The sequence below is a fragment of the Dipteris shenzhenensis genome, chromosome 1 (genome assembly GCF_047967505.1).
Source record: "Dipteris shenzhenensis isolate YYH24624 ecotype China chromosome 1, Dip_SZ_1.0, whole genome shotgun sequence".
Taxonomy (NCBI): domain Eukaryota; kingdom Viridiplantae; phylum Streptophyta; class Polypodiopsida; order Gleicheniales; family Dipteridaceae; genus Dipteris; species Dipteris shenzhenensis.
Genome location: NC_141596.1, coordinates 46,074,558 through 46,146,646, shown reverse-complemented (window position 1 = coordinate 46,146,646; position 72,089 = coordinate 46,074,558). Strand labels below are relative to the sequence as shown.

Sequence of the window (72,089 nt, the reverse complement as noted above, 5' to 3'; positions counted from 1 at the left end):
CTCAACTTTGGGTTCACATATGAACCACGTATTCTAGGGTTTGACATATAGGGTATTTCCCTTTTCTATTGTATTGTTGTTGTCTGCAAAAGTGAAGAAAGGCTTCACCCTCCAACCTTGTGTCCTCTCTCTTTTGTGTGTTGTGAAGAAATCTGCACTTGAGTCTCCTCTCTCTCTCCCTTATTCTTTACATCTGCAAGCATCGTATCCTAGACACTGCTAATGTCCAGAATGTCTGGAACTTTTTTAGAGCATGTGGTCTAGTCATCCAATTCTCACCTCTTGGGCACGACTGGCTAAATATTTGACTGCCATTCTTTTATAATCATTTGGGCTAAAGGGAGAAATGTCTTTAAAGCATGATCAACCACCCCATTCATAGTTCAAATGCAATGCCAAAGATTAATGGCTCTACTATCACAATGATGTAGCCTACTAGGCACTCTAGGACCTAGAGGTGGTGCATTAACCTATCTATCTAGATCACCATCTAAGTTCCACTATGGGAGTCTATGAGTGGATGAAGCCATCAATGTGTTATTTGTTTAGATTATGTTCCAGTGTGCCATGTAATTTTACATGGTATCAAATCCTAGGTGACTTTAAGGGTCAAAGGGTAGAAGAGAGGCAAGGTCTTCAACATCATGCAAAGAGTGATGGTTGCATCACAAAGCCAAGCTAGTCTAGTAGTTGCTCCACCAATTTAAATGTTAAGGACTCACTTACCAACCTTCACTAAAGGAAAGTTAGGTGGTACAAACTACACTTTGTGGAATTTCAAAATTATTTCTATTCTTAGTTCATATGAGCTTTTATAGATGGTGCTAGGTATTGAGCAAAAGCCACAAGCAACCCTCAACCCACCACATCCATGGAGAACAATTTCTCCAAATGCTAATCTTCTATGAGATTGGACACGCAAGAATGTGGATGCTCTATTTATCCTAGTTATAAGTACTTTTAACCATCATGTTTTGACCTTTATTCAGATATGTTTAAGGCACTTGAGGCTTGGAACATATTAAAGAGTCAGTATGAGACACAGAATCAAACAAGGATTTAGAACTTGGAGAATCAGCCCATAGCTGAGAAGTTTCTTGAAGGAGAGACAGTAGAGGCATTCATCACTTGGATAAAGAATCTAGGTGACCAGATGGTTTGCACTAGGATACAAAATACTAATGAAGAGCTAGCTCGATGGTGTTTGTGGATATGTCCATCAAAGTTTGACGGATTGGTAATGGCACTTAACACTTAGGTGAGGCCCCAACCATTGACATTTGAGGATTTTTTTGCTTGTTGGATAGTGGAGCCTCCCATCACATGAACTCCCCATGACCTGCAAGAAGGGTCTATCCAATTCCATGCAACCTTTATAGAAAACCATCACTATGATGGTTGGCAACAATGCAAAATGCCCTACTAAGGACACATGTACTATTTCCTTTATTTTTGCAAATGGAAAAATTAAGAAGCTAGTATGTTCCACAAGTTAAGAGAAATCTTCTATCAGTAGCATCTATAATTGATCTTGACTATGAGGCAACGTTCACCAAGAGAGGAGTAAAATTTATTGATAGTGTTGGCAAGGTGGTTGGAAAATGAGAGAGAAGGAAAACCTGTATGATCTAAGTGCTCTTACACCCACCATTGGAGTGGGCACAAGCAGACTTAGGCATAAAATTTTTGGATACATTAGATTTGCAATGCTAAGGGAGATGCATAAGCAAGGTTTTGTTACCATGTGAAGCCTTCATGATGGTCAAGTAACAAAGAAAACCATTTTCACAAGAAAGAAAAAATAAAACAAAGGCTCCTCTAGAGTTGGTGCATGCCGACTTGTGTGGTAAGATGCCTACACAAACCTTGGGGGGATCTTGTTATTTCTCATTGGTCATTGATGATTATAGTAGAAAGATGTGGGTGTACTTCCTTTGTGATAAGGCTCAAGCTTTGGTAAATCATAAGAATGAATACAGCTTGTTGAACATAAACTAAGGAAAAGAGTGAAGAAATTCAGAATAGATTGTGGTGTTGAGTTTGTTTCAACTATTAAGTTTGAAGACTTCTCTGAGAGAAAAGGGATCAAGTGTCATAAAGCACAAGCACATATGCCTCAACATAATGGTGTTATTGAATGCCAAAATTGTGGATATGGCAAGGTATATGTTGAAAGTCAAGGGATTTCCCAACCAATTTGGGTTGAGGTTGGTAACACTGTAGTCTACATTCTCAATCAAAGCTACACGAAGGTGCTCAAGGGTAAAACATCACTTGAGGCCTACTATGGTAAGAATCTTTATGTTTCCCATTTCAAAACATTTGGATGTGAATGGTATGTGCATGTTCTAGACAAAGAAAGAAACAACCTACAACCAAATGTATCCTCTTAGGCTACAGTTATGAGAAGAAGGACTACAACTTTATATGACATAGAGGCAAAGATCATAGTGAGCTGTAGTGTGGGGTTCATGGAGTAGCCACATGTAGTGGACATAGAGGAGACTCCTTCCACTTATCAAGTAAAGAAGTAGTTCATTATGGACCTATCCCAGGATCTATTCCTATTATAAAGAAGGAGGAAGCATGACGAAGGTATAAATCACCAACCTATCATTATGCCACCATAAAAGCCATTGTCGAGATGGGTAAGGTAGCTCTATGACAATAATAATCAGATGCATGTGTCTATTAACTACCATGCAATGGACCAAGGTAATCTTAGAGAATAGAGGAGCAAAGGAGGGCTTCTGCTCATAGAGTCAATATGGCCTTAATAGTTGGAATTATGATGGATTCAATAGAGGATCCAACTAGTGTGGACAAAGTACTTACCGATTCAGCTTGGAAAGATGCTATGCAAGTAGAATATGATGACCTCATGAAGAATGAAATGTGGGAGTTAGTGGATTGAACACCAAAGGCACCAAGTGGGTCTAGAAGGTAAAGTATAAGGCCGATGGGACTTTTAAAAAGTACAAGGCTAGATTGGTTGGGTAAGGATTTTTGAAGGTAGAAGGGTTTGATTTTCATGAATCCTTTAGTTTGATTAAAATAATAACCACTATTCACACATTACTATTGATGGCTACTCATAAGAAGTGTCTAATTTACCAAATGGAGGTAGAAATAGCATTCTTGATTGATGAACTTAATGAGGAGGTGTAAGTGGATCAACCACCAAGGTTTGAGGCCCCCTTGAGGGGTCCACTATGGAGCCACTATGTGAAAAACTCATATATCATGTGCATTCAACCAAATAGATTTTAAGTACCCCTTGTGTATGTTTAATTTTGTAACTTATTAAGAGTATAAAACTCCTTTTATTGAATGCATGTGCTATGTTACATATACTTTACTAAACCTGCAAGAGATCAAGGGAGAAATTCTCTAAAAAAGATAAAACTAAATGTGCTACAAATAATTTAGTTGAGAGTGTTGTACCAATAGATAGATTTTTATTTATTTATAATTAAACTTCAAAAGATGTGCCTCAAATGATGAATTGTATATGTACAAGGAAAGTGGACTCTATTGCTATTGTTCTGTATGTGGATGACCTTCTTATTATAGGTGACTATGAAGATGTGATCCAATAGACTAGAGAGGAATTGAGCACTGATTTTGGGATGACATACTTGGGCTTGATGCACTATTGTCTAGAAATTGAAGTCAAGCAAGAGCCAGGAAAGATCATCTCTCATCAAAAATATGCGGAGGAGATATTGAAGGCATTTGGCATGTCTAAGTGCAAAGAGATAGCTACACCTATGGAGGTCAATGTGAGGTTATCTAGGGAGGATACCTCACCACCAATAGACATCGAGAGGTACATGAAGTTGGATGGTAGTCTCATTTTTTTGCAACACTAGACCATATATCAATTTTGTTGTTGGCATTTTAAGTAGGTTCTCTAACAAGCCTCATGAGAATCATTGGAATGAATGGATACAAGTGCTTAGGTATTTCATGGGAACTCTTGATTAGGGCATCACCTATGGTGCTTTGGTTGGTCATTGCGACTCAAATTGGTCTAGAGACATTGATTCTAGGAAAACAATTTCTAGATATCGTTTCTCTTTGGGTTTGAGCATCTTCTCTTGGATCAGCAAGAAACAACGGACAATAGCATTATCTTCTACTAAGGATGAGTACAAGGCAACATGCTTTGTTGCATGTGAAGCAGTGTGGCTAAGGACAATCTTATGGTAGATGGGAATGCAAGAGGATGAGGAAACTCTACTGAGGTGAGACAATTCAAATTTGCATGGCCATTACCAAAAATACGGTGTTCCATGTGCATAAAATAAAAATGCGATGTCATTATGTGTGCGAGTTGATTGAGGATGGGATAGTGGAATTAGTCTACTATCCACAACATAGAAAAATGAAGCAGATATCTTCACCAAGGTGCTTAGGACGATCAACTTATAGCTTATCTTTTGACACTTGACATTGGTCAAGGAAGTAGTTCACCTATGGGTGGACATTGAGGGTGTTAGATATGCCTCAATGCCCCACCCTCAAAATGAGTGCCTTGTGTGATACAAGCAATGCCTCAAATAACCATACCGATTTAAAGTGACATATCATTAATTAAAATTCAAATCCTTCTATGCCATTATACTATTTTATAAGACCTGGGACACAAGCGATCAAGATACAAGAAAACAAAAATGCATTCCATCTCATCCAATGAGTTTAACAAAAGGATATGTGTTTGAAAACCTTGATTGGTACATCAATACAAAGGAATGTTTCTTTTATGTAATAATGGTCTTCCGCCGTCGCTTAGCTTGAACCTTCATGGATGGAGAATGGGATTGAAGTGGCAAAAACTGCATCCTACTTTGTCTCGGCATGATCTAGGAGGTAGAAGTGGAGATTGCATCCTTTGGGAGCTAGTAGAAGCTCTTGCCTTTATGTATGCTTGGTGCAGCTATCTATGATAAACCCATTCTTTTTTCTTGGTATGGATGCAATTAGATTCAAAGTAGTAGATGTAGTAGATAAGGGAGCCACAATTAGGACTGCTGGGATCATAGGCTATTTATCATGCTGCTTTGTTATGGGGGATACTGGAATGGAAGTCACTTCATTGATTTGGACACAACTAAGGTGCGATCGTTATTAGTTAGAGTTGATGTATGTTCTCGCCAATCAATTTGGCAGTTCATTGCCCAACACCATGTTCGTCCGAAAATGACCTGTTCATCCATGGCACCTGCTTGCATAGCATAAAATATACTTGCCATGCAATGGTTATTAACAGGTAAAGAAATTTTGATGCGACCTATAGCAGCCACGATTTTTCCATCTACTGCACATACCATAACAAGTGTGGGTTCATGGTTACCTTAAATGTTAGTAGCCTTGTACACATTTCTTAAGAGATCAAGTTGTAGCTGGCACCAAAATTGATGAAGGCATCGATAGAGCATATTGTTTCCTTGCATAGCTTGAAATTGGCTTGTACCCTTGTAAGGGTGATAGTCAGGTCCTCCATGGGGTTTAACCGTTCCACTGATGTTTTATATAAATTGATATAAGCCCTAAATTTTTTGCTTTGGCCTGACGCACTCTAGCCTCTTCTGACGCTTGCCGCTTCATTTGAGCAATATTCTTTTGAAGTTCCTATTCTTGATGGATGGCATGTAATGTCTGCTGTGTTAAGGGGTGGTAGTAGCACTTAAGCTTACTACCATTAATATAGCCATCCATAGAGCACACATTATAGCTATATGTCCACTATGTTGTATTGAACATAAACATGAATATATACATGAGAACCCCTTAGGATTAGGGTTAGGGTTTACCTTATGAGCCCTATCTAGAGAGTGCAATTTACACTATCCTCAACATGTCTTCGAATTGCAAACTTCAAAGAATCAATATGGGCACTCGCAAGATCGGTGTTGAGGCTAGGACAAGTTTAAGGGTTTCATATGAGGTTTAACACTCTTCCGTCCAGTAGAAGATGACCAGCACTTTGTACAATGGGTGGACAATCTTGACATAGTTGTATATGAATCTACGATAGTAGACTATGTGCTCAGTAAACCTTTGTACACCATTTGCATTGGTCGATGGGGGTAACTCTAGGATAAGTTTGATTTTATTATAATCTGTGGAGATACAGTTCTTGGACACAACATGTCCTAGGATGACCTCATGTTTAACCCAAAATTGGCACTTCAAGAGATTGAGGGAAATCCGATAGAGATGGCATCATTCAAACACTAGTCTCGGGTACTTGAGGTGATCATCCCAGTGGGAATGAACACACAGGTCATCTAGGAAAACCTCGAGGAATTCCCTCACGTATTCCTTGAATGCCATAATCATAAGCCTTTGGAATGTCGTGGGAGCTTATAGTGAGCCCAAAAGGCATCATCTTTGAGGCATAAACTCCCCATTCCATGGCAGCAATAGTTTGTGCTAGTCCTATGGCATAATGGACACTCAGTTATATCCCAAGAACCCATCTAGGAAGCTATAAGCATCCTTGCCAATGATCCTCTCCAAGACATGCTTCGTAAAGGGCAGTGGATAGTGGTCTTTAGAAGTCATTTAATTTTTTGAGATCTATGGATAGTGGATAGTGGTCATAAAGGGCAGTGGATAGTGGTCTTAGGAGTCATTGCATTTAATTTTTTGAGATCTATGCATACTCTAATCTTATCATTCTCTCTCAGGACTATGACTATTGACAATGCCCAATCTGTATGCTCAATATCATGGATTAATCCTACAATGATCAAATTTTGAATCTCTTCCTGAATGATCGTCATGTACTATGGATTCATCGGGTAGGGTCTCTGCTGTAGCAACGGTTTTATGCCATCCATCATGGGGATGGTGTGTTGTGCAACCTCAAGAAGAACACCCTTCATGTCGGTATATTTCCAAGTGAATAAATCCTAGAACTCCTACAAGAGTGTAATTAGAGCTTTCTCTTGCTCAAGGGAGAGTTCATCGGCTATATAGACTGGTTTACTCTTGATGGCACGGGAGTACACCGGCGGCTATGTGAGGTAGAAGGACCTCCTGACCGTAGGGGGGGAGAAGGGGCTCGACTCTATAGTCGGCTGGGCTATCTCGACTCCACTGGGGTAATATCAGTTGGTGTGGGATTGGGGTTGTGGGGGTTAAAGGTCATTGTGCCTTTACCCCGGTTATGTACAATACTCAAACACATATATAAATGAATGAAAAAGAAGATTAGGGTGGTTCTGCACCCACCAAAACTTGTGGCTCTGTGTCTCTCTCTCTCCTTCTTCCGTTCTTGCTTCCGTTGAGAGCACTCTCAACTGGTATCAGAGCTCGGGTGATCTAGCTGAGCGTGCGTGAATGCTTGAAGCTGAGCAGCTCTGTGGGAGGAAGGAGAACCTCTGTGGGAAGCTTTGTGGGTAGCTTTACTTACATCCGAGTGTGCAGAGACCTTGGAGGAACCTTTGGAAAAGTCACTTTGGTTTTGCAAAGTGGTTTTGAGAGCCTGTTAAGAGTTTTCAAAGAAAAAGTCGTTTTTTGAGCTTTTCCTTGTTCTGTTCGATGACAGAGACTCCATATTGACTTGTAAAGGCAACTATTGCTTGTTTTTGGTGTCCACTTCACTTCAAGAGCTTGGAAACATCTTTATTCTTGAATCCGTAATCATTTCATTGGATTTCTGACTCACTGTGTCAGTTTCTACGTTTTTTGCCCGGGTGTTGGAACTCAAGTTTGGAGCAATCATTTGTAGATCTGTCAGTTCCGGTGGACTCAGGAGGTCCTAAAACTTCTATGTTGCTCATCATTCGCACTCCGGTGGAGTTTACAAATAGCTTTGTTTCCAAAAACGTTTTTCAGTCCGTGTGTTGGACCCAGTGATTGAGACCACGGTTTCCAAAACCGTCTATCCCATTGCGTTTCGGACACCCAAAAACCCCTACCTGTCAGTTCTTGTGCGATTCGGTGGAGGATTTTCAGAGTTATAGATCTCTGTGTATTTGATTTCATCTCTCTATTATGCATTTTTCATTCTAAGGTTTTGAAACCTTAGATTTATGCCACATGGCAGTGGATAAGTATTGACTCCCATTTCTCACTCATCGGTTGGGATTTTGGAGTTTTAGCAGAAGAGAGATATTTGCAGATTTTCTTGCTGGTTCCGATTATGCAATGGCACCCATGTTTTGCGGCATCTCAGGTTCTATTTTCAGTAGCAGTCATTATCGTGGGACCATGATTTCCTGAGCATACCTTATGCAGATCACTCTGGTTGCAGTGCAGTGTGCGCTCATTCGTGGTGTGCATTTGGTTGTAGTGGATGATTTGTAGGCCATTTGGATGCATTGCGGTCCTTATTGGATGCGCTGATAGGCCCAAATTGCCTTATGGGATGCTATTTTTTATGGACGCTTTGCACATGGATGCTATTTTATGCTGGGGGACAGCTTTGACACATTGCAGGTGATGCATTGATAGTGCTATGCTCTCTTAGATGAGACATTATTGATGCATATGCCAGTGGACGGTGTTTATGCTTGAGTCATTTGGCACTTATTGGCATTTTGGATTGCCATTGCAGTTGGCATTTTCTTTTGGGCCAGATTTGCTCATATGGATGCATAGTATATGCACATGAGTCAGATGCATCTTTTGATGCTTTGAGCTTTGAGTTTTGGTGATATTTCACTCTATTGTGGCATACACATTTGGGTGCACCTAGTATTTGGTGTGATTCTCTCTTGTATGCACTAGCATTTGGGATTTTGTTTTATTTGCATTATGGCGTCCTCTTCCATGTCTGAAAAGGAGTTTTTCAACATTAGAAAGTTTGATGGGACAAACTTTTCTTTGTGGAAAGAACAGATAAGGGATGTGCTTATTCAAAAGAAGCAGATTAAACCCTTGGCAGGGATTGAAGCTAAGCCTGCAAATATGTCTGAGGATGATTGGAATGAGTTGGATGCATTAGCAAAGTCTACTATTAGACTTCATCTTGCAGAGTCAGTTTATTTTACAGTAGTAAATGAGTAGACTACGAAAGATTTGTGGAAGAATTGTGTGCCACTTATGAGAAGGAAACTGCCTCTATTGTCTAATGCAAGGTCCACTTCCTTGACCTTAGACAAACTATCATACCCTTGATGCTTCCCTTCTCCAATTCACTCGGCCTGCTTGAGAAGTATCTAGCAGTCTTCGATTGTATATGCCTTGAAGTGATTGGGGACCTGGCATAAATCAGCCTCCTCTTCTTCCTCTTCATCTTCCAAGACCTTCGGTGAGGAGTCTTTGGGGTTGTGGCTTCTTCTCTTGGGAAGGAGTCTTTGGGGTTGTGGCTTCTGGAGACTTATCCTTCCATGGTGGATCAACTTCCAGTGGGGGCTCTGTTGTAAATAGAGGCATCCCCTTTGCTTTTAAGGATCCTAATGGAGCCTTTATTCTATCTAGCCTAGCTCCCCAATTAGTCGAGAACTCATGGTATGTGGTGATGATGGCACCCACATACCTCAACCAATGAAGGCACGTCTTTGTTTTTTGCACCCCTTGGACCTCTTATGGTGACATGAGGATGTTAATCATATTTAGAAGAACTATTTTCCTAGGCATATGGGGATCATGGGCTGCCATTTTTGTCCCTGTCCTCTCAACCACATCTATTGTAGCAAGGACATGCATCCAGTTTTGTGAGAACTCGGCCTCTGGCAGCAAAGCATGCCAGTGCTTGTCTCGAGATCCTTCTTATTGAAAGCTTGGAATACATTTAGGGAGGTGGTTCTCTTGGGGGAAAATGTTTAGGTGAGCGGAACTAGACGAGCGGTCACATTTTAGGCAAGCGGCATGGGGGATTCACTAGTAGTAATAAGGAGACATCACCTGTGTGCAATAAATATATGAAAATTCCCCTTATCTACCCCCTATTTACGGGATCTTACCTTATAAAATGTACCTTGCTTCCCTTATATAACCCCCCTCCCTTACACTCATGTGGTACCATACGATAAACCCTAGTGGACCCCCTGGGGCGAGCGGTCACATTTAATCTGGAGCTTTTAGTAGTTTAGGCAAGCGAAGGACCCTACTCTATGGCAAGATTAGTATGAGATACGGTATTGACTAGTCTTCTCCATGCCAAACCTAGTCAATATAACATAAAAAATGGACTCTTTCATATGACAATATAACATAAAAAATGGACTCATTCATATACACTAATCATTTTGACTATGAATATAACCATATTTGGAGTCATATAGACCAAGTTATGGTGTCAAATTGAAGAAGTTTGAGCCAAAGTAATTGAAGAAAATGTAGATTAATTAGTCATAAGCCAATCTATAGCTTTCATCGGGCAAAATCCCATAGACTAGCTCATGACTAAAAAAATGTTTTCCCATACCATATGACTCCAAATATGGCCATGTTTGCAGTCAAAATGTAGCAATGATATGAATGAGTCTATTTCTCATGTTAGATTGTCAAAATTTTGTAAATTTAAAAAGTTTTATTTTAACTTTCCATGAGCCAATCTGGCATTTTTGCCCGGCAAAAGCCCCAAACTGGCTCGTGATTTAAAAAAAATCCCCATAACTCGGTCCATATGACTCTAAATATGGTCATGTTTGTAGTCAAAATGATCGGAATGATATGAAAGAGCCCATTTCTCATGTTATATGGTCATGGTGGCAACAATGATATGAATGATATGAAAGAGCCCATTTCTCATGTTATATGGTCATGTTGGTTGCCAACATGACCATATAACATGAGAAATGGGCTCTTTCATATCATTCCAATCATTTTGACTACAAACATGACCATATTTAGAGTCATATGGACCGAGTCATGGGGAAACTATTTTTTGGTTTTGAGCCAGTTTGGGGCTTTCGCCCAGTGAAAACCCTAGACTAGCTCATGGAAAGTTCAGTATGTTAAATAAATCTTTTTAAAATTGTAAATTTTTAACATTCTAACATGAGAAATGGACTTATTCATATCATTGTGGTCATTTTGACTGCAAACATGGCCATGTTTGGAGTCATATGGGCCAAGTTATTAGGGAATTTGTTTTTTGGTCATGAGCTAGTTTAGGGCTTTCCCCGGCAAAAGCCACAGATTGGCTCATGGACTAAAAGCATTTGGGTACATTTACTTCAACTGCTTTGGCTCAAACTACATCAATTTTTTTTCATGAGCTAATCTACGATTATTGTCGACCAAAAGCCATAATTTGGCTCATGACAATAAAATTTTGGAGCACTTTAAGCCAGTGCACAAAGAAAATGATGGCAGTAGAGAGCAATAGAGGGCAAGACATGCAGGCTTTTGAGGTGAGCATATCTATCTATCTATCCTCTCTCTCTCTATGTATATAAGCATATATATATCTATACACAATTACCTTATCTATAACCCTAAACCCCTTGCAATGGAGGCAATTTTTATAGTCCTAGGGTTTTTAGGTCGCATCATACCCATGCTATGATCAAGGGAAAAAAATAGTGCATAATTGAGGGAAGGGGCCATTGCTTACCTAAACTACAAAAAGTACTTAAAATACTGCAATTGCTCACCTAAAATTGCAACCGCTTGCCTAGGTTCGCTTGCCAAAATTGCAGCCGCTCACCTAAATTTTTCACTCATTCTCTAGGTAGTATTCGACTCAGTGGCAGTAAATAAGTTGTCGGTTAAGGGGTGGGCCCTCCATCTTTGGAGGCCCCAAATGGTTTGATCATCATTGCGCAACTAGATCCTATTGGAGCACTGATGGACCAGACCTACTCCGTGCATGAAGGGTCTTCCCAAAATAACATCATAACGATATGGCCGCCCATGGAAATTCATTGACAAACTAGACACATGGTAGGTAGGGCCTAAGGTTTTGATCTTAATGTCCCTCAACACCCCTACTAGTTGGTTGGTTGTTCCATTGGCTAATTTGACAACCAGGTTGGTGTTTCCAAGGACAGGGCTTTCCCATTTAGCCTAGCATTGTTTAGTGATGATGCTAACACCAACTCCATCCAAGATTGTTGTGGCATTCTTGTTTTGGTAGGTAATTGGGAGCTTGGCATTGGTGTCATCACTCTCGAAGTATGGGCCCAATTTATTAATCGAGACCTTCAGTAAGTTTGGTTCCTCTATGGGGATTTCCACTTCTTGTCCATTCATCCAGTCAGAGAGGTCTCTCCAGAGGAGAGGATTCCCCCTTAATAGGGCTGCTACTACAGGCATCTTAATGGCTGTGGATAGAAAAGTGATGAGCACTAATACATATCGAGGTTGGGTGATGGGTTCTCAACCTTTCAATTGTGGTTCTTCAAAGCCATAAAATGGCATAGGGCCCTCTTCCGTAGCCTGGTGCCACCTAGGGTTCTCCTTGAACATATTGTGCCTTAAGAGTGACTTCCTTTCCGAAGTGTCTTCTGAACCCTCCTCCTCTACCTTCTCTAGTGTAGGATTGGCTTTAGGAGCTTTTCTTTGGGTTTGGTGGCTTGGGTGTATGGTATCCCTACCCCTCCTCAAATCCTTCCTAGCATTCAAGGACGAGTTGTTGTGCCTCCTCAAGGTGTTGCTTCTCAATTGTAGAGTCGGGCTATTCATTGTGCATGATCGAAGCTTAATTCCCACTCCCCTTTTGCATTACCTACATTCTCAAGCCAAGTGTTGGATCAGTGCAGCATGGAGCAGGTACCTATAGATGACGTGGAAGTGGATATGGTGGCAATGTCCTCATCAGACCCACTCTGGGTGATAACCTTATTCAATCCCTTTCTGATTTTGATGGCTCCTGAACAACCCTTTTCCCTAGATTGGGTTGAAGTTTCCTTATCTCTCTAAGCCTAGTTTTTTAGTTCCCTTCTCAGCAATGGCCTCACAATCTAAGAGTAAGGGCCATGCTAGTGCAGTTTAGGTAGGAAAAGTCTCAGATCGGCGGGTCATCATTTAGAGCAACTCGGATGAGAAGACTATAATAGTCTCCACCTTGACATCATCGAGACCTGCACGATCAATCTTAAACCCCGCTACACCATGGCCTTAGGAGAAGAATAGGGCAAGGGTAGTGTAGCCACATAGACAGGACCAGTGGGTTAGATTGAATACCCTGACCTAGCCATGGAAAAGGAATGCCTGGAAGAGGCACAATAGTTAGTTCGAGAACGTTAGGAAAGATTTAAGGAGTGGCTCAGGACTAACAAAGGCATGGATACCTTCCATCCCAACCACCAGACCCCAAAAAGGGCCTTAAGGCCTTTGCCTACTCTAAATATGAGATAGTTGCAAATACAACATCACCCTTCATCATAAGATGTTTGATGAAGACCCTACTTGTTGGAAACAAGCGGTATATGAGGACCCCATATCCTTTTACGGTGGGTTTGAAGAACCACAGTCTAAAGACTGAGAACCAATTGTCCAACCTTGAGATGTTACGGGGCTTGATGCCTTCCCGTCCACAGACGAAAACCCATCCTTTGGAGAGATCTCTTCAATTGGATGAATGGACAGATGGTTGTCCTAGAAGAGTTGGCTCTCGAGGAAGTCAAAGCCCTAGCTGAAGAGCCAAATTGCTGAAGATACCAGTCAACAAGCTGGGTCAATACTTCGAGAGTGATGACACGAACATTGTCATTCCAATCTTCTACCAAAATAAGAAGGCCATGGCAATATTGGATGGTGGATCGAGTGTTAGCATCGTTACAAAGTAGTGCTAGGCAAGATTGGGGAAGCCTAAAATGGAGAGCACCAACCTAATTGTAAAACTAGCTGATGGTGCTACGGCTCAGCCACTGGGAGTCCTGAAGGACATAAAGATCAAGACATTTGGTCTCACCTACTGGGTTTCATTCATTGTGATGGACTTCCATGGGTAGTCGGATGGCTATGAGGTCATCCTAGGAAGACACTTAATGTGTGCCACAGATCTAGTCCATGACTGGGTCTCAAATAGGATTTATCTACACAAGGGTGAGCAAATTATAAGGGCCAACTTACAAACCTAGAAAGCCTACCCCATGACCGGCAATTTATTTGCAACCGAATCAAACACTACCCAATGTACTACACCCATAAATGTGTTCCAAGCTTGTACCAAGAAGGACATGGGAGAGGATTGAGATGAGCACTAGTATGCTCTGATGCTAGAGCTTGATTTCTCCCAAAATTATATGATACAGGACCATAAGATACTCCTAGAACAGGCCAAAAGGACGGCCAAGCAAGGCAACTAGTACGGGTATGACGGGCCCACCAAGGTCAAGGAGGTGGACTTTGTTAAGGAGGGTGAAGACCCCAAGATGGTCTACATAGCTTATGATTTGACCCTCGAGCAAGAACAAGCCTTGCTTGCTTTGTTGCATGAGTTTTAAGACTATTTTTCATGGACATATATGGATATGAAGGGTGTTCCACCCAAAGTTGTACAGTATACCTGTTGGAGTAACAAGAAGGATTCAACAAGTGAAGCAAAAGGGAGAGTTTATTCATGAGAGACATGCCCAATATATATATAGACACAAGTTACATAGAGTAGTGACATTGTATGTCAGCTCAGTAGAGCATCTAGATCCACAAATCTCTCAATCAGTTCCATGATTCTCTCAATCACACACCACAGACCTAGATTCACTCAATCACACCTACTGACACCTAACTAGGCATGTTGAGATATCGAGCTCCACTCGTGATATGCCAGGGTGATCGTTGTGCATTTATGTCACCGACTTGTTAGCTGCAGATGCGGTTCGTACGCGGTTCGTACACCGCCCATGAATAATAGCTAGATGACAGCTATCCTTATGTACTCTAGTTCGTGGCTCAGTTAGTATGCCACCTTAGTTAGCTGAGTTTGGTTTGAGACCCACATATAGGGTTCTCCTATTTCTTTGTACTAGACTTCTTTTGGCTTTCACAACTAAGAAGAGGAAAACTGTTTTCAGCCTCCACCTTTGTGTGTATTCCCCCATTGTGTATGTGAGAAAGCCGCAAGTGAGACTCCTTCCCTCTCTCCCACTATCTTCACATGGTATTAGAGCCTGGTTCGTGGTAAGGAGCTCAAGAAAGCAAACCAAGTTCGTAGTGTCCTGGTAAGAGGACCAGTGTTGCTTTCCTTTTTCGAGTTTGGTAGCAAATCTCTGTAGTAGCACAGCCAAAAAGTGCAAGACTGCATTGTCTCAGATTGAAACACCCTTCACGGTGTGGTGAGAGGCCAATATATGCGAGGCCATTTCGAGGCCCATTTTGGAGGCGGAAGTTCTCCGCAAGCACTTAAAAAAAGGCCCTATTTTTGCTGTGCAACCACTGCTCTGTAGGTCGATGAAAAGTTGCCGCAGAAATTGCATCGTATGCTTGTACGTGCTTGTACGCAGAGATACTAGGAGTTATAGAATCATCCTTATTGCCTGTTGATGCAAAATCGTCACTAGGAAGTGACTGTGTGGTCAAATACCACTTTTGTCAGTTTTGCAGATTTGCTCGTGTGAGATAGAAGCTGTGTTTTTTGCAGTGATAGAATATTTTGCAGTGTTTTGTAATGGCATCTGATTCTCTTTCACAGATTGTCACTGAAAAGCTTGACAAGAATAACTTCCAAGCATGGAAGTTTAGAATAACAAATTTCCTTATGGGAAAAGGCTATTGGGAGTTCATTACAGGAAATGAAGAAGAACCAATTCTTCCCAATGTTCCCAATCAATAGGAAATGCAGGCATTTAAAGGATGGCATGAGAGAGCCAGAAAAGTTATGTACTGGCTGTCTATCAATATTTCGGATTCTATGATTGTGCATATTCAGGATGCAAGTACGCCAAAGGAGGCATGGGATACTTTGGCAAAAATGTACAGCACAAATACACAAGCCAGGAAAATGCAGCTCAAGCAGGAGTTGCACAATGTGTAGAGAGAAAATATGAGCATCAATGACTACCACATGAAGGTGAAGAAAATTGCAGATGCACTTGCTTCCATTGGGTCGCCAGTGGAATATGATGATCTAGTTTCTGTGACCTTGAATGGTCAAGGAAAGGATTATGCACAGTTCCGGACATCCATTGCCGTCCGTGAAAAATTTCCTAATTTTGAGGAGTTGTTTGCTCTTCTAATTTTTGAAGAGCAGAGAAATGGTGGTGCATCTTCTTCAAGAGGAATTTCAAAAGAAACTGTCTTCTACTCAAATGCTGGAAGAGGTAGAGGAGGCCGATCTGGAGGCCATGGTAGAAATCAGAATATGCAGCAAACTCAAGAAAACCAGTCCTTTGGAGGAGGACGTGGTAACTCTAGAGGCAGGGGGAGCCAAAGAGGTCGTGGTGGATGGCAGAGAGGCCAAAATGCAAACAACAATGTTGAATGGTACTATTGTGGTAAAATGGGTCATATGGCTAAAGACTTCTACAAAAAGCAGAATGACATTATGAATGGAAATTTGCAGCAAGGAAATTATGCATCCTCTAGTAGACAGGGTGAAGACAGAAATGAGCATTTATTTATGGTGCAGCACATGACCAATTCTGTGACAAGTGCAGAAGAAAGTAATGATGTGTGGTATGTTGACTCAGGTGCATCAAACCACATGACATGTCATGCAAAATGGATGCAGGATGCAAGGAAAATGGAAAGACCAGGATTTGTGGAGACTGGTGATGATACTGCACATCCTATTGTGCAGATTGGTAAATTCCTTTGTCTATTCAGGATGGGAAAAAGAAATACCTGTTAGATGTATTTCATGTCCCGAATATCACCAAGAACCTGGTTTCTGTTGGTCAAATGGTTGAGCAGGGCTTGCAGGTTAGATTTAATCCTCATAAATGCTTTGTTGAGGATATGAAAAATAACGGTTGCTTGATAGCAAAAGGAAAGAAGAAGGGCAGGATGTTTACGTTGGATGCGGACATGCCTGAATTGAGTGCAGCAATGTTTGCACATGGGACCGGTGTAGTTGCAGATATTGATATCTGGCATAAACGCATTGGTCATGTTAATGTACAGTGACTTAAATCAATGCAGGCCCAAAACATTGTTGCAGGATTGCCTAAATTCAAGGTTGCAGAAATGCATAAGGTATGTGAAGCCTGTCAATTTGGAAAACAGGCAAGGAAACCATTTCCTAGACATGTTCAAGAGAGTAAGAAGCCATTGGAATTAATCCACTCTGATGTGTGGACTACTAAAGCTGCATTTATTGGAGGATGTCATTATTTTGTCACTTTTATTGATGACTACAGTAGAAAAGTTTGGGTGCATTTTATGAAAAAGAAAAGTGAAGTGTTTGGGCATTTCAAAGCTTTTAAAGGTATGGTTGAAAAAGAAACAGGCCTATAAATAAAATGCCTAAGGTCAGATGGAGGGGGAGAGTACCTCTTAAATGAGTTTGCAAGGTTCTTGCAAGAGCAGCAATATTTTGTAGTCATACCCCACAGCAAAATGGACTTGCAGAAAGGAAAAACAGGCATATTGGAGAGGTATCTCAAGCCATGCTAAATACCTACCAGATTATTGTTGGGCTAAAGCAGTTGCTACAGCACTTTACATAATGAATAGGACTCCCACTGCAGCAATACATGGCATGACGCCAGAGGAGATGTATACTGGTAGGAAACCAGATATTTCTCATTTGAAAATTTTTGGTTGCATTGCCTATGTTCATGTGCCAGATGAGTTGAGGTCCAAGTTGGATCCAAAAGTTGAGAAGTGCATCTTTATTGGTTATTCTCTGCAGCAGAAAGGGTATAGATGCTATAACCCTTCTACTCATAAGTTTACAGTGAGCAGAGATGTTGTTTTTGATGAGATGAGCAGATGGTATAAACCAGTAAATGTGATTGATGATATAGATGCACAAAATGGTAATGCTGCATAGAATTCATAGTAGCAATCACAAAATATTAGTGGACCTATAGTGTCCTCTAGCAGTGGTTCACATACTTCGCCATGGACAAGCAGATTGAGATCAGGAGAATCTCCTCAAAGCAATGCAGATAGTGGTATGCAGGTATCACGAAAAGGAAAAGAGAAGGTAGATCAGCCCATGTTTGATGTGAATGTAGGTCACTCTTATGTGGATGGTGAATCCAGTGGCTCAGAACAGAGCATTGATGATGAGTTGGGTATTCCTTCTATTGTTACACCTAGAGTTAAGGAAGACCAGGGGCGTTTTGAGAGCACCTAGAAGTGAGCCTATTTTGCGCAAGTCTACCAGAGCTAGGTATCCTGTGGATAGGCTGAAATATGATGGATTTACAGCCATTCACTATGCCTATATGGTCAAAGTGATATAGGAACCAGAACCCACTTCTTTTAAGTAAGCCATGGGAAAAGAAAAATGGGAGAAAGCCATGGATGAAGAAATGGATGCCTTGGAAGCAAATGCTACATGGGAATTGGTGCCTTTGCCTAAAGACAAGAATGCAATTGGCTGTAAGTGGGTTTATAAGGTGAAGCACAATGTAGATGGTTCTGTGAACAGATACAAGGCAAGATTAGTTGTCAAGGGGTATGCACAGACATATGGCATTGATTATGAAGAAACGTTCAGTCCAGTTGCAAGGATGGCAACCGTAAGAGCAGTCATTGCTATGGCTGCATCAAAGGGATGGTCTTTACATTAGATGGATTCTTGCATGGTGATTTGCAAGAAGAGGTCTCTATGGAGCAGCCACCAGGTTATGTTCATGCTATTCATCCTGAGTTTGTTTGCAGGTTGAAGAAAGCCTTGTATGGCTTGAAGCAAGCACCTAGAGCATGGTCTGACAAGATAGGACAATATCTTGTCACTATTGGCTTTTAGATTTCCAAGGCAAATTTCTCACTTTATGTGAGAAAAACAGAGAAAGGTATTATGCTGCTTGTCATTTATGTTGATGATTTAATCATCACAGGTGATAGTGATGAAGATATCCTTCATGTGAAAATGTTATTGAAGCAGAAGTTTGAGATGAAGGATTTGGGAGAGGTGCATTATTTCTTGGGCATTGAGGTGATTAGATCACCAAGTGGGATACGGCTCTTGCAGAGGTAGTATGGATTGGACATGCTATCCAAATATGGGATAATAGGCTGTAAGCCTATTTCAGTTCCTTTGGAGCAGAATGTGAAGCTAAGCGCAGATGCAGGTGAGCTTCTGGAAGACCCTACTATGTACAGGCGCATAGTAGGAAGTTTGATTTATATGACTATTACCAGGTCAGATTTAAGCTATGCTGTTGGATTGGTAAGTCAGTTTATGCAGGCTCCAAGGAAACCACATTTGGATGCGGCTAGATGCATACTCAGGTATGTGAAGTCCACATTGTAGTATGGACTATTTTATGAGGTTGGGGTTCAGATACAGTTGCATGGATACACTGATGCTGATTGGGCTGGTAGTATTTCTGATAGATGATCTACGAGTGGATATGTGTTCTCTTTTGGGAGTGCTGCAGTCACTTGGAGCAGCAAGAAATAGCCTACAGTTGTCTTGTCGAGTACAGAGGCTGAGTACAGGGGTGCAGCAATGGCTGCATGTGAGGTAGCTTGGTTGCATAAGCTACTTTATGATATGCATCAGTTGTTATGACAACTGAGCAGTATGATATGCATAAGCTACTTTATGATATGCATCAGTTGTCATACATAAGCTACTCTACAGATGGGCCAGTTGTCATTTATTATGACAACATGAGCAGTATACACTTGGCAAATAACCCAGTCTATCATGCTAGAACAAAGCACATTGAGGTGCATTATCACTATGTGTGAGAGAAGGTTTTACTAGGTCTTATTGATCTAGTTTATGTCAGCACAGAGGATCAAGTAGCTCACATATTCACGAAGGCATTGGGCATAGAGAAGGTGCACAAGTTCAGAGACCTACTTGGTGTACAGGAATTGGGATTGAGCTCGAGGGGGAGTGTTGAGATATCGAGCTCCACTCGTGATATGCCAGGGTGACCATTGTGCATTTATGTCACTGACTTGTTAGCTACAAATGCGGTTGGTACACTGCCCATGAATAATAGCTGGATGACAGCTATCCTTATGTACTCTAGTTCGTGGCTCAGTTAGTATGCCACCTTAGTTAGCTGAGTTTGGTTTCAGACCCACATATAGGGTTCTCTTATTTCTTTGTACTAAAGTTCTTTTGGCTTTCACAACTAAGAAGAAGAAAACTATTTTCAGCCTCCACCTTTGTGTGTATTCCCCCATTGTGTATGTGAGAAAGCCGCAAGTGAGGCTCCTTCCCTCTCTCCCACTATCTTCACAAGGCACACCATGTGTTTACACACTCACAACCTTAGACCTTTGGTATGATCCCATTACATCAATTTGTCCTTCATTCCCCCCCACAAATTGATGAGCTCAACCCTAGTAGTAGTCAATGGGAAACTTCATGGCTTTGCCCACCTCTGGTGGCAACACACATGATCCACAACCTGGTACTCACTCTAGTTGCATCAGTAGTAGACTCATTTGGGCATCCTCTTCCCAACATGATCTCACTCTGACTTTGGTCTTTTGGTTTACAATTGGGAGATAGAGAATGACTATGCATGGGAATACCCTTAGATTCAGCAAGGTAGAACATAAGACTAACAATCATTTGAGGGGGACATCTCAAGGCAGAGAACCCTTATTTGACCACACACACAAAAAAAAAACTACTTTAAAGATGTGGGGAAATACCCCCCTTTGATGGAATTTCTTGTCCTTTTCCTCTTGCTCTTCCAAGCTACCATAGTGTGAGGTACATTTTCATTGGAGAGGTTCTTGGTGTAGCTCTTTTTGTAACTCCTTTGCTCTTTGTCCTTCTCCACACTCTTTAATGTGTCTTGTCCATATTCTACAATACAAGATCCTTGTAGTCCTTTACCTTCTTTGAGTTTCCAAGACTTAAATGCATTTTGTGAATCATATGGACTGAAGAGGTTCTTACCACTTGTCACGCAAGGGCAATGTCTACTCTTGTGTAAGAGGTGGTCATGATTGTATGGCAAGGTATAGTCAATCAAATACAAGCTCAGTTCATACATCATGAAAGATGTTGAAACCATAACTATGGAATCTTCAAAGTACAATAACTTCAATCCTCAATATAAAGGATCAAAAATGCATTCAACCTTCCAATGCTGACAGGTTTGACTGAGATTCTCAGTCAACACATATAGTCAAACTTAGTTAAATATGCCAAAAATGGTTAAGCTTCATAGAATGATCTTGGAGGCCAAATTTGAGATGATGGAGAGCAGCTCTTTGAGGGCATTTTGTGTGCAATTAAAGGTCTACTGATAGGGAATACCTACAACCAAGCTTGGGCAAAGAAATGCATCTAGTCACCATAGCCCAGGAGCTTCAATTCCAACTAGTTTTTCTGTCAATACGCCTCAGATAGTGGACCATTGGCCTTCAAAATTGATCAACAAATGCCTAATAAGGTTGCCTAGTAGAAACTCAGAGCATTTGGGGAATGGTGGCTCCAACAGGCTTAATTTCTAGAAATGGCACGAGCTGAAGGAGTCAACACGGGCTATAGAAGCATGTATCTTCTAATTCCTCCTAGCCAGAGGTTTGCCTCATCATGGAGATACTTGAGCTCAAAGGGCACAGGGAATGGTTTAGAGATGGAGGAGAATAGGCTCAAGGAAATTTCGTGGGAAGAAGGGGGAGAAAAGCTTCAAAATACTTCATTGTAAAGAAGATGATGACATGGCACTCAAGGAGGTCTCAAGGAGGGTGAACCAAAGCTCTGATACCACATGTTGGAGTAGCAAGAAGGATTCAACAAGTGAAGCAAAAGGGAGAGTTTATTCATGAGAGACATGCCCAATATATAGTCACAAGTTACATAGAGTAGTGACATCATATGTGAGCTCAGTAGAGCATCTAGATCCACAAATCTCTCAATCAGTTCCATGATTCTCTCAATCACACACCACACACCTAGATTCACTCAATCACACCTACTGACACCTAACCAGGCACACCATGTGTTCACACACTCACAACCTTAGACCTTTGGTATCATCCCATTACATCAATTTGTCCTTCAATACCATCCGTATCATGGATGACATTCGATGACATTGTACAGTATACCATCCCTATGATGAATGACATCTGATGAACCCAAAATATGCGATGATTGTCTAAGAAGAGATACAAAAGCAACTTGATGCAGGGTTAATTTATGAGATTGAGCATACCGATTGGGTGTCCCCCATCAGCATAGTGTAAAAAAGAACGGCAAAGATTAGAGTATGCATTGATCTCAAGAAAGTAAACACTACACCTCATAAGGATCATTACCTCTATTGCCCTTCATGGAGCATGTCTTGGAAAGAGTCACAAGCAAAGAGGCATATAGCTTCTTAGATGGGTTCTCAGGATACAATCAGATGTCCATAGCACCACAAGATCAGCCTAAAATTGCATTTGCCATGGGGAGCCTATGCCTCAAAAGTAATGATCTGTGGACTTACGAATGCTCTTGCAACATTCCAAAGGTTGATGATAATGACCTTCAAGGAGTACCTCAAAGATTTCCTAGAGGTTTTTCTAGATGACCTGTGTGTCCATTCCAAATGGGAGGATCATCTCAAGTATTTGAGACTCGTACTGAGAGATGTTGTCTTTATTGAATCTCCCTCAATCCCTTGAAGTGCTAGTTTTGGGTGAAACATGAGGTTATACTCGAACACATAGTGTCTAAAAATGGAATTTCTACAGACTTTGACAAGATCAAACTTTTTGCAAAATTACCTCGACCCACGAATGCAAAAGGGTGTACAATGATTCACCAAGCATATGGGCTACTACCATAGGTTTATTTACAATTATGCTGAGATTGCCCACCCTTGTATAAATTGATGATTGTATTCCATTGGATCGAAGAATGTCAATTATCTGAGGAGACCCTTAAGTTAGTCTTGGCATCTACCTCAATCTGGGAGCACCCAATTGGGACATAGTCTTTCATGTCCACATTAATGCTTCTAAATTCAAGATAGAGTGTGTATTGGCACAGCCAGGTGAGTTTAACTTGGACTATCCAATCTATCTTTGCTAGTCGCTAGTAGCTAAATGATGCCGAGATGAACTACACCACAATCAAATGAGAAGGAATGGGCATGGTGTATGCAGTTAAAAAGTTTAGGCATTACTTGTTAGAAAACAAGTTTGTCTTATCACCAAGCTCTCCTTTCCTTAGTTAAAAAACCATGCATGGCTGGTCGCATCACACGGTGGATGCTCATCCTTCTAGAATTTGATTTCATAGTGGCGGTCAGGAAAGGATGCACACACTTCATGCTTGATCATATGTCTCGAATTCCCAATGGTGAACCTGCAAACAAGAGTGGAAGATGATCTTCCAAATGCCCTGTCATTTTTTATTAACTTGGTTCCGGAGTGGGCACAAGAAATCGGAGACTTATTGGCTAGCAGATTTCCTCAAGACAAGACACTCAACAAAGATAGGGCTAAATTGATCAAGGATGCATCCCCATATCAATTAATAGCCGGACAACTCTATCGGATGGGAAAAGATGTCATTATGCATCATCCTATTCAAAAAGATGAGTTTGTAGAAGTTCTAGAGGAAGCTCATTCAGGCATTGCTAGAGGCCACTTCATGGGAGAGCTTACAGCCCATAAAGTATTGCAAGCTGGATTCTGGTGGCCAACGCTCTTTGCAGATGCAGCCAAGTTTATCAAATGTTGTGATCCTTGCCAACGTGTCTCCATACCTCATAGCCATGACTACATGCCTTTGACCAGAGTTCTCACTAATCAGCCTTTTGAAAAGTGGGGGATAGATTTGTAGGTTCAATTAGTCCAGTCGCTAAGGGGATTCAGGCCTGTTACATCATAATGGCCACATACTATTTCATCAAGTGGGTAGAGGCTAGAGCCATAAGGAAAGTGGATGTGAGGGCAACCGCTAAGTTCCAAAACCAAAATGTAATATCCCGCTTTGTCTTTCCACTTGAAATTGTGAGCAACCGCGGGATGCACTTCGGAAAGCACATGATTAAAGAATTGATGAGTGAGTTCCTCATTGTGCATCGAAAATCCACCCCATATTACCCCCAAGCGAATGGCCAAGTTGAAAGCTCAAATAAGTTTTTGTGATGCATCATGACATGCACGATCGAAGCTAGTCCCAACAACGACTAGGAGCACAAACTCACTATAGCACTATGGGCACATACCGGATGACCTGCAAGGTTGCTACTACAAAATGCACACCCTTTAGCCTAGTGTTTGGGGTAGAGGAAGTTATGCCAATGGAATTTATTATGCCAAGCCTCAAAATCGCAGGGTTAGGGATCGAATGTCCGATGAGGCATCCCTGAGAGATTACTTGAGCTTGAAAAGCTTCATGAAACAAGATTGAGGGTGGCCTATGGCAAAAAAGTAGAGAAGCTATGCCGTAAAAAATGGTTTGATCTCAACCTATGAAACAAGGACCTAAAGGAAGGTGATCTCGCACTTCTATATAGCATAAGGAACACCAAGTAAAAGTTGAAATACCATGGAATGGGTCCATATCGAGTAGTGGAGATCACACCTCATGGGTCCTTTAGAATTGCAACCCTTGATGGTATTGTGATGCCAAAAATAGATATCTTTTATTTGTCATTGCTGTTGCTCTTCTCTATGTTTGAGAAGAGTGTAAGTATCAAGTGATAGCCTAGTGGCTCTCACTTATTTCCATTTTTTAAGATATTGTCTGGGATTGAGAGGATAAGTGGAATGGATCATTGTAAATACCATGTGTATGAATGATAAATACCTTGGTATGGGGTGAGAGTTATTTGTGTATGGGATATTATGGGGTTTTTAGAAAATAGGAAGAGTGAGTCATATAAAGAGTGGGTCTTATGTCCATGTGTTCCAATAATGTAAGAGAGATCACATGCCAGCATGTGGAAGGCATATGGAGGAGTGTGGAAGAGTGTGGAGTCAAGAAGAATCCTTCTAGCATTCCTATGTGGAATAAGGAGAATGTCGACATATGGAAAAGAGAGGGTCCCTATATTGTAGATATCGTCTTATGGAGACTCTTGAGTCCATATCTCTCTACTTTATTCTCTATCTATGAGTAGTCTTGAACATGTCATTGCCACGTCCTGACAGTGGGACTGGTGTTCGTAGAATTCTAGGAAAGAGAAAGTATTATCAACGCTTTTGTGATAATTTCAGAGAGATAGTGCATCCCAATGAACTTGTTGACAACAAAATGAGTTTCTTTCCAATGGGGTGTGGAGCAAGAAGAGTCTTTTTAGCAACTTAAGGAGGTCATGAGTAAGGGCCTAATATTGAAGCCCCCTAATTGGTCCCAAGACTTTTATATAAATCCAAGTATATCTTTGAATTCAGTTGGTGTTGTATTGCTATAGAAAGGAGAGGCAGGTAGAATGCAACCTATCCACTATGCCAACCGATAGCTTATAGAGGTGGAAATAAGGTATGATGAAATGGAGCAACAAGCTCTCTCTTTGGTGTTTTCAGTTAGAAAGTTTTGCTCTTGTTTATTGCCTCAACCCTTTTTCTTTGTTACCTCTCAGTTTGTATTAGCATATCTAGCTCGCAAGCCTAATCCTGGGGGGAGATTTCCAAAATGGTTACCAAAGCTTCAAGAGTTCTCTTTCTGTTTTGTCACTAAAAATACCACTAGGTCCATTATGGCAGATTTGTTCACAGAACCGGTGGATCAAGGAGAAGAAAAGAAATGTAAGAAGGATATTAAGCATAAAAGGGAGACACCACTAATAGATTTTGTTTTATATTTTGATGGGGCTTGTAGTCTTTCATGCCACTAAGGAGCCAGGGCTTGGGGATGGCCTCGAAGAGGTATGGGCAAAAGGGCAAGAATTCCCACATATCACAACTAATAATGCAGTTGAGTATAATACTTTGATTGTTAGTTTGGAGGGTTTTCTTCAAAGTGAAGTTAAAGAATTGGAAGTAAGAGGGGGTTCTCAGCTTATTATAAAGCAAATGCAGGGGCATTAAAAGACAAGAAGTCCTCATTTGAAGGAGCTTAATCAGAAGGCTATGGCATTATGTAGTTACTTTGATTTTTGCAAGTTTGTTCATATAAATAGAAAAGAGAATCAAAGGGAAGATGAGTTAGCTACTACTCAAGCCATTACAGTACAAGACAGGGGGGAGGTTTCTTTGGTAGATACTAGATGGCCAGAACTGCAAGATGTTCAGTAATATGTGGAAGAAGGCATGTTTCCTCAAGGGTTAACTCCACAACAAAAGCAGAGATTGGTAAGTAAGGCTTACCCCTATACTGTTGTTGATGACATTCTTTATAAACTAGGAAAAGAGAAGGTTCTTTGTTGGGTGGTTCATCTCATGGAAACTAGGAGAATCCTAGAGACGTGTCATGAATGCTTCGGTCATTTTGTTTCAGCGAGCACAACTAGGAGAATTCTCAATGTAGGCTACTTTTGGCCATGCTTGCATAAGGATGCATACGAATCGTGTCAAAGTTGTACAACATGCCAGAAGTTTAGAAGGCGACAGTTGATCCCTGGGCCTTGAAGCCTATTCCAGCATATGGACCTTTTGAGAGGTGGGGGTTGGACTTTGTGGAACCACTCCCTTGCTCATCTCAGGGAAAGCATTCTTTATCGATGGCCACAGATTATGCAACTTGGTGGGCAGAGGCCAAGGACACTATCAACAACAAGGCAAGAATAGTTGCAAAATTTCTCTTTGACCAAATTTGTTCACGCTTCAGTTGTCCTTTGGAAATTCTCACTGATGGAAGAACCTCTTTTAGAAATGAATGAATTTCACATGTGGTGCATAAGCTAAAGATAAATCATAGCATGTCCATGCCATAGCATCCCTAATGTAATGGCTTGGCTAAGAAAACAAATGGATTGTTGTGCAATTCAATGGGAAAGCTTGTAAACACCAAGAAAAGGCATTGGGATAGGCACCTAATAGAACTTTTATGGGCTTACAGAACTACATACAAGCCAACTATTGGGTTTGCACCATTCCAATTAGTGTATGGGATAGAAGCCATTTTGTCCGTTGAATTAGAGATAGATAGTCTTCACACTGTTGTTGCCATAATAGATGGACAGGAAGATGCCTATGCTCAACGCTTGGTATAGTTAGAATCCTTGGATGAATGCAGATTACAAGCTTTACATAACTTGGAAGCTTCTCAAAAACGACGCAAGGCTCATTTTGACACCAAATTACACAAGAAGAAGGATATTGCAAAAGGAGATTTGGTCATGAGATTTGATAGCTATTTGAACAAGCGGCTAGACAAAAATTTTGTCAACAATTGATGGGAGGGACCATATCGAGTCAAGAAGAAGTTCACCAATGGAACCTATCAGATTGAGGATGTTGTTTGCATGGTGATATTGGGATGCACCAATGAGTATTACCTTAAATTCTTCTATGCTTGACCACCTTGAGGGCCAGCAGACCCTCTCTGTTACCAGAGAGGATCTACTCGGGGGAGAAAGATGTGACACCAAAAAGCTGATATCTTTTATTTAGCATTGGTGTTGCTTCTCTCTATGTTTGATAAGAGTGTGAGTATCAAGTGATAGCCTAGTGAGGCTCTCACTTATTTTCATTCTCTAAGATATTGTATGGGATTGAGAGGATGAGTGGAATGGATCATTGTAAATACCATATGTATGAATGATAAATACCTTGGTATAGGGTGAGAGTTATTTGTGTACGGGATATTATGGGGTTTTTAGAAAATAGGACGAGTGAGTCATATAAAGAGTGGGTCTCATGTCCATGTGTTCCAATAATATAAGAGAGATCACCTGCCAAGTATGTGGAAGGCATGTGGAGGAGTGTGGAGTCAAGAGGAATCCTTCTAGAATTCCTATGTGGAATAAGGACTATGTGGACATATGGAAAAGAGAGGGTCCCTATGAGCTCTATGTGGGGAGACTCTTGACTTTGTTAATATTTGAAGAGCCTTGAGAATCTTTTGATAAGAGACATGTAAAGAATAGCCAAAAAGGATATGGATAGGGAAAGGAATATACAGGCAACAATTGTAAATGGGTGAAGGAGGGTGACAAAATCTCTATAAAAGGAGCCCTTCTCTCCCTTGTTCAATATCTCTTCCACCATTGAGCCTCATGCTACTATCCTTCTTCAGACACAATATGCCCCAACAAAACTACTTTTGTTTGAGCTAAATGACACTTGTTAGGATTTATATACCCATTTACCTCATCAATCCTGGCTAGGGCCATCTTTAACTTCTCCATGTGATCTATGCACCAAGAATAAATGCAAAAATCATGCAAAAACACCCTTATGAACTTTCCCAAGTAAGGCTCAAGCACTTGACTCATGAACCTTTGAAATGTATCTGGTGCATTGGTCAACCCAAAAGGCATGACTCTATAAGCAAAGACTCCCCAAGGAGTAACAAATGACATCTTTTGATCTTCCTCCCAAATGCGAATTCGAAAGTACCCAGAATACCCATTACATACAATATACATCTCATGGCCTGCTACTTGGTCTAGTATTTCATTTCGGAATGGCAAAGGAAAATGATTCCTCTTAGTGCATGCATTCAAAGGATAAAATTCACACAAACCTGCCACTTATTTCCTTTCTTTGCTGTGATAACTATAGTAGATATCCATTCTGAATCATCAATAGGAAAGATGAATCCAGCCTCAAGGAGTTGTGTTACCTCTTTCTTTGGTGCCTCAGCTTGGATCACCCCCAATCGCCTTAAGCATTGCACAATTGGCTTGCTTTCTGGCTCCAACCCAATCTTGTGCTCCACAAGCAAGACTGGTCAAACCTGTGAATAGCTTGTTGTTGCAAAGAGAGATGGAAAATCATCTAACATATCCAAGTTTTGGAGCTTCTCACTACCTGATAAAGAGTCACCAAGAAGCTCTTCATTGCATTGGCATCATTCAATGTGCTCCACATCCTCCACATAAAGTATCACTATAGGATCCTCTTATACCACCCCCTTGTTCCCTTTTGACTCCTCCCGATCAGCACCAAGACAAAGACCAAAGGCCACTCCTTCCAACTCACCCTCTTAGTTGGACTCCTCGGAGCTACACCCTGTCTCCTCTTCTTCATCGGTTAAGTCAGAACTTGAACTCTCTGATGTTAGAGACTCATTTTTTACTTCTTCCTTTCTATGGCTTTTGATGTTGTAGCACACCTTCTTATCTTTCCCCTGCAAAATCAATTCCCCAGTATCCCACTTTCGAACAACTTTCATGTTACATAGCCAAGGCCTTCCCAGAATCAATGGATAGGCATGCGCATCTGGCTTGGTAGGGATTACCTAAAAAGTAGTCGGCACAGAAATTCCACATACATCCACTTCTAGATTCTTCACAACTCCCAAGGTCTTTATGCTAGTATTGTTAGCCAATTTGATGCGATAAGGAGAGGTAGTACTAGAGTATTTTAGATCAGCATGTTTCATGGTCTTCTCACTCATGATATTAATTGATGCACCTCCATCAATGTAAACATTAGAAATCACTTGACCATCAATGATCACATCAACCACAAGTACATCATCACCAACATCTATATCTACCTTTTGAACATCATGAATGGCACCTTTCTTCTTTTTCTTCTTTGACATCCTTGTGCTTGCTAGCTTTCCCCATTTTTTTCATAGTTTTGGAGACAAAGCAAGTAGCTAACCAAAGGTGATATGAGCTTCCTTTTCTTTAAGGTCAAAAAACAAGTCATAGCTTCAAATGCCTTGTCCTAAAGGAAAGTCTGATTGACTAATTCTCCTTTTAGATGCCTTCTTTTTCTTACTATTGTGTTCCTCTTCCTGATGTTTCTCATCAACTTATCCCTTACTTTCTTCTTCTTCTTTTGGTTTACCACGCCCTCGTTTAGCCATCATTACCTCTCTTTCCTCATCCCCTGAAGAAGCTTCTATCCAGGACACTTATTTTTCTTATTTCTTTCTCAATCTAGGACACTCAGGGCGATGGTGATATTTTTCATTTACATTCATAGCAAGTGATCCCACTCTTTATCTCGAGGCATATCCTCACTCTTGGGTGCCATGCATTAACAAATGCAATTTCAAATTAGCAAACTCTGCCATCAATCAGGAGATATTATGATCTAACTCAGAGGACTTTGATACCCGAGGAGTGCCCATTACCTCCACCTTAGAAGTTGAAGCTGGTGAAGACATAAAATAGGATTCGTCGATCTGTAGAGAAGCTTCTTTCTTGATCGCCATGCGGAGTGCCTCCACGTATTGTTGGATCTTTACTCATTACTATTGAGCAAAGACGAGGCTCCAAAGCCATCACAAATTTGCTCATGTTTAAGTGATCCATCTCTAAGAGACTTTGAGGGGCCGATGATGTAGATGCCATAGCTCGCAAACCTACCCTTTCATACTTTGTCCATATCGGATTGCCAACACAGAGATCATCTCACCCTCTCCTTGATAGTGTAAGAAAATAATACAACGTCTATGCTCAATAGATAACAGGATCTCGTACGCAAGAGAGAAAAGCAGATAGTATGGAGAATCAAAAATTTGATTACTATAGAACTGATACAATAGATGGTGCTGCCTCCTAGCCGTGCGCTCCTGTGAAAGAAGCTTCGATGGCAAGCTAGCAACAGTAGAGGACGGAGGCTGAATGCTAAGGAATCAGGGTTGCTGTAGCCACTGATGAAATGGGCTTCACGGGCTTGCTCTTATATAGCCACCAGTCATAGTCGTTTAGACCCAATTGGGTGACCGACCCAGTCTGCCCATAACGGCCGACTCGAAATAGGCCACCGACCACACGATAGAACCGGTGCACAAAATAGAGCAACTCACCTACGCTTTTCGTTCGGCCCATAGCCATCCGGGATCATCTGGAACTCCAAACGGGCCCCGCAACCCGAGAGTGGGCTACCCCAGGAAATGCTCCATCTACCCTCAGTGCGGTCAATCAAGGGATGCCTTCCCGCACTTGCATGTAGCCTAGTTGGCAGTGTGCCAACTCCATCCAGCCATTAGGCCACACATGGCCCCCATCTGGTGTTCAAACCAGGACCTACCGGATAACTGAGCTACTAAAATGCCTTCTCCTCATATGGGGGGCTTACAAGTAGAGTTAGCTGGTTCCCGCGTAGTTACACGAGAGTGGAGCATTGATATCTAACACCCCCCCTCAATGTCCACCCGCAAGTGAACTTACTTTTAGGCCTAATGCCAAGTCGATGAAGATGCCTCTCCAGCAAGTCTCTTCCAAGAGCCTTCTGAAGATGTCCGCAGCATTCTCTGTAGTCGAACAGTACACCAAGTCGACCTCTCCATCCATGATGAGCTCGCGTACAAAGTGATATTGAATCTCAATGTGTTTTGTACGAGCGTGGAACATCGGGTTTTTTGCAATCGCCATGCAACTCTGATTGTTACATGATAACTGCGTAGGCTTGTTTTGCACTGCACCCATGTCCCCTAAAATCCTCCTCAACCACACTGCCTCGCAAGAAGCAAAGCATGCTGATTTGTACTCAGCCTTAGTAGAAGAAAGAGCAACTATAGGTTGCTTCTTGCTGACCCATGACACAACTCCAGATCCAAGTGAGAAACAGTAACCTGTCACTGATCTCCTGCTGTCCATGTCTCCTACCCAATCCGAGTCACAGAATCTAGTCAAGATGTTGCCCTTGGTATAGGTGATGCCATAATCAAGTATGCCTTTGATGTATTTCAGCACCCGCATCCCTACCCTCTAATGGTTCTCCCGGGGCTTATTCGAAAACTTGCTTAGTACACTAGTCACAAAGTTGATGTCCGGCCGTGTGTTGCACAAGTAAATCAAACTGCCCACAAGCCTTCTATACTTCGCTTCGTCCACCAGTGGTGATGAATCCTCATTTGAGAGCTTCACGTCAACCTCCATAGGGGTGCCAACTATCTTGCACTCAGCCATGCCAAATGCCTTCAGTATCTCTCTAGCATACTTCAGTTGTGAGATGATCTGTTTTGGCTCTTGCCAAACTTCAATCCCCAAACAGAAATGCATCAGTCCGAGGTCTGTCATTTCAAACTCTCTTCCTAGCAAATGCTTTGTCTGTGAGATCTTCTCTTCATGGTTCCTGTTATGACAAGGTCATCCACATAAAGGACCACGATCATACACCTGCCTCCTTCTCTGAAGATATACAAATTTGCATCAGATGGGCTCCTCCTAAACCCGTTTTGTAGAAAGTAGGCATCAATCTGCTGGTACCACGCTCGTGGGGCCTGTTTTAGCCCATAAAGTGCCTTCTTCAGTTTACAGCTTTACCTTCTGAACCGAGGATCACAAAACTTGGTGGTTGTTCCACATATACCTCCTCCTCGAGATCTCCATTCAGAAAGGCGGATTTTACATCCATCTGAAACACGGGCCAACTTCCCTGTGCTGCTAAAGCCAAAACACTGTGAATTGTGGTTAGTCGAGCTATGGGAGCAAAAGTATCCTGATAATCAAAACCATGTACCTGTGCGAATCCTTTTGCCACGAGCCGAGACTTGTACTTATCCAATGTGCCGTCGGACTTATACTTGATCTTGTACACCCACTTGGTGCCGATTACCTTGCGTTTTAGTGGTCGATCCACAAGGTCCCAAGTGTTGTTGTTCATTATGGAGCCATATTCCAACTGCATAGCCTCCATCCACCTATCATCACCATGTTCCTCTTCAAGACACTTGGCTTTATCAGCACGGATCACCTCTGTCATCAAAGAGTAGTTGACCAAGTGTTCCTGTGCCCTTCTTTGCTCCTCTAATCTCTTGGACCAGCGGTGTTCGGATGGTTCCTCCTCAATGGCTAGAGGTTCTCTGCCATCCAAAAGCAACTTTACCCACTTCAGGAATGGCCGTTGCCGTTGTGGTTCTGCAGGCTCTTTTTCATCTTCTTTATCTTGAATCCTCCCAAGCACCGTTGGGGGAGTTCGGTCTGCTGTTGGTGGTGGTACTGGATGGATATCCTGGTCCTGGTTGTCTAGGAAGGAAGCATCCTCCTCCAATTGATGCGGCTGTTCTGAGAAGACCACATCGCGACTTACTATTACCTTCTTGGTAACAGGGTTATAGAGACAGTAACCCTTTGCCTCTTCACTGTAGCCCAAGAAAATACACTTCCGGCACTTCGGTTCCCATTTGGTCCTGTTAGCATCAGGGACATGCACAAAACAGTCACATTCAAAAACTCTGAAATGTGCAGTTGAAGGTTTCTTACCAGAAAAGGCCTGCAGTGGAGTCATCTCGTTCACAGCCTTCGTGTAGCTACGATTGAGAATGTAAACTGTCGTGCTACATGCTTCAGTCCAGAAAGTCTTTGGCAAATCTTTCCCTTTCATCATACTCCGGCCCATTTCGCAGATGACGTGCATCTTGCGCTCTGCTACTCCATTTTGATGTGATGTATGTGGCGGGGGTTTCTACCTCTTGATCCCGTGACTTTTGTAGTAACTTTTGAATTTAGTTGATGTGAACTCTCCACCTCTGTCTGATCTCAATTTCTTCACCTTCCTCCCCGTTTCTTTCTCGACCATTACATGCCATTCCTTGAACTTGCTAAAAGCCTCATCTTTAGTCTTCAGGAAGTATATCCATATCCTTCTACTGTCACTCGTCGATCAGCGTCATGAAGCAGTAGGAACCACCCAAAGCTTCCGTCTCCATCTTTCCGCAGAGGTCTGTGTGAACGAGCTCTAGAGGAGCCTTTGCCCTGCTGGCCTCTTTAGGAAAGGGCTACCGATGTTGCTTGCCCATCATGCAACTTCACATACATCGGGCAGATCTATAATTTCTGGTAGGTTTACAGTCATTCCACTTTTATACATCTCCTTTAAAGAACTAAGGTTTAGATGACCAAACATCTCATGCCACACCTTAGTGTTCTTCACATCGGCTCGAGCACTAAAAGCTGAGAGTTCGTAGATGTTGTTGCGCCGTGTACCTTTACCAACGACCTTCCCTTGAAGATCTAGAATCTGTGCTTATCAAATTGAACTTTGAGGTCCCCATCCGTGATCGTAGAAACGGACAACAAGTTTCTCTTGATATCTGGCACATAAATTACATTGGACAACTGTTTTACAACTCCATCTGACTTGAGAGCAATTGTGCCTTTTTCTTTTGCTGGACATTTTGCATCATTGCCGACTACTACCAGGATGTCATTCCCTACCGGCTGTACAGAGGTATACCAATCCTTCCGACTGGTCATGTGGCGCGATGCACCACTGTCAATGATCCAAGGTTCATCCACAGGTACATGAACTGCCTCCGTGCAAATCTCCTCAATTGCTACAAACAGCTCTACTGCTACTGCCTGCGTGGTGTTGCTGGACTCTTTCTTTACTCCGTTCTTCTCATCTGCAATCTTCTTTCGGTACTTATTCTGCTTGTGCCCTACCTTGTTGCAATAGAAGCACTTGATCTTCTTCTTTCTCTTTTTATTATCAGAAGAAGATGGGTTATTAGAGTCCTTACCCTTACCTTTCTTTGATCCAGCATAGAAAGTCGAATCTTCTCCAATCCTCGTCTTTTGACGCATCTCCTCCTCTAGAAGCATCGCGCTAAAATCCTCAAAGTTGAGGGGCAGATTTCTGTTCTACGTATTCAGCGCCGTAACAAGACCGTCGTACTTTGGTGGGAGAATTCGTATGCACCTTCGTGCTAGATTCTCGCTGGTGATGGTGATGCCAATCGCAGTCATCTGATCGCGCAGATTCTTCACCCTAGTGATGAACTTCTCTACCGCTTCAAACTCAGACAATTTTTCATTCGCGAGTTGTCTCCAGATTCTGAACCCACATCTGATTCGTGGTCTCGTATTGATTTTTCAAGACCGTCCATGCCTCCTCCAGTGTAGTGACATGTTGAATTAACACCATGATGGAATCACTTACACTGTAGACAATAGAACACAGTGCATCTGCATTTCTTCTTGTCCACATGAGAATCTCATCCGCAGTTGGTACTATCTGTTGTCCTGCATTGGCTGGATCCGGTCTCGCAACTAGCTTCACGTCCACCCCAGTAGCAGTATCCCAAAGCTCGTATGCGCTTAGGATGGTCTTCATCTTGAACTTCCAGAGTGGATAGTTAGAGCCGTCCAACTTTTCGCTTTCGTCGAACAGTGGGATTCGCAGTCTTGCGGGCTGGTCCATCTCTCACAATCTGCTCGCAAATAGAAACACACTACCAAATCTTCTTGCTAGAGCCCAAGCTCTGATACCATGTAAGAAAACAATACGTCTGTGCTCAACAGATAACAGGATCTCGTACGCAAGAGAGAAAACCAGATAGTATGGAGAATCAAAAATTTTATTACTATAGAACTGATACAATAGATGGCGTTGCCTCCCAGCCGTGCGCTCCTGTGAAAGAAGCTTCGATGGCGAGTTGGAAACAGTAGAGGACGGAGGTTGGATGCTAAGGAATCAGTGTTGCTGTAGCTAGTGATGAAATGGGCTTCACGGGCTTGCTCTTATATAGCCATCAGTCATAGTCGGTTAGACCCAATTGGGTGACCGACCCAGTCCGCCCAAAACGGTCGACTGGGGGTCGGTCCCGAAATAGACCACCGACCACACGATAGAACCGGTGCGCAAAATAGAGCAACTCACCTACGGTTTCCATTCGGCCCACAGCCATCTGGGACTCCAAACAGGCCCCGCAACCCGAGAGTGGGCTGCCTCGAAAAATGCTCCATCTATCCTCAGTGCGGTCAGTCAAGGGATGCCTTCCCGCACTTGCATGTAGCCTAGTTGGCAATGTGCCAACTCCGTCCAGCCATCAGGCCACACATGGCCCCCATCTGGTGTTCAAACCAGGACCTACCGGATAACCAAGCTACTCAAATGCCTTCTCCTCATATGGGGGGCTTACAAGTAGAGTTAGCTGGTTCCTGCGTAGTTACACGAGAGTGGAGCATTGATATCTAACAGATAAAACCGGTCCAACTGCAACATCAAAGCATTTGGCGACTCCATTGCCCCAAATCCTCAACTTCATTACAAGCACAACTTGGTCCCAATCCTCCTTGGTAGAGTCCAGCAAGGGCTCATGCCAACTCAAGGCTACACCTTCAAGAAATTGAGCAAAATCTCAGCATGGGCCATCTAGAAAATCGGCATCCTTGAACAAAATCCCGAAGATAAGACTTCGAGTCTTCCCTTTGGGTCCTTCGAAACACTAGAATCTTCACCATGATGAAACACAAAAAACAAGCACCAAGATCCAAACAAGCTCCCACAGAGCCTTAGTATCCCAAGACCAACTTATTATGCACAACCACTTGTTCAAAAGCCTCTAAGAGTACAAGCCCTTGTTTCATTAAGGCACATAAGCTTTTGTTCTATCAAAACATAGACCCTTCTTTTGAGGCATCTTCTTCACGTCTTCAACTCTCTGTGTAGAGCTCATTCTCCTCTTCGTTTTGACTCAAGAAGCTCTCCATTCTGCTTCATGGAGCTCAATCTAAGGTGTTCTGAATTTCCGCTCAATTTCATTCTTCTTTTTTTAGAAAGTTCAAAGATTTTCTAAGTGTGCAAGATAGTGAAAGTTCATTCCTTTTGAGTGTTGGTGAGAGAACCTTTGCTTGTCAGACTTATTCATTTTTTTCGAGTCATAGGTGTCTCTTTTATTAGCACTGCCCCGCTAGGGGCAAGCTATAGCAACGGGTTTGCTTATCCGTCCAAATCGGTCTAAAGCGGATTGATTTGCCACTTTAAAGAAACTTTATATTGCTTCTAGTTTGTAGTTGCGTTGTGAGAGCTTCTTCCCCTAGTTGCTCTTTGATTTCCTCTCGCCTTCCATCTCCAATCTTTTCCCTCCATAGCTGCTTCCCCAGCTTCTAGGTCATGCAGCTTCTCGCTATGCTTTCCTGCTTCCTTTTTCTCCTAGCTGCTCATGACAACTGTGCTCCTTCCTAGGCCTCTACGCTATTCGCACAAGCTGCCCAAAGCTTCCCATCATCATTCCTAGCTCAGCAACCACAAGCTTCCTCACCCGTTGTCTTCTCAAAAGCACCCAAAGAGCAAACATCCAACAACACGGCCTCCTTTCAATTCGGAGTGATGGACTCGAGTGGGCTCCATGCATGCGCCTGTTGCTGCATTGTTTGCAAGGCATAATAATTGTTGCCACCATATTCGCTGCCTCCTCTCTATTTCTCGTACATTTCAGGGCCATTGTGATTAGCGATGCCTTGGATCTATCTACCTTGATGCCTCTTCATTCGACTCCCTCCGCGTCAATTCCTACAGAAACTCACTATTAACAACCAAGATTGAGCACTCTCACATCTTTTTGACCAAGACAATTGAGCGGAAGAGCGGGATGAGATGAGAAGCGGGCATAGATTGGCAGGGAGGAGATGGAAACTACTCGAGGGAGATTGGCAAGGAGGAGATGGAACTGCTCGAGGGAGATTGGCAGGGAGGAGATGGAAACTACGAGGGAGATGGTAGGGAGGAGATGGAAGCTGCCAGGAAGCATGGAGGAAGAGATAGAGCAGGGAGGGAGACAAGGGCAACAACGACCTTAGTTCTATAAGGGCAACGCTACCAACACCCGGTGCCTCTTGTTCATTTCAAAAATAGAAATTACAGAGAGCTTCTGAAGCTCTAAGGAGCAAAAAACTCCATGTGCAACTGCTAGTTTGCAGCTCAGCCGGTTCAACCAACAACCTTGACAAGCAACCAAAAACTCCAACGCCTCAAGCTCTACGCCCACGGAATGGGCAAACGAGCCTTTGGCCAACTCTCAACAGCACCGCCATCAACGTAAGCCAGTTCCTCCATTAACTGCCTCCAGCAAACGCAGAAGACTCCACAATGACCAACTCAGCTCCGACTTCATCCTCCGTCTAGCCGTGGCAGCCAACCACTCTAGAGTTATTTCTTCCACCTTGTTCAAGTGTCTGTGTTCTTGGTGTTTGTTAGCATTGCCTTCCAGGCAATGCTCTAGGTACACTTTTCTTAAAAAGTGTCCCACACTTCGTTGCCACATGGCCCCCTTCTATTTTGGTTCTCTCTCTCTCACACACACTTTTCTTTTTTAACAACTCTCACTCTCTCTCACACACAAGGAGTTTGCAAACCATTCCAACTTTTCTATACCCTGGCTTCTATCACGTGTTGCAAATTAATCATTTATCCATCAATTGTCTGACAGAACCAATTTGAAGGAGTCCTCAAGAGTCGTCACGGCCCTTCATGCACACCTAACGATCCGGTCCTTAGAGAGAGTTGCGACATCTGCGAAAACCACATGTTTTAGTTTTTCGACTAAGACCATGAACAATACTCCCACTGCAGGTTGGTTGTCTTGCAGTAACCATCGATGAAGAGAGCGAAACTTGGCCGCGTATTCGTCTAGCAACATGTCCTTCTCGTCCATATGACCCAGCTTGGCATGGATGTGGCTTCCTCGCGATATCAAGCCAAGAAGGTGGCACTGAGATCCACAAAGGTAGAGGCGACGATTCCCCCGCACTCGACCGGAGTCAGACGATCATATTTCCGGGCATAGGATATGGAAACCGAAGGGATAGCCTATTGATATACGATCTCTGTGTAGATCATAATCAACTGCAGACCAGAAAAAAACCTCTAGTATTTTCCCATCGCTGCGCGGGGTGCTCTCAGAACTTGGTGGAAATCCGCTTGGTGGTGATTGGAGATTAACATGGGCTCCCTTGTACTGGCCTACTAAGTCATGGCCTTCTGAAGAATGGGAAGGAACGTGGCCATCTTTGACTCTTCAATTCGCTGCGCCTCCTTAACATCGACTTGTCAAGCACTTTCAAACATCAGAACATGGGCATCAGTGTTGTTGAAAGATTTGCGTAAGTACTAGGAATACTTGACTATCATGGTTGCACGGTGAAAGGCGCAGCGATGACAGGGAATATACAGATGAAACTGGATAGGAGGAGAATACGACAACGGCGCCCAAAACACTCTTGCTACAACGGTAAGGAGCTGCGAGGATGAGGAAAACAAGACCATGGAAGGACTGTCATCGTAAAGAGCGCTGCTACTGGCCTCGCGAGCATCTAGGAGCGCAGCCAAATGTTGTTGCTCATGATGATGATAATGTACGTCTCGCACAGACATAAACCATGTAGGTTCTTATGAAAATTGTGGTTGCCAAAGTGTTAGTGACAATTTCTTGCGCTATTATACTAATACGATTTAAAAAATAGAAATGCCAATTATATACTAAAAAGATTCAAAACTCATTTCACTACGGAGTTCTATACTCAACACCCAGGACAACTGAGCTTCAACAATGCATAGCTTCAAATTACTGAAAACTCTGATTACTGGTAGTCTACAATGGGGTGATCTGCCCTTCAAGTAAGCCTTCCCACCAACGATCATCCACGTCTTGTGATGACACCGAGCGTTCAACCTATCTAGTCATTCAAATTGGACTGACATCCACTCACCTAGGGTGGCAGTAAACATAACTACCCATCTAAAGTGACAACTTATGACCTTAAAGACACGTCAAGTGCAGTCTCCGACAAAGAAGTTGGACAACACCTTCACTAGAGTCGGACATGCCGAAGACCGGACCCGTAAGACACAAATTGGGAGATCGTTGGCACCTCATACATTCGGAGGGCCAGACGTACGGAGGACATGACAATACAAAAGTTCGGTCCGCTTGGAGTTTGGGTAGCACCTGGATAGACATTGTGCAAAACTTCCATGGGAAGTCTCAATCAACATTGATTCGGCCCCCCTTTGGCGTGGTGTGGCATTTTCAGCCAGTCTTGGCTGCATTAATTTCTTGAGTTTTACACGTTTTGCATGGTGCATTTATTTCTTGAGTTTTTCAAGCTTTGCATGATATATATAGTTACCTTGAATTTTGCACTTAGGGTTGGTTCAGGACGTAATAGAGGTCTTTCTCATTGAAAAGAAGACAACAAAGACGTGTCACATGACTATGATGTGCTTTGGGGGGGGGGGCCAGAGAGGGAGAGAGAGTATTACACATAATATGACATTCCTTTGTTAAGAAACAAGAATAGTACTTCATTGCTAACTACATCCAGCTGACAGAGCCAAAGCCTTGCATTTTCAAACATGACCATTGCTGCCAAGTTGACATGTTCCATATTGCTGCAAACGTTTTGAGAAACATTTAAACAAAAGCATATCATTTGAACCGTCTTCTGCAAACCCTAAACCTTGGTGTATGGGATCAGCATATAGAATGCATTGTAGCAAAATATGTAACTTGTCCCTTCTATGGACTCTCATCGTACACATGGCTATTCATACAGCTGAGTACCCTTATTATTAGAAACAAAAAAAATATGACAGCAATGAAACCCTGCAAAATCAGTGACTCTAATCAAAAGATGGGCTAAGCTTAATTTCAAGCTCACAGTCCTTTCCTTCAGGCTTCATTAGAAGCCTTATCTTTATTCCGGCATTCCAAACTTGGAAGCAAGCATGGCTTAAACAATGGTACACATGCCCATCAATATAGGCATTAACTACAAAAACCTTGTTCCTCGTAGGAACACAGATATAAATACCATAGGGTGACCCTCAGACGCACCATCAAAAAGAATTTACAAAGGTCCGCCATGTCTGCAGAGTCATAGCATGTTCTTGGACATGCAGGAACTCAATTCACAGGCCCTCGGCTATATGCATTCAATCGCTCCCTCTGTATTTTGATACTACTTGCAGTTGGCCCCCGAGGAGCTCAAAAGACCTTGCAGCTGCTCCACCAGTTGTGCCTTGGAAGCTGGATCAATCTGTTAAAAAACAACAAATGGGAAGTTGAATTCAGACACCCTTATTCACAACATTGAATGGAAAGAAATCTTATGCCTCCCCTGCTCCACATTCCAGAGTCAAGGGAGAGAAGCCTGGAACATCCAGGCACACTGCTCTATGAACATAAAAAATTTATACACGTCCTATTTTAATATTCCCATATTGAATGGAAAGGCTAAGAAAATAAAACACTTGCTTCACAACACCACCACATCTGACCAGAACAGAATCAAAGCTTCGCAAAAAATTATTACTGTTTGTAGCAATGTAGCGAGGGCTTGGGGTAACACTTTCACATTTGATGTAGAGCTGCCCAGAGAGAGTAACTGTTGGGTTACATTTTCAACCCGCAGTGTTTCTAAATGCTCATTGAGACTCTTTGTGTCACTCATCCAAGCAAAGAAGGCCTCATCATCCTTCCAGATTGCATCTTCTTCACCAGATCTAGGACACTTTGACAACAAAAACCACTCTCTCACACATGCTGCAGCAGAAGAACGTGGGAAAGAGCCTCCGGAAGCAGCCCTAACATCCTTAATTAGAGACTCCTCTGCAAGCCTCCGTCTTAAACGCTTGTAAAAGTAACGTCGTGAATCAGACCAGTCAACGACTTTCTTTATTATTCCCTTTTCTTCCAATCTGGAAGACGTATCATGCAGCTCTGCAAATCGGACAGCAACCTGCTTGTAAACTGGAAGTAGAAATTTTTCACGAGCCTTAATCTTTTTCTGAATAGTGTCCTTAGCTAAACTATCACTGGCATCCTGGAGCTCCTTCTTGAAAGTCACAAGTTGCTGATCGAGACGATGCATACATTCAATAAGCTCCTTTGTCCGGAATTTTATTTCAATAAGCCCTTCAGGTTCTAAAACACCTGCTTTGGCTGTTGTCTCTGCATACATTTCCACTTCATCTGGGTTGATTTTGCTGTCAACCACGACCCATGCTCCACCCCGAAGTTCCCCTGTCTTAGGAAGGTAAACAAATACTGGATGCTCGTAAGTCCGCAGATTCTCAACAATGTTAGAACCAGCCTGAAGAATTCCCTCAAAAAGATCTCTTTGCCCACCTGAAAATCCTCTCCAATTAGCCATGATAAACAGAGGCAAACCTTCCTTATTGAAATCCATTAGGGCCTGCGCAGTCTTTGATGCTGAATCAGGGAACCAGACTTGACCAGCTTGTGGGACAACCCTCTCATGAGAATCAAGCTGACCTGGATCTGCAGGAATCTTTTGCATCACTGTTTGTGTTTCCACAGCAATAATCGCAACTGGAATGCCACCCAACCTTGCACGCCCTGTAACCACTGTCTGTGCCCAGCCTTCTAAGGTTTCTGTAAAGCTGTCTTTGTCAAAAATTCCTGATACCCACTTTCCGCTGCTTTCAGAACCTCGAATAGCTGCACGAGGGTCACATGAAGTCTCCGGATTATACTCAACTAACCTTTCTGGTGGATCTACAGGCTTGATAGAGGGAAGAGGTCCCCCTACATATGGTGGGACATAACTAAGCCACTTCAGAATTGCAGAAACACCTTCTAAATCATCCGAGACAATGACATGAGTAACTCCATTCACCCCCATTATTTTGGGTCCACCTAGCTGCATCTGTGAACTGTAGACCTCCCGACCAAGGAGTTTATTTAGTGCAGAGTAACCAGTAAGTATGATAGGCTGGTCACTCCGTTGAATACATCTCATACCCAACCTTGCAAGATAAGCACCAATGCCAACAGTCCTTCCTGAGACATACGTCAAGGTGAAGGTTTCCCTATATGCTCGAGAGAATGCACCAGCAATAGCTCCACTACCAGACAGATTTTCTGTACCAAGGCCATCCTCCTGTCCTATAATATCAGTGATGACCCATCTGATCTCGCCTGAATCTAGCTTCAGCTCATGTGCTTTAACTGAAGACCCAATGCGTTGATAATCTTCCTGTGTTAGATATAAATATTGAAAACCCCGATCTGGAGAGTGCATATCTGACCATTCAACCTTGAAGCACGCCCTCACTTCTTCTGCAACTCCGATACGTGCACCTGAGTTGGCAGCCAAGTAGATGAGGGGCAACTTCTTTTCACAAGCCAGATCTGTCATAGCCTTGAAAAAATAATCTTCTTTTGGGCCAAAAGCACCTGCACCATGAGTCGCATCATTTGAAACCACCATTATCCTCCGCCCTGCTGGAAACTCAGGAGTACTAAGCTCAAAATTCCATCCAACCATCCCCACATCATTTGATGCCACAGGACGTTCTGTCTCAACCAAATTTCCATCCCAGCATGCCTTGTCTGCAAAGACCAACTCTGAAGCTTTGAATACAGCTTTCTCAATGCTGCCAACTGTAGATGCCCAGCATTGTTGCAATGAAATCTCAAAAAGCTGCAATCATAATTATCAGAGTTGAATCTGTCATTTTAAAGCCATAGGTTTCACACAATCACACCTAGGATTACTTATTACATAAGAGTATCAAGTGAGACCAGATATTACCAAGGGAAAATCATAGCAATAGGTTGTATTATTCCTCCTTGCAACTAACCGCTTCCGCTCTACTATGTCTAGGGGCTTATGCTGGGAATCAAGACGCATAGCATGCATTGGACCCTTTGGAAAGCCTGCTGGAGACAAGTAAACAGCTAATTTGCTGGTAGGATCTACAGCTTCCAAGTAGATCTGTACAAGAAACAAGTTCCCTAAGCAATCTCCAAATGATTAAAATAAGAGACTAATACTTTTAAACTTGTGACAGAAGATGAAAAATAGGATACCTCCACAGTGCAGGTGTGGCCAGTAGGGTTTGTCACCACAATTCTCCAGGCCCCATTAATCTGTCCCAGTAGATCTAATCTCATGCGAATCTCCCATGAAGCCACTGCAAGGCGGTGCATTCGGTACCCTAGTTTGGCGTATACCTTGTGTGCTAGCTCTTCCAAAATTTGGACCACTGTTTCTATCCGGATTTCTTCATTCCTAAGGTCCTTTATCATGCTATTCAAAGTAAATGCAGTGTTAGTACAATACCACCATGTAACTTTGAAAATCATGCTTCATGCACAACCAACATTAGCAGGGTATCGATACTTACGCCCGATCGCACAAATCTCTCAGCTCTTGTGGACGCAAAATACTCAGATACATGTGCACGTGATCTGCTCTTCCATTCACATCATGTGCAGACAGTTCCAACTCTTCTAGAGCTCGTTGTAAAGCAGAACTGACACTTGTGCACGTCAATGATTCTGTGTCACCTATAAGTGTATTGCTTGGACTAGGCTGTCTTAACAGGGACCTTAAGAACATCCTGCGAATGGCAGGCTTGTCAATCACAGTATATATGTGCCACATGCGATCTCTGGATGGTGCATAGCGAATGTTGCTATACCCTTTCAGCTTGTTCTGCACATAATGCAAGGTATGTAGCTTCTTATTAACAAGTCCGTCCCATTACCCCAGCCCCCCACAAAACCTGTTAGCCAAGAGAACTTCGTGAAACAAATCACCATAAATCTTGAGTGCATCAAGGATTTACCAGCTCTAAAAGATTTGACAACGGTGGCTCGACATGCCGCAGAATAGGCTCCTCAGAAAAGCATTGCTCTTCTTGGGACCAGTGAAAACAATGCCTTGTGGGTGTTCTACCTTCAGTTCTTTGTAATATGCAGCTGACAACCCCAACACCAACAGCTTTCAATAAGGATGCCATTGGCTCTTCTTTCAATGCCTTTGCCAGTTTGGCCACCCTTTCCTGAGCTTGATCTTCATCCCCACTGCCGTTTCAATGAGGAGAAGACAATTTGCAACATCATAAACCAAAAGAGGCAACACGTTAGAAGCCTTTACTATAGAAAGAAGTGCACCAGAACACAGCTGCACACAAGTTATAGAAAAGAACATGAGAATTTTAGCAACAAACACACACTAATTAATTAAAGTGCATGAGTGCCTTCCTCCCACCTTCGAGGCCGGGAATTTTATCCAAGTGACTTCCACTTTAAACGTTCATCTCTCTCTCTCTCTCTCTCTCTCTCTCTCTCTCTCTCTCTCTCACACACACACACACACACAAGCTGCAGTTATGGAGCAAAAATCTGAAAAGTGGTGAAAGATAAGATGCTTGAAACTAGAATTGCGGAGCTGGAAACGAACAAAAGTAATTGTTTTTGCAATTCTTGTCCTCCGTCCTAACACCTTTCCATTTGGTCATCTCTCTCTCTCTCTCTCTCTCTCTCTCTCTCTCTCTCTCTCTCTCTCTCGCTCTCAATCCAACCAACCGTTAGTTGCAAGCTATCTTTTACAGATGGTTTTGCTCTCCTTCAAGATATTCTCGTTACGGCATATGAATATGAGGAGAGAGAGAGAGAGAGTAATGGCTGCGGAAGACGAAAGTGATCTATTGGACCAAAAAATTGACCATTACATAAGAGCTCTAGGTGGGAGTGCATATAGCATCTGTGTAGGAGTGTATGAAGCCCTTCCACGATTATTACATGGCATTTTTTAATTCTGCTATTGGCAGAGACACATCTGAAGAAAGAAAGAGAGAGATTTCTATTACAACAGTTTAAAACTGCAAGGCTGGAAGTCCCTGATAAATGCATGCCATCTCTGTAGACAACCTAGTTACCCTCCTTCCATAAAGCGTCCTATGGTTTACTGCTTGAGCTGGTTCAGAGTGAGTTCTGCTGCTCTTCATATCTTCGTGCCTTTCAATTTGAAGTCTGGATCTTTACTTTTACTTCTTTGTCCTTGCAACAAAGCTGAGCATGCGCTCCCTTCTGCTTGATAATGCATATGTCATGATCCCAATCAATGTTAGGTGTTCTTCCAGTGAAATTGCTGAGTTCATATCTCTCAACTCAAACTTAGTTTCAAAAAAATTGCCCAATCTGTCCTGTAATCCCCCAATCCTAAGTAGAGAAGCATTATTGGCTCTCGCATTATTCTACATGATTTCTGCTTGGATGGTGTCTTTCTTAACTTTTGTGTCCACTTCTATTGTCATCTCCTTGTAGCACCAAAGACATGAGAAATGGCATATGTGTGTATTTGAATAATTGAAAATGTGTGTGCTCAAGGAAGGCACATAGCGTAACTAATGACTTTATGCCTCTCTCTCTCTCTCTCTCTCTCTCTCTCTCTCTCTCTCTCTCTCTCTCTCTCTCTCTCTCCTTCTCCTACATCAGTTTGGGGTTTGACTTCATTTCAAGCTCGTCCTTACCCGTTCGCAGGTAGCTCGCTCGCAGGGCAATTAGGGTTCATCCTGGCGCAATAGCAAGTTTACGTTTTAACCCCGACTCCAGATTGGGCTGAACCTCTAGCCCAGCCCCGGGATTAGTCTCACCTAGGTGTTCTTCAGATATGGAAGACATAGGGTGGCCTAGCCTCTCTTCGAAATCCCCCTTGAAATCCCCTTGTACCCCAGTGACCCCAGCCAACAGGACTCGATATGCTACAGTTGCAGCTAGGACACTATTCTATCATGGAGGTCTGAAGACACCCATTCTTGGTCAACACGAACAGATTTTTTTTCTACAACAAAGGTGAGAGAACTGAAGATGCAATTGGCAGCTGTGACACATAAACTTCAGTTTCTTGAAGGACCTGGCAAACAGACAATAATAGATGAGGTAATCAAAGCTTGCAAATCTTCTCCTCCTGCTTCTCCTCAATTAGTCTCTACAGTTAAAGATCTCGTTCACGGAGATGCAAACAATCAAGAAAAGGTTACTGTAGAGGTGGATAAAAAGCCAAACAAAATCGATATCCAAAAAAAGATCAAGGAACACGAATCCATACGTGACAACACATTGAGGATTAGAGTAGGAGGACTTCCAGAAGGCTGGTACAAAGAGGAGGACACCTTCAGTGAAACTTAAGCACGTCAAAGCAACCATGCCTAGTATTGAATGGAAGGTTGATGATGAGGATGATGACGATGATGATGGAGCAACTAGTATCCGACACTCCACAGGACATGCTATCATTACACTCAAATCACGAGATTTACAGATCAAGCTTCTTCACCAATCATACAAGCTGAAAGGGACTAACGTTTCGATAGCTGGGGAGCTCACACGAGCTCAATTGACGAATAAAGCAACAGAGTTAGCTAAGGTTAAGGCTGCAAGAAAAGAGTGGATGAGCCGAAAGAGACAAATGGAGTTGTGGAAGAGCATGCACAATTGAAATCCAGCCTATCTCAGCTCGCTTACCGGATACAAAGATCACCGAGGCAACGTCCCCCACCGCAGGCGAGAGACGACCTAACAAAGACAGATATGAGATATCTTCCCATCCCACCAAAGAGCTGCCATGGCACTAGGATCATAGATGATACGCATCGCATCTCTTGTCATCTCAGGATATATTTCTGAACTTTTGTGTTTTGAGTACTAGTTTTGAGCCTCTTAGTATAGCACTCAGCAAGGACCCTAGCGAGCCCTTTGCCTCAGCCCATAGTGGCTTGTATGAGTTTTTTTTTTTTTGTACCTCGTCTCATAGGTCCGTGAGGCCTTCCGAAGACGTTAATAAATCTCTCTCTCTCTCTCTCTCTCTCTCTCATAAATGACAAGAAAGAATATCTTGAGGACGATGAATCCCATCTGTAAAAGACAGCTTGGATTTCTTGACCTTGAGATAGACATAGGCAGATGTAAACGTGTGAACAGAGAGGACATGAATTGCAAATATATGAGGCCCCAAACACGAAAAATCAAGAAGTATTAACTGTGAAAAATATTAGCAGTCGACAAAGATACTAAGCACATCGATTGATGACTCCATGCCAGAATGTCTTAATGACCTCTTCAAGCAGCCAGCCTAACAGCTCGGGTGTTCTAAACAGCAGAAACAGAATCCCAGAAAATCAACTGTCAATAGTATCACAATCAAAGGTCCAACATCATATGACCTATATTGACAAGAAGATTTCTAGAACTGCTATTAAAATTGAAATCTCAATTTCTATATATATGCTTATGGTCCTCCAGTGCACTGTGATTGACCTATCTATCTGTATATCTCAAAAGGAAATTCAAATATGTGAAATATAAGGCAACCGCAACATATGCAAAGAAATCTGTTTCAAAAGGAGAGTAAAGGGTTGCAAGTATAGAATCGCAACCATACCTGTCCTGTAAGTTACTCATTTGATTGTTGATACCTACTAAAGCCACATGTAGGGCATTTCCAGAGCCTTTCTGTGCTTCAGTAGGCTTCTCAGCATCAGGATTATTTGATAGGCCTGCAGCTTCCTTCAAAACAGCACCTACAGCACTCGAAAGGAAACTCAAGGAATTGAGGGTAATCATGGCACCCCATTGTTTGGCTTCACCACTATCACTTTGTGGAGCCTCGGAGGGTTGGCTTGGAATCTCAGGTGCCTTAAGTGGGGAATCCTCCCAATATTGCCAAGATGCAAGCAGACCTGAGCGGTGCCATTGCATCTTTATAGTGCCCTTGATAAGATGAGGCTGAAGAAAAAATAGAAAATTGGTAAAGTGCAAACTTTTGAACAAATGTGAAATCAGCACAATGGAATAGACAGAATGAAGACCTGATAAAGGCGTCGTATATATGTCTCAACAACTCGCCTCTGCAAAGTGTGATCACTGTGATCAAATAAAGCAACCAAAGCATCTTCAACAGCCAAGGGGGAATTCACCAAATCCTCTATTCTCTGCTCAATTGCACTTCTTCTTCGTGGAGTGTAGACACCTTCGCCTCCCTCCTCAGTAAACATCTCTAGTTCAGACAAGCTTCGAGCAATACTAGCTCGAAGTTCACTAAGCTTGGTTTGTTCCAGCAACTGGCTGGCCCTTAAAGCTAGCTGTGACAAAACAAAGTACAGCAATGATTTGATCAGCTTCACAAACGTTATCATCAGCAAGAACCTTAATCTGAAGCATGCAATATGAAGATCAGAACTGCATATAGTTGAGTACTGCCACCTCTGTTTTGCCCACTACATCAAGGTTAGTCAAATATGGACTGACAAAAAAATTGTGAAAAAATGCAAAAAAACTCATTCCACAACAAAGGACACTGCTACACAATGCAAGAGAAAAATGGTCCACAAGCTTCTGACTAATGAGCTAAATACGTATATATTTTTTGAGCAAACAAATTACCTTTGGAATGCATAATATTCTAAGGATTCAAAATAATTGGGCTCCTCTCTCTGTAAAACCCCAATTTTACCCTCATGCATGACTAGCGCTTCTGAAGCAAGAGGGTTTAGCATGCTCAGAAGGTTCAGGATGTTCAAAACGTATTTTCCAGCACCACTACTTGACACTAACTGTGATGTTAGTTGGCAGACCCAGTATCTAAGTCATCACAGCAGTCCACAAGATTATGGGAGTTCCTCCAGAAGTTCAACCTTGAGGAGTAGAGGCTCTCGCATGCATCCTCACCTTCTGTCATTCATAGATAAATTATACCCAATATGGAAAAACATGTGCTATCGAGATGTGGATGGAATGTGTCTGAGCTCTCTAGGGCAATTTGGCCAAGCCAGCTAGGGTTTACTTAGTGGGCAAATCCCTGATTGTGAGCCTCCTCTTCAGGAACAGAGGGGGCTGACTGCCATGGGATGATCTGGGCTGCTTGTTGGTGTTAAAAAACAGAGGTGGATGTTGCTTGCTGTAGCCAACACTCCGGCAGAGCGGAAGATTATGAAAACTTTTGTCCAGAAATTACACAGTGCAAATTCAAATCTCACTCCTTTCCTTAAATGTGTACACAAGTGAATACAGATAGATACATACAGACTTAGATCCTTGAATGTGCGACAGTAGAGTAGAATAGTAGATTATGCATTTAAGATTGCTCCAAACAAATGGACAAAACAGGATACCAAAAGGGTGTGCTCAGTGTGCCACCATGTGGCAGATAAGGTTTGGCCTTAGATGTGGACCCCTGGCCACACTGGCACCTTCAACCTCTTCCAGCCTGTGTGCTCTCCTAGAGCTTCAGTGGGCTGTGCAGTGATACCCTTCTGGACACTCCTTGCTGCTTCCCTTCCTGATGAAGAACTGAAGGTTGAGTGGTCCACAAATCTCTGTTCTACTTGCTGCTGGAACTGTAGCCAATCCTAAGATCCTGTAGACCTGATCTGCTCTTCACCCTTAGGTGATCTGCAGGCTGTACTGCCTGTTACCTGGTGTTCCTGGCCTCTTAGCTGCCCTGGTAGACAGCCTGTAAGTAGAGGCACTGGTGAATCGATACACCGCCCCTCCAGGGGCCTTTATATAGGGCTGGAGACCCCCAAAAACAGCCAACCCAGTCAGCAGACTGGCTCGACCTGTCTGCAGACCTGATGGGCCCCAAATGCCCTGCCTGACTGCTGCCAGGTGGCAGTCTGACTGCTGCGGCCTGTTCTAGCACTGCCCCAACCTGCTGTCTACAGAGCCTATAAGGCCTGATCTTATGCAGCCTTTCCTGCTGGCACTGGACCTGCTATCACACATTTGTACCTGTCCCATATGTGGGCCCTTCTGCCCACCGTCTAGGGCATAACAACAACCTAATGCTGCCCTCCAACAGTAGCCTGTTCTTGCTGTCCACATGGCAGCCCTCTCTTTTCTCTTGAATCTGCCCTCATGGAAGCCTCTCTCACATCCCTTTCTTTCTGCTGGTACACCTCCCTCATGTGAAAGCTTACTGGTGGGGAGGACCGAGGTGACCATAATAATCCCAAGAGTTGCACCCAAAATGAAGTATGATGCACAAGCCCAAAGGCCCTCAGTTCGACAAGCAAAACGACAGCTTTGGGGAAATATCAGCTACCCTCGGAGCTTTGGAAAGCAGTTACATGGCAGGCACACCAGATTCAGTAGCAGCAGACCATGCAGGGACAAAGTCAACAAAAGGACAGTGTGGATTGCCAGAGAGTAGCATGGGATGCACAGTAAAACAAGCTATTAGAGGCAGCACTGCCACATGGCAAGGCGAAAGCAGTCTGCCAAGTGCCGCATCAACAGTGGCCTTGAGCACAAATGTCAGGTCAATAAACGCAGAACTTGACTAGAACATGCTGGTACAGCTGACTCAGTGCCCCGGGGGCGCAGGTGCATGGCACCTCTTATTTGGCATCTTCCAGAAGCTGCTGCAAGGCACAGCATAGCATCCAGCAGCTCACCTCAAACAGTAGCACGAAGTCACACATGCAGCAGGGCAGACAGCCCAAGATGGTACACATGGAGGCCGGGATGAGAAGCAGCATGGTGATAGACTCAGAGCCCATCATAGGCATTTCCTGGGAAGACAGTGAGTAAGATTTTACGGCATGTTGCAGCCCATTGGAGGCAGCCAGTGGAGCACACCAAGTAAACCCATGGAGAAACAAGACTGAGATGTAGTGAGACTAATTTGGTTTCATTCCTAGCAGTTATCCACATTTCAGGTGGTCAAGGCAACTACTCTTTTCTGAGAAGAGGCACGGCCGCAACCAAATCACGTCTCAACTCTTTTATGCCTTATGCTTTATGTGACTATAGGCAAGTCTTTCTCTGCAGTAGTAGAAGCTAGAGACACGAGTATGTATAGAGAAAGGGGAGGAAAGTAGTCGTCCCTTTGCTAGTTATAGGATGACGTAGAGCAATTAAAGGAGAGAGGATAAAACCCATCATTGCACTGAGCTCTTGATATTGTCACAATCCGTCACCACAATGTAAATATCCTAAGTCAAAGTACAGTTGACCATTTATTTGATCATAATTAAAGAGTTTTATATGTGTTAATTATGGTCAAAGAGTTCTTTTAATGGTCAAAGAATTGACTACGGTCAAAGATACTTGACTTTGGTCAAGTAAACTTGACTTCGGTCGGGGAGACTTGGTTTATTACCAAGAGGGTTAACTACGGTTAACCAAGGAACTACAGAGCTGAGTACGGTCATAGAGTGTTGACTTCGGTCAACGAAACTTGGCATGCGCCAAGAGGGTTAACCACGGTTAACCAAGATGTGCCAACTTCGGTTGGAGAGACTTGGCTATAATTAAGGCGCCTCGACCCTTGGTCAAAGCTCCTTAATTATGATCAAGAGCGTTGACTTCGGTCAACCAGAGAATAAATATATTTTTTTATATTTGTTATGTGTGCACATGTATTCAATGGGGATGCCCACCGTGACTAGAATTAGTCCACAGTGTGTTATTTGCATGCAAAGCGCTAACAATTAATGGGTGCTATGGTGGTGCGCTTTAATTGATTGTTGCAGGTACTAGGAAGAGTTATTTTCCTAAGCGCTACGGAAGCCTAACAAGCATCTAGGAGGCGGTTTGCGTGACCAAGTGCTTTGAAGACTCCAGAGTTGCCCTTAGTGGCATGTAATAGGACTTAGTCTAGATTTTAGACAAGTGGCATGTTGCCAATTTGAAATGAGCTTGAAGCTCTTGTAATATGGATTCACGTTGTATTTTGTATTAGGCAGCTCTACGCTGAACTCTTGCAACAGATTCTCTCTTCAAGAAATAAAATACCTTCGGGGGTCCAGCCCGACATGTTGTCCTGGCATTCCTGGAGATGCTTGCTTTACTTTGCCTCCACCCTTACTTGTGCATTTAGAAATTTGTTACGATCCGTGCCTTGGCAGCAGCCTCTGTGCAGTGCCACATCAGCACCATACTCCTGTCCACATTGTTTGAATGCCACATCATCTCCTCAACTGGCTGAATGGCACCTCTGCATTCATCTAAATGCACAGAGATGATTTGAACAGCCATATGCTATCATTTCATCAAGATGAGGGATGGCTGCACGCAGATGCTCATGCATCTTACCTTCACCTATCCTGACATGAGCATGAATTCTCCTCATTTAGCGGGCTTACAAGTGAGAACTAAGATACAGATGAAGGGTAACAGAGCATGGACTCTGGAGCATTGACCTCGGTCACATCACCAGTCCATCTTATCCATGAAGGTCTTCTTTCAAGTGGGAAGGGATGTCAGGATTTGTGATGTATTCCTTTCCTAATGAATGGTTGGATGGATCGACACTTCTAAAAGGGTATGCCCTTTTTATGAGACACTTTCCATGAGGTACAACCCTTCACAAGAACTACAACTATTCCCATGTTTGCATGATGAGGACAATTCAAGGTGTGCCACGCACTTTACAAGGGGTACATGCATTTCCAGGCGCATACCCTTTAAGGCATACACTCTTTCAAGTGTGGCTCTTCACTCTATATCTAAGAGAGGCCTCGTTAAATGGATCACACACTTCATGCATTCTAATTCAATAGAGATTCTTGTTCTCTGCTCTCATTGTAGTCTCCTTTTGCTCCTCAGCTCAATAATGATATTAGACTACTAGGATTTCTTCCAGACATGGGAGGGCGATTGAGCCAAAGAGGTGTTGGGCATTTCTCCTCTTCCTCTCTTCAATCACGTTATCACTAGGTTTCCACTAATCTTGATCCATCTGTCTGTGTGGCAGGCAAGGAAAAGCAGCCTTACTCAGCATGTATGTTGTACCCACATGTGCGCGTTCACACAATCTGGAAAGGGGACCCAAACTAGGGCAGCACACAGATGTGGTCCCTCTAGATAGCCTAGTGGGGCTGGCGATCACATTCAAACCTTCACCCAAGCCTATTAAAACAAAAAATTTCATCATCAATTACTAGGAGCAGCTAGAGAAATTTATAATGGAGCCCATCATTGTACTTTCAGCAAATAGTTCCTTGAAGCACAAGTTAATATCTTTGCCAAGCATAACACACACGCGCACTTTTTGTTTTTGTTTTTGAGTGAAATCCATGTGTCTTTAAGGCTATCTCCAAAGTGGAGATCAGCAAATAGAAGATCAGAAAATTTCATTGTAGGACAAGTGGACAGTACGATGAACAGATAGGCAATTATAAAAGGATTGCCTGAGCGACATCCAGAAAAAGCAGAACATAGAAGAAGTAGAGTCTCGAAATACTGCATGGTTCCTGTCTTTCCATAAAGTCCAGAGTGCCCAATAATGAACCCACATAAAAAATACACACACACGTGCGCGCGCACACCAAAAAATACACATAAAATAAACCATCGTGAAACCATGTGCTTGCTCCATGAGAGAAAATGTCTCTTGAATTTACACTAAAGTGTCATCATTTCTCAAAGTGAAATGCATACCTCGGCAAACTTTGTGTCATTCAGTGCAGCAAAACGAATTAATTGCTCTCTGTAAGCAGCAGGGTTGGCATACACGAGTGCTCCCATCAATCGTAAAATGAGTTTGTTTTTCATCCTCACACCCTGCTCCCAAAAGAAAAGATTAATCAATGACTTTGTGGGGCGATTCACATAAATAAAGGGATACAGAAAGGCTCCTTACCTGATGAGATAGAACAATGTCAACCACTTTAAGAAGATCTTTCTTGTACTTGAGACGTAGACCTTCAATTACATCTGCCTGTAACAGTGAACAAGCAAATAAACTGTAAATTAGGAAAATTTCAGTGGATGAAGTCACCCTATGGACAGATCGATTGCAGCCCCTCAACGTAGAAAAGACAGAAGATAACCTCTGGGGTTTCGTTGAACAGTTCTTCAACATCTAAATATGCCTTAAAAAGCAACTGCACCATATTGCAAGCATGCCCCTCTCTTCCGCCTTCATAAGACTTAGCAAGACTTGTAAGGGGCTCAATCAGTCTTTCAATTGAAGACCTGTCCTTGTCTGGTGCAGAGGCCACAAAGGCCTGCAAAAATGAGAGGGCTCGTTGAATGTAATGCTAGTGCATTCTTTGAGGAACAAGGACACCAAAAAAACATATCCCTAACCCTACAAAAAAAGCAAGTAATCAACTCAACTCATAAGAATTACAAACCTCCAAAACAGTTCGCAAAGCTTTGGCTGGAAAGTCCACGCTTCCAAGTGTATCCAAAAAAGAAGTTTCGTACTCCTTAAACTTTGCATCGAGCTGAAAGTAATGAGCAGAGTCCTTAGTCACAAAAAAAAGAAGCTTTGTAGTCCTTAAACTTTGCATCAAGCTGAAATAAAACAATGGAGTCCGCTATCCAACATTATCCATCAACATTTCTCTAGCTAAAGCAGGGAACATGCCCAAACTCACAATGTTTCAATGTCATGACAGTCAATCACAAGGTTGAAAACCACGCATAGCAAGGACTACCTATTAAGCCTTGAATGATAGACGTCCTCTCAAAAGGAAGCACGATTCCAAAAAGGTAAAAGAGTACACATAAAAATTACTTGTTCCTTGTTTCTTTATATACCATTACTTTATTTAATTTTGTGTGTATATTTTTTATTTTCATCGCACATGCACCAAACGCGCGCGCACACACACTTTTTTTTTAATATTGAAATCAATCACACACACACACACACACACACAAGTCTACTGCATGTGTTCACATGTACACATACAAAAAGTCAAGTTTGTCACCATGCCAATCAACAAGGGTCTAGAATTCAACCTGAGCCTTAAGAACTTTAGGAAGACGTGCCGCAAGAACAGACATACACTCTTGCCATTGGAGCAAAGGAAGCTGTGGATCATCCAAACAACTAAGCAGAGTCTGCACAACCTGCAAAGCCAAGGCCAACCTTAATAACAATTTCTATTTCTTCAGTAGCTTCTATTTCTGTTATTAAGGTTGGCCAAGGCCAACTTTAATGACAATTTCTATTTCTTCAGTATATACCTAGATGAATCCAGGAACATTCCCAAACTCATCCTCTATTTCTTCAGTAGCTTCTACTTCTGAGTCTCCAATCCAACCAACAAAGAAACCGATAGTGTTTACAAGCATCACAACTGGAGGACTTGGCATATGTTGTCAGTCAAAAACTACATCAGGAATCACTATTTTCTATGTAGAACATAGGAAAGAATCAGCTCACATCATCAACATTATGCTCATAGCCCGCAAGTGTCATTAGAGCAGCCTGTAGACTGGCAGCACATCTCTGGTGCACCTTCCCTGCTATGGGAGTAGGTGGCCCAAAAGGAGGAAAGGTTCCTTCATATGGTATTGCTTTCCTTACAGCAGAAGGATCGTCCAAATCAAGTCCAGCTATCAAGTCTCCAGCCTGTTGATACAGTAGCATTTGAAAGAAAATATCAGACAGGGTGAACTTCTCCATGAATGTCAGAAACATCCAATATACTCTTAATTTAAATATTCTGGCATGGCTCTATTTACATGAAAAAAAGTTATACCAGCATCGCCTGACCCTCTGACATTTTGAAATGGATGGTTCCAGAAGCTGGAGATAACAGGGGCATGCACATCTTCATTACTTCCACTTCAGCATATGGCATATCAGTGTCTATGTGGCTGCCATCTGCAATCAAATAGCGAAGTAGCTTGCAGGGTGTTTCAGCAATCAGTTGTGATGGATCATGGTCATTCTGCAAAAGTTCAAACCAAATGTTACGATTCAAAGCTTATAACTAGAGGATTACAGCAAGATGCATAAAGGTCACTGGACCTTCCACAATAAGATGCAGCAGCATCTCAACGAAATTTTTGGGATTAATTAAAAACCTGGAGCAGGCAAGTTTGACCACCGATCAAGAGACGTGTGCCAGCTGCTTCTTCTTCTGCATAAACTACATGACTGTTTCCATCCAGCTGCATAAAGGTAGCCCATCAGCTTCAGCATGTTCATTGAGATTATTTTTTTTGCAAAAAGATTAGTCACTTCCTGAGTAGCACGGCATTGCACATGGTCATATCATGGAAGAATGAAAGGAAATTGTTTGTTGCCACAAAACTCACTTGCATCAGAAGCCCTCCATCTCTAAGAGTATAAATATCAGCTACAACTTCTGAATTGTTTAGCCTGAGTCTGTAGCTACCTGGTTCACCTCGTATCATGTCAATCTGTACCCAAACAAATCATCATAAATTACAATAGCTACAAACAACCTTCCATATGGGGCTCAATCCTTCAGAAGTATCTAATTAAATGTGAACTATTATAGCGTCATTTTACTTTGCTTGTTAGGGCAAGAATAAAAGTGAAACAGGTACTTTCCATGGGTGGATTGTACCATCTTACAAATAACCACGTAGAGAAATTTGATAGTAGTAAACAGATGATGAAGTCTGGACATATAGCCAATTATACAATCAACCAAGGCAAATGATTGCACTTGGAATGGGTTCAAAACATTGAATCTAATCGTCCACCTAGGAAGACACAAAACAAGAGCTTTAAAAACCCGAGGCATAAAAGGAGTAAACATATAAGATAATGATGTACAATTAAACTCATAAAAAGGAAAAGAACCAGAATCCTGTTCAGGAAGGCAGCCTTGAGCTTGTAGATGGTCAAGGCCCAGCCTAAGGGATAGTATACTAGCCACTAATAACCTCGCAGAAAATATGATGAATGCAATGGAATGGCTCGGAATGGCTCAAATCTAAAATGACAAGGGCACAAATAACTAAGAATGAAAGAGGGGATCTGATTGTGTCTGCCGATTGGTAAGAGCAGGAAAAACTATTGACAGGAGACAGCCATTAGTTTATCAACCTGCATAAGTATCATGGTCAAAATTAGACCAACCCTCGAGTGCAGGTCCAATAGAGACTTCATAAAAGCTAACCTTATGTTGCATCCCCTCTAGTATCTCATGTATATCTAGATGAATCCAGGAACATGCCCAAACTCATCCTCTAAGAACACAACACAGTGAGCAGATTCAATCTCATGATTGACTCACAAGGTTGAAAACCATGAACTCCATCACGCATGGCAGGGCTCGCTTCTATGACATCCCCACCAATGTCATCACATATCCAAACACCCAAAATTTGCATGTCCGATAATACGGCAGGAATATATTTCTAGATAAATCTAGGAACATGCCCAAACTCATCCTCTAAAGGAAGAACACAGTGTGCAGTTCAACCTGATGATAGTCACTCACAAGGTTGAAAACCATAAACTCCATCACGCATAGCAAGGACTAGCAACTATGACATCTCCACCGACGACATCAGCGCCCAATAGTGGGTGTAGACCATAAACACAGTCCAAAACACAATCAGCAAAACATAGTAAAGATCAGCAGGTGACCCCCCAGCATGTGGGCTAGAGTTCACACTCCCAAGCCTATGCCCATAGCACTCGTGTCCCATACCACCAAAAATCCGTCCAAAGGAACCACCCGCACAGAAAACAGGAGTCTAGGCTCAAGATCTAGACCAGATCGTTCAATGGTGTGTGCACACTGCATATCAACACAATAGCCTTGCCCACTCTTATATAGAAGAGTCTTTGCTAGATCCCACTTGCGTCTTGGCTAAATATAGCCAATTGGCCCTTTGCTAGTGTTCAATTCCCCTAGTCGCCAGTTAGCTTGCTTCGCTTAATCCCAAGGTCCCCTAACCCTGCTGGATTAAGTTCACTAATTAGAGGATTAGCATCTAAGTACATAACATTCTTCCCCTCTTTTTTAAGTGTTTACTCTTACACGAAATTGGGAAAGTTCTTCTGCACACTGGCAATCAACTCCCAAGTTTGAACTCCGAAATTTACCTATTCTTAAGTTTATTTCCCTGAAACCGATAACCTTTCAGGTTCATGTGGAAGATAGGTCAAATTCTTAGCTTCCACAAGTTCTTGGGGCGAATCACGAATGTCTCCAGTCTTCAGCACTCCTTTCAATCTACTGACATGAACTTTTACACGTGGAGCCTGCCTCGCTTACTCCCAGGGCCCCTTGACATTGTTGGATCCAATCCAGTTATCCGAGAATTAGCGTCTAGGTACATAACAACTTACCTACTTCCTAGATGATGAAGGATAGCATTTATGCTAGCAATTTGAAGGCTTTCATGGATGAACTTTGTGTTGGAAGATATCTGAACATGTACTTCTAGCACAAATCCTAGCTTCTAATACCATGTTAGAGAACACGTAGTGAAAAACTGAATCATCCACGAGATCACACCTGAGAACTCTAGATCTTAATTCGGATGTGCACATACATAGAAATGTAAATCACACTCACACTTGGAATGGACAGCAAGATATTGTAACCAATAATTGAATAAGATTGTCCAAAGATAAGGCCCAAGATGTTTTACAAAAGGTGCACTCACAAACCACACTACGTGAACAGCAAGGTGCTGGAGCTGAGGCCACAACCTGTTGCGCTAATCTGCTGCTCACTCGTTCTGCTATGCACCTCTCAATGAGATCTTCATGGCTAGGGAGGAGCCCAAACCTCTCCATCTGTCAGCACACCTCTGCCCTATGTGATCTGCTTGTAATCTACTTATTGATCGAGCTCTTAACAATGGCTAAGGGCTGCTGGATCTGCTGGTGTCTTTGCTGCACCCTGCTGACGCCTCTATCTCCACCTTCCCCGGTGCTCTAATTGATGGATGAGGGCTGGAACAGGAGCCGGATTCCCTGCCTTGCAGTTGTGTGTCCCCCATGGGAGCTTTTAACAGGGCTTGAAATTCCCCCACAGACAGGCCAAAGCAGTCTGTAATAGGTCGCGAGCTGTACTGGGTTCTGCTTGCCTAATGCAGGCCTGTGCACAGCCTTCCATGCTCCTCCATTGATGCTATTCTCTGGTTGCAATCCTGCCCGGTCTCAAGGCCCATGTGTGCAGGTTGCAAGGTGTAGTCCCGATGGAGCAGATTTTACATCTTAAAAGGAATGGTCAACTTTGTAGTGAATAGCTATTTTGATACTTATGCGCTTGGCCAATCACAATGCATGTCGATTGGAGCATACATGGGCAGGCAAAAAAATAATTGTAAAAGTTATGTAAATGAGGAGGCAACTTTTTTTCCTGAAACTCGTATGCTATTATGAATATAACGCGTGGATACAAACATGCAGGTGGAGTACCTGGGAAAAATTCGGAGGCCAGGTATTGGATAAAGATCTCGCAGTAACGCGTTGGGACACAGAACAACATACCATGACGAGTGAACGTAGAAAACACCTGTTTCTGCGTGATAAGGATTCACGTATTCTGTTGGAGGTTCAATCTGGCCAAACTGGAACCGAGATAATCACAGTACTTCGAGAAAGTTGGTCCTGGGGACTGCCTGGTTGATCGAGGTCACCACATGGGCACAGATCAAACGATATCCTTCCACTATGCACACGCAAACCAGTACCCTCTCAGCATAAAATCTGCTCTCCTCTTCAGCTGTTGAGGCTTGCGCAAGAGGGCACCGGCCCAAGTTTTGTTCACATATACGTTAATGATGTCTTATTATTAACCCGTGTTCACGAGCAGATTTTGGAAGATAGACGGTTCCCCGCTTGCGATATGATGACTCGCAACTAAAGAGGCTATGCATCTTCAAATGGCATATCCTATCACATTACGCTTACTATTCTTTATCTTATCTTGCAAAGTTCAGATAATCTAGCTACATAAAACATTTTGTCATTGTGAGTGCCTTCTAGCTACATATAACATAAAACATCAAATGGTCCCAATACTGTGCCTACTTCTCATTTCATGCTTCAATTCTACATTTGCATTCATTTTCTTTGCTTCATGCATGCTTTTTGAGTGCTTACATGTCATCAATACTGGTGAAGAAAACCTACCGTATACTTGCTTCCTTCAATATTGAGAGAGATTTGAAATGTTACCAAAGAAATGTTCTGCCACAAGATCACAAACAGCATAGTGGCATAAGATCAGAATCTATTCTGAAAACACGGAACTAGCACCAATTTCATTCATCCCAGATAGTGATTGGAGCTGTCCATAGGATAGCCAATTCAACCATTTCAGAATCAAAACAAATTTAGTGACAAGAAAAAGAACCTTTGGTGGAATCTGTCCTTTTTCAAGGTAGCCAATGTATTCTGAAACTCTAGCGGATGTAAGGGTTGTTGCTTTCTGAAAAACAATTATTTACAGCAATGAGTGCCTGTAGCTAGACAATCTTGGCCCTGCTTGAGTCTGAGAAATCTGGACAAACTGGGGGGAAAAAAGTCCCAAATTATCAAGGCAATGTTCTTACAATGAGAGCTCCTCCAATGACAGATAGATACCAAGGTGGCCTTTCTGCCCGTATACGCATTGCGATCCTGCTATCTAGCCAGCCTGTGTGAATCTTATTTCCCCTATATTCTGGTGCCTGGCAGCATCACGAAGACTGGCTTGAATTGCAACACTAACAAACTGAAGCCATGTTTATATTCTGAACAATGTTTAAGCCAATCAGGGAGTATACAGCTTACATGGAGAAGGTCAACAGTGTAATCAACATTGGTCCGAATTTCACCACGAATTTGTAGTTCCTTCAGGCCAAGGACCATGTTGGCAATGGCTAGGCCTCTATTCTCTCCAAAAGCAAAAACATGCCCTGCAAGTATTTAAAAATTTGTTAGCCTGCCTGCAAAAGCATAGCTTTTCTTTTGACATCGCAATTACCACTTTCACAAACACAACAAATATGCACAAAAAGCTATACAGCTAAGTGCCCAAAACGTTGTGTAAATTCTCAATTCCTTATTTCCTTGAAAAAAAGAACGTACCAAATTGAGAATCTGAAAATTCATGTATTCCACCGCCAGACTGCAAGTCATATCAGTAAAAGGATATGAGCCTCTCTGAATTCTCTCTCTCTCTCTCTCTCTCTCTCTCTCTCTCTCTCAACACACACACAAATTTCACTCACACAGCCCCTTCCACTATGTATGCATGTGCATGCATTCATGTATGCATATGTATTCAAGACACGTGTAATTGTGAGCACGTATGTGTGAGTGTGAGCACACACATGTGTGTGTGTGTGTGAGTGACAAGTGTGTGCGTGCACTCGCGTGAGAGAGAGAGAGAGAGAGAGAGAGAGAGAGAGTTTATTAAAAGTCTTCGAAAGCTGAATAGGTGGAGCCTCAAAGCGGGTATCAACACCCAAGACAAATACAGCGTAATCACACAGAGAGACAGACAGACAGACAGACAGAGAGGGGGGGTGGGAGGGGGGGGGGTCCATATCCATATACACACACATATGTGTAAATTTGCATATGTACCAAAGATGCCCGTGCACATTTTCTGCCATTTTGTAGTTTCAGATTATAAGAATGCCATCTTTCATGACAATTACATTGAAGTGAAGAATCACTACGATAGCTCCAAGCCTTAAAAAAGGGAGCATGAATACTCGATGCACTGCCTACTGAAACATAAAGTGGAGAGGGAGGTGACAATGGGTATGACCAGGTACAAAGGGGGACAAGGGATAAAAAAAGCGGGAAGAGGTTGGGAGCTAGAATTAAATTAAAGGGAAAAACATATGGAAAACCACTGACTCTAGAACTGAATGCACTAATAAATCCAAGATAGACAAATTGCCTTGGAGTTTATGAAAATTAGATTTTTCCTTTTGTTGAGGGAGAGAGAAGGGGGGAAACCGGTTTTAACTTAAAAACATAGTCCATTTGAAATGCATTCATTATGTGCTGGATAAGGGTTGTCCAGAGTTGATACTAAACATGGCCAACTTCAAATATCTAATTCCAAAGACTGTGCATGCAGAGTTGCAACAAAGCATCATTCGTTGGCCTTGGAAAAAAATATCACATTAATTTCATCTCATGTGCAGATGATCAAGCACAATTGGTGGTTTGATTAGCTACCACTCTAAAGTTCATTTCTTCATTAAAAGTTATATTGGCTCGACCTTACATAATGAGATGAAGTAAACAACGTGTAATCTAACTATGAAATCCAATATCTTCTGAGAACCAGAAAATAACATAGACAGCAAATCGAAAATGCAACAGATTTGCATTTCCCACAAAATACATACCTTCACTGAAAAATATGCCCACACATTCGGCTTGCTCCTGAAACTCAGTTCCTGGAGGGCAATATATGTTACTGATAATTTACAAAACACGTACATCTCCACAGATTGCTTGTTTATACAGAATAGTTGGAAATAATAAACGTAAAATAACAAATGGCTCGTAAATTACTTGAACTTTTCCACTTGTTGGCTTGAAACCGTCATCTGGATCTTCACTTGTTACTCGTACAGCCACACAATGACCTTTTGGTTTTACAGCCACTGCTTTATCAAAGTCAAACTCTGTGGCCTCCTCTGCTGTTTTTTTCCAGGTATCATAGCTTCCCCCAGCATTTTTACCATAAAAGCGCCTAATCTCTGCAATACCAAGCACAATTCTTCAAAAGCAAGCTACAAATGAGCCACATATGGTAAGCGAAACCATAAGAGTAATTTCTTCCAGCATCCAGACAAAGTAAGCACGAGTCTGAATATGGTAACTCTCAATGCTTGCTCCACAGATACCATGGAAACATGCAAACCTACTGTCTACCAGTATGCTTACACAGACTTCTGCAAAGAAAAGGTTAAAACTACCCAACCCTATTGTAGTGCATCACAGCTGATTGTCACAGTCGCATACCCATAATCCAGATGGAGCTCTCACTAATAAGACTTATTTGAACCTTAGGAGCATACCAGGTATTTTCCACAAGGGGATACCCATGCCAACACAAAGTTGAGCTGCAGGCAAATTCACCTCAGCTATCCATTCTGTCACGGGATGCTCAACCTATCCAAGTTGGAATGAAATAAGTGGATTAGCTAGGTTATTATTGTGTGAACTTTAGCAAACAAATGTGTTCATCTTAGCAGGAAAATTTACATGTCCACTACATATATACAGAAAGACCAATACCTGTAAACGGGGGTTCAGCTCCAAGAAATAGAACTCTCCTGTATCCATACTATAGAGATACTCCACTGTTGCTGCCCCCACATAATTAACACATTTGGCTAGGCTACGAGCTCCTTGCTCTAAAAGGCGCACTGTTTCTGGAGAGGCGATTGTTATAGGCCCTTCCTCAATGATCTGCAGCCAACATGTCAGATTAGCATTGCTTTCATGCATATTCCAGAGAAAGAAAGTTTCAAGTTAGAACAGCATCATACACCTTCTGATGCCGTCTCTGAATGCTGCAATCACGGCTATGTAAAGCAGCAACATTTCCATGTTCGTCGCAAAGAAGCTGCACCTCCAAATGCCGACTCTGCCAGAAGTACATGGAACTTGAACTTATTAATGGCTTCAACCTGTGATAATTAATCATCCCCAAGACGAATGTGGTTTCCACCCCTAGAAAGCATTTACAGCATACAAATACAAGAACAACAAAGAAGCTTAAGAAATGAGAGGTACGCATATGACAATTTAACAGGCTACAATTACACGTGCACACAGACTTGCAATAAACAAACTAGTTGTGATAGGGCAAGCTGGTTTCAGAGAAGATTGTTCCACCGTAGACCATGTTTTCAAACTCCAGGCCATCTTTGAGAGAACACCGCATTGAAAACAGAAAATCTATTCTTGCTTCTCAAATTTTAAGAAAGCTTCAACTCTGATCCCTCTTGATTCAGAGGTTACACGAGCTACACATTTGTCGAGGGTTCATTTGGTCTACCATGACTCTTTATAAGCAGACAGTCGGGATACTTCAGAACTGAGTTGCTGGTCGGATACTGTTTCGAGCATGACCAGAGTAGAACAGAGTAGGGTGGTTCTTTATCTCTCACTTTACTTAAAAGGCATCAGTGCGGCAGCATGGCAAAGCTTGGTGCACCCCAAGTAGGGATTCAGGTGCTGATACTTCTATGTATATAGACAACCTAGTCTTGCTCTCTTCCGTTCCAGGGCCATTTCTAGGCACACATTATGTACTCTGTAGACATTCTATGATGCTCACAGGGCTCAACCTCTCCAGGTCAAAGAGCACGATTTTCTGTGTATATAGACAACCTAGTCTTGCTCTCTTCCGTTCCAGGGCCATTTCTAGGCACACATCATGTACTCTGTAGACATTCTATGATGCTCACAGGGCTCAACCTCTCCAGGTCAAGGAGCACGATTTTTAATGCTTCTTATCCAGCTCCTACAGCAGTCTTCCTTCTTCCAAGAGAGGACCATGACAGCTGTGAACTACGAGAATTGGATTTTCTGAGCCACAGTCCCTTCACATGTGGAACCAAGTTAGGAAAAGGATGTGCCACCTTCTCCATGCTGAAAATGCTTGAGTGCAGACTTTCAATACGCAAAGGCAAATCCCTTCAGGTGATGCTTCCTTCAATTCCAGATTGTATGTTCTCTCTTCTATCTCGAGGAAACCTCCGGTTCCTCATCAGATTCTGGAGGCCGAGTTTGTGGCGACGTGACAGCTGCTGTTGCAGAGACATGGTGGATGGGTGGTCTAGAATTCCTTAGTCTTCTAGGAAAATTTCCCTAAGTACAAATGCTAATATGCTCAAGTGGCAGCTTCTTCCATGCCCTCAATTTCACAATACACCCCTCTAGTTTTATTTGGATGGCCTCGGCTCGATGGATTCTTAATTGAACTTAAATCATATGATCAGACCAAAATTTCTTTAGCTGCATGTCTGAACTGTGAGAGTTGTGCACATGCAGAAGCGTATGAGAGAGAGAGAGAGAGAGAGAGAGAGAGAGAGAGAGAAATGAAGGTATACACCAGAGATAGGCAATAGCAACTGTATACATGATCAAGGATACAACCACAGCCAAGGGGGCTGGTCAAAGAGAGACAATGCTCCAAAGAGAGGCCCCAATGTGAGACCAAGAGTGGAGAATGGGGGTAGCCATTTTTAGGCCCCCCAGTCACCCTGGTCGGCCAGCTTTGGCTGGCCACTAGACTGACCAGCCTGACAACTCTAACACCCTCCCTGCACCTCATGGTGAGCACAATGATCTGAAGAAGCAAGCCAATGAAGATGCAACGATGGTCCCCCTAGCAGCACGCCTACTGGAGAGAGCACCTCTAGCCTGGATCCTCGAACCATAATGCCACCTCGAACAGCAAATGAGATGTCCTGTGCTGTGATTTCCCAACCTCTTTTCCGGGGACAGAATGGCTCTAACACCAACTACAATGGGCACCCAAGGTGAAGAATGGCTAGGCCTAAGCTTGGATGAAACTTGGTTCTACTTTGGACATTGAGGCCTACAAACAATCATAGATTAGAAAAACCGCACATTGCCCATGACCACAACCCCCATGTCCCATACAAAGGGAGTCCACCAATCCAGATGTTCGGCCAGACTAGGCATTTTGCTCAAGAACCTGGTACCCAACGAGTCCATCCCAAAGGATCCCTACAAATGAGCCCACAACTCACCCATGGGTGTCCTTATCTTTAGAGCACTCATACATTGGGTGTTCTAAGCCACCCCTTGTAAAGTGTCCGACGATTAATGCCAGCTAATGCTATGACCTTGGGGTCATAACAGTTCACCTGCATCATGCAAGGACAGCCTCAACCCTAGCTCCATGGTAGTTGAAATAGACTTGAAGTCCCGAAATTTTCCTCTGTAACAGTCCCTGAATGTATTTTGATTCTTTGAGCACAATGGCCTAATCTGTTTGCATAAATTGAATTCCCAAATAATAGTGTAAAGGCCCTATATCAGACATCTCAAATGAAGCTTCAAGATCATTCTTCAATTCTGCCGTGTCTCTTCACTTGTGCTTGCGAGCAAATATATCATCCACATACAGGATGACTATCAACAAAGGACATAAAGGGTACTCTCGATTGGACTATCCAGTAGACCTTGATTAGTAAAAAAATGTATGAATTTTCTCATACCAAGCCCCTGGGGCATGTACCAGCCTTAAGCACCTTATAGAGTCTGCATCTGAAAACCAACAGGCTGACTCAGATACACTACTTCCTGCAGGTCCTCGTTGAGAAAGGCTGTTTTTATACCTGACTGATGTACCTTCCACACAAGATGAGCAGCCAATGAACCAACCAACACATCTAATATCGGTCAACCTGGAAGTGCGGACAAAGGTACTTGTCGACGGTACCATCTGATTTTCTTTTGATATTGCACACCAACTTTGTCCCAATAGCTTTCTTTCCTATTGGCAAATCCAACCAGTTTCCATGCATCCTTCTTCATATAAAATCAGATTTTAGCTACATGGCCCTCATCCCAATGCTCAGTATTCAGCAGCCTCAAGCATGATTGGTTCAACTCACTCACGAACTCAGAATCAGCAAAGATTGCTCGACCAGTCTCTCTTGAACCAGCCCTTGTCCTATTGGAGAGAGTGGCTGAAAGTCTGCTTTTTTGCAGAGTTTGTAACAGCCATCTAAGGACTGTTCTAGCTTCCTGTGAAGCACCCCTCGACTCTCAGACAAAGTCCATACTAGACCTGATCTGAAGCATCCAAAGGCTGCTGTGCATCAGCATGTGCAGGTTAAATATTCTAATCTTTTACTGGATGCTCTGCAGTGCTTTCAATCACTGGTGAAAATAACCCTTCAAACACATCCTGTGTACCTGTATGCAGCTTTCTATCAAACTCAGTCATGAACTGATCTGAAATCTCTGCAAAAATCACATCTCTACTGACAAAAATCCTTCTTTTCTAACAATTGTAGAGATGGTAAACCTTGCTCTAACTGCTGTAGTGGACAAAAGTGCATTTAATTGCCTTATCATCCAACTTGCTTCTCAAATGACTAGGCATATGTGCATAGGCTTCACACAAGAAAACACCCTGAGGTAGTCCACCTTGGGTTTTTTGTTATACCAAGCCTCGAAAGGAGTCACTTAAATCTCTCACATGAAGAGCTGGGGGGATATCTGAGCACATGAGCGTGCATGCATGCATGGGTGTGGGCGTGGGCACCAGTGTACATGGGTTGCTGAATCTGTATGAGTGGGCGTGGGGGTGTCTGAGGCTGTGTGTTGCGCAAGAAAGAGGGCGAGAGAGAGAGAGAGAGAGAAGCATTACAAATGCACAACCACCTTACTAGGCCTGTGTGCCCTTATTGGAGGCCAGGGGGGAGGAAGGGGGGGGGGGGGAGGAGAGAGACCTGGGAAGCCACTTTCATTGTGAAGATTGGAGACCCAGGAACTTCTCCCTGAACTTGCTTGAACAGAGCTTTAACCTCTTCATCATTGTGTACCTGCCCAATCGAACAGAAGGACGAAATGGTATTCATGACATGATTTACTGGTAATTAAGGGTTGCAAGAACCCAAATTGAAAGAAATCTAGCTACTTACCTTCCTGATACCTTTGCCACCACCTCCCCAAGATGCCTTAATCATGACAGGATAACCTACAGTCTGACAAGATTTGAGTGCGTCTTCCGTAGTGTACACACACGCCTCTTTGTACAACTCGTCTGGAATAGATTCCTTGCATGTCTCAAATGGTACTTTTACCTGCCAGTGGAAGGATGTTAAACTGGCTGAATGCATCAGTATTTCCCTGCATGTTACCAAAATTGAAAAGTAAACAAAGCATATAAACCAGCATCCAGCAGGTCTCACGTGCGAGCCACTCCATGGCAGGGTTGGCACGCCTGCAGCTTGTGCAATCAATGAAGAACCAATTTTATCTCCCAGGGCAGCCATGGGTGCTGCAGGAGGTCCCAAAAATACTATCCCATGAGTTTCCAAAGCATCTGGAAGCTCTGGATTTTCAGATGCATGGCCCCATCCAGGCCACACAGCTGACACCCCAGTGGTTTCTGCAACCTGCAGAAAGCATTTCAAGGACACTAAGAGCCAAAAACAAAGGTTTATACCATTACTCTCCCTTGGGTTTTTCTCCTAGCATCTCCCATTTAAACCATCATGCATGAGGATTCCAAACATCTTTGCATACACCCACAGAAAAAGACGTTGTAAGCATCCAACTCCACACTGACCTCTGTTATAAGTTGCACATTTGCGTAGTTGTTGTTATTCGTTCCCCCGGGGACCTCAACAAACTGATCTGCCATACGAATGTGTTCTGCATTTATTCGCATATCCTCTGGAGTTGCCATGGCTACCAGCAAGACAGCTCTTTCGGTCCCGAAAGTTTCATAGGACCATGACCTTATACTGCGCATGAACTTAACGGCTGCCATACCATTATTGGCTACTAAAATACTGTTTATTGGCTTTTTTCCCCCAAGCCCTCTGCAAAACTCTTCAATCTGGGATGCACTAGCCACATGCTTTACAAGTGGCTTCCCATTCCCGATTCCACGCAACGACTCCCCTACCACGCTTCCCATCGTGACGACTTCACTGCACCTGCAAAGGCATTCCGCAGAATGATGAAACCAGGCTGAAATTGAGAATCATAGAATAGATTCCAAAAGCACACGCAGAATTTAATGAAAGGCAGGCAATAGCTGTTAAGGTCTTTTTGCCCTTTAAAGCTTTGGTGGATAGAAGGTCCCACGATGGAAAAGCTGCGTTCCACATACACAGGACGGAAGCAATATGGGAGTTCCATGCTTGGCCATAGCTACGTCTGCGCTCCATTAAAAGAGAAGAGCCGACGATTGTTGTGAAGCAAGTCCCCTTGCAGTCGACAATGACTAAAAGATTCGAAAGAGTTACAACACCCTGGTATGTTCAAAAGCAAGGTACTAAGGGCGGTGCACACAAACGGAATGGCCTTAAGAATGACCTCATAAGCAGACGCAGCGGGATCTGGGACCAGAGCTTAGGACCTCTCAAAGCAGCACAATCGTGAATTTCATGAGTAAGAAAACATAACCAGACGGAACATTTTTCCGGCGGCGGACTAGTCAATTCGTGACGTCCTAAGGGAATTCTTAATATGCTGCTTCAATATCATACGACTTTACGGGCGTCACTGAAGTCTTGGGAAAACATCCTGTCAATCAGAGAGTGGTTACTGACGGAGAGCCACAACGAAGATAGGAAAATTTTGGGAGCGCAGCTCCATAGATGGCTACTCGCGAGATTATACGAGAATTTCAATGGTTACTGGCGCGAACCTTGCATCAGAAGCTGGATTTTAGCATTGAGGCAGCTAATTTGCGGTGCGAGCTCATGTACAGAAGAATCCGTGAATAAGAACAGACGCGGTGAAGAATGGTAATACTGGACCTCTACAACAATCACAATTACTATTTTCGTTCGCAGTTACGTTGGAGAGAGGGACATCACAGTCTTCAGTACACAAGCGAAGGCTCCCGCTCTCGGACGAGACTCTGACTGACTCTCGCTCTCGCGCTCTCTCTCTCTCTCTCTCGTTTGAGCAGTCAATCACACGGCCAAACGTATAAAAACACACACACACACACACACACACACAAATGCGCTCGCCGAGTTGTCGCAATTCGCAACTCGCGCTTACCTCTCCTTCGACGAAGAGCGATCCTAAGGGATCGGCAGCTCGCGGAGTGAATTTGCGAAGGAAGCAGAACCAGATCGGCGGCAGGAGGAGGAGAAGGGGGGGGGGGGGGGGGGGGGGGATGCGGCAGGCGAAAGGAAAGGGGGAGAAAGGGGAAGGAGGCAAGAGGAGGTGAGCGAGGGAAGGGAGGAAGGAAGGGAAGGATTGAATGAATGAAAACGAAGCTTTAGAGAAGAGGAGTGAATCTTTCCATGATGGACCTACGATGAGTCTCGCGAGAGGAGGGCAACGAAGCGGTGAGGCAAGAGGAGGAGAAGGCGAGGAGGAGAGGAGCACATTGGCGACGGTCTGTGGAACTTTGGGAACGGACTTGTCAACCGAGGGCTCAAAATGTGTGGTGCTGGCGTTGGCCTGGTCAAAGCCGTTCATCGCCATATCACGCCTTCCTCGCCTCCATCTCGCATGTGCTCAATTCCTTCACTTTACAGAAATTTTATCAGCTTCCTCAACTCTCCCACAGAATTTCTTCCCTCTCTCTCCGCATCTCAGCCTTGTATATGCCGATTTTCTTTCACTCCGCATCTGAGTATCTGCATCTGCATCTACCCAACATCTTCTGGTTTCTCCTCGTCCTCGCCACAGAAAAAAGTCCCGAGATACCCAAGCTCTCCCAGCTCCACCCTCGTGCAAATGCAACGCGCGTCGAGTGTGCTTTTCCAACAGCACGCCTCGCAATCTCGGTAGCTTTTTCTCAATTAATGGTGGTGCCAAAAAAACATGCCGTTGGGCGCATTCATCTCATTCACCACCCCATGTTGTCCTCATTTCAAGCCCTCGCCTGCCCCCCCCCTAAATTCAATCCAAACATGCCTGGGTGTCATGGTTAGAGAAGATAGAATGGACCAATCGCGCAGTGCCGGTTGGAGCAGTTGGCCATGCCATGGACGGCCTTCGTGGGCCGAACACAAATCTTTTGTGCTAGTGTCCAAGCCCCCATCCCTCCTACTGGGCCAACTAGGCTCAGTAACACGTCACACCACCTTTTGGAGGATGGCTGCCATGGCCAACTGCTACACGATTGACCCATTCCATCTTCTCCAGCCACTACACCAATCGCACATTAGTGACATAAATTAGCAACTTGATGACCCCCGTCAACTAGTATGAACCACCACACCCAACAGACATCCTCCAATTCTATCTCCTCCTCCATGGCCATGTCCATGGCCATGTGGGTGGTCTCAACCCCAGCCTAATCTTCCAAGAGCCTTGTTATTAATCCCTCACCGTTTTGTACATGGTCTCTTATTTTTTCTCAGGCTTACCACCCTCTTAATATATTCGAAAGGTAGAGATCGTGTGTAAGAAGACTTGAGGAGATAAAGCAAGGAAGAGAGAGAGGGGGGGGTGAGAGAGAGAGAAAGTCAACCACTTTAAAGTTTGCATTCAAGTCAAAGAAGAAGAGCCAATAGGAAAAATGCACTTCCAAAAATTCAAGAAATGCCTAATTTATGCTTTGCCAAAATCTCATGGTCGCTAAGGCTACCCCGAGGGCATACCAAAAACCCTCACCTTTCTCAACTTCAATCATGTGACTACCCACTAGCAATATTACAAACACACATGCTTGTCGCTTTCCGCCTCTTTGTTGACCAATTCAATTCTTCACAATATAAGAGATGTGTCCCCACCCTCACCCTCACCCTCACCCTCCCCCCCTTCCAAAAGAAAGCCACGCCCCTCTTTTCTAGCTTCCCCTCGTGGAACCTCAACTTTTGGTTAAAAATTAATGGCGAAAACAGCGACTCTCCACTCAACTTTCACAAGCATTCAAGATGTTCTATACAAAACAATCCACAACATAGTCACCCATGGCAAAAATAGAGACTCTCCACTCAACTTTCACAAACATCAAAGATGTTCTCTTAAAAACAATCCATAACATAGTCACTCATCCAAAGGCTTGAGGAATATAAATGGAAGTCAAGAAGAAGGAAGTTAGGTGAAGCAAATACAAGTCTAGACAAGGAAAGAGAGTCATGATGTGTAAAGGGTGGGATACTATTTCAAATGAGACAAAGGCTTTACTCAACATAAGAATCTAGCTTATTAAGT

General features: G+C 42.9%; 1 protein-coding gene across 1 annotated transcript; it reads right to left on the bottom strand.

The window, feature by feature from the left end:
- Positions 1-40,381: 40,381 nt before the first annotated feature.
- Positions 40,382-70,488, bottom strand: LOC147905934 (acetyl-CoA carboxylase 1-like). The gene is made up of 32 exons (XM_087375701.1): positions 69,978-70,488; positions 68,527-68,899; positions 68,147-68,353; positions 67,877-68,038; positions 67,685-67,777; positions 63,739-63,834; positions 63,483-63,656; positions 63,263-63,356; positions 62,754-62,941; positions 62,585-62,635; positions 61,305-61,344; positions 61,008-61,132; positions 60,788-60,904; positions 60,589-60,663; positions 60,366-60,422; positions 56,555-56,659; positions 56,321-56,407; positions 55,993-56,184; positions 55,674-55,862; positions 55,247-55,357; positions 54,634-54,726; positions 54,328-54,504; positions 54,138-54,215; positions 53,936-54,058; positions 48,361-48,633; positions 47,934-48,277; positions 44,335-44,572; positions 43,891-44,201; positions 43,574-43,793; positions 43,296-43,478; positions 41,052-43,184; positions 40,382-40,775 (listed from the first exon to the last, which is right to left on the bottom strand). The coding sequence occupies exons 2-32, from the start codon at positions 68,878-68,880 to the stop codon at positions 40,698-40,700; spliced, it is 6,768 nt and encodes a 2,255-aa protein (XP_087231827.1). The 5' UTR covers positions 68,881-68,899; positions 69,978-70,488; the 3' UTR covers positions 40,382-40,697.
- Between the last annotated feature and the right edge of the window lie 1,601 nt (positions 70,489-72,089).

What these genes read in the sequence shown, in the direction of transcription:
- LOC147905934 (XM_087375701.1), bottom strand. Translation starts at nt 68,880, where the DNA reads ATGGGAAGCGTGGTAGGGGAGTCGTTGCGTGGAATCGGGAATGGGAAG. An exon ending in ATTTTCAGATTCTCAATTTG is followed by an intron (nt 61,133 to 61,304) that starts GTACGTTCTTTT and finishes AAATACTTGCAG; the next exon opens with GGCATGTTTTTGCTTTTGGA. An exon ending in TGTCAAATCTTTTAGAGCTG is followed by an intron (nt 44,202 to 44,334) that starts GTAAATCCTTGA and finishes CATTATGTGCAG; the next exon opens with AACAAGCTGAAAGGGTATAG.